The 72089-nt window shown below is 41.4% G+C and overlaps 1 protein-coding gene and 6 non-coding genes across 7 annotated transcripts; 4 read left to right on the plus strand and 3 right to left on the minus strand.

Moving 5' to 3' along the window:
- The first annotated feature begins 11890 nt into the window (after nucleotides 1-11890).
- On the plus strand, nucleotides 11891-11997 carry LOC147945162 (small nucleolar RNA R71). Its single transcript, XR_015597894.1, has one exon. It is a non-coding gene; the product is annotated as a small nucleolar RNA R71 (small nucleolar RNA).
- Nucleotides 11998-15061: 3064 nt separating this feature from the next.
- Nucleotides 15062-37110, plus strand: LOC109132411 (adenine DNA glycosylase-like). The gene is made up of 7 exons (XM_087511353.1): nucleotides 15062-15508; nucleotides 34215-34287; nucleotides 34334-34434; nucleotides 36133-36165; nucleotides 36246-36343; nucleotides 36430-36959; nucleotides 37070-37110. Exons 1-7 carry the CDS (start codon nucleotides 15062-15064, stop codon nucleotides 37108-37110), a joined length of 1323 nt encoding a protein of 440 aa, XP_087367479.1.
- Nucleotides 18229-18335, minus strand: LOC147945163 (small nucleolar RNA R71). Its single transcript, XR_015597823.1, has one exon. It is a non-coding gene; the product is annotated as a small nucleolar RNA R71 (small nucleolar RNA).
- Nucleotides 29587-29693, plus strand: LOC147945164 (small nucleolar RNA R71). The gene has a single exon (XR_015597858.1). It is a non-coding gene; the product is annotated as a small nucleolar RNA R71 (small nucleolar RNA).
- Nucleotides 37111-45722: 8612 nt separating the features above from the next.
- On the minus strand, nucleotides 45723-45829 carry LOC147945165 (small nucleolar RNA R71). The gene has a single exon (XR_015597875.1). It is a non-coding gene; the product is annotated as a small nucleolar RNA R71 (small nucleolar RNA).
- A 10635-nt stretch (nucleotides 45830-56464) lies between these two features.
- LOC147945166 (small nucleolar RNA R71) lies at nucleotides 56465-56571 on the plus strand. Its single transcript, XR_015597907.1, has one exon. It is a non-coding gene; the product is annotated as a small nucleolar RNA R71 (small nucleolar RNA).
- A 9375-nt stretch (nucleotides 56572-65946) lies between these two features.
- LOC147945167 (small nucleolar RNA R71) lies at nucleotides 65947-66048 on the minus strand. The gene has a single exon (XR_015597913.1). It is a non-coding gene; the product is annotated as a small nucleolar RNA R71 (small nucleolar RNA).
- Nucleotides 66049-72089: the final 6041 nt, after the last annotated feature.

The following is a 72089-nucleotide window of genomic DNA, read 5'->3' on the forward strand; positions in this document are numbered from 1 at the left end:
GCACTCCTCTGACCTATCTACGGAAGATCACCACTAGGCGATAGACTCACGCTCCAGGCGTTATTCGCTCCCAACTTTTGGACTTTCCTTTACTCATAGGCCTAAACGTTGAGTTTTTATTGGCTCCTCATCAGACCCAAGTCTTCATGCCATAATGTTGGCTCCTCATCGGGCCTAAGCCCGCATGCCATAATATATAAGGAAAATCCAATACTCGTCTCTCGGGTTGCCACCCTACAGTGCGCCCCTGGATCGTCATCCAAAGTCGATATACTAACCATACTCCCAAGCCACAAAGTCTCAGAATATGGCAGTACTAGGAGAACCAAAGTTCCCCAAGAGTCGTGAGCAAACAATTCTGAACACGTCTGAGTCCTATCCCTATCCAGGTTTCCTTCCCGTGGCTCGTGTAAGACATCAAAATGTCCTACCAATCACATATCCCCTCACTGGAATACCTCATGACCACACAAGGATCATATACATGCCACAAGGGCTAAACAAATGTCCTAAATAGGACCGCCACCAAGGCCAAACAATCTGTCCTAAACAGGACCGTCACAAAGACCAAACCATTTGTCCTAAATAGGACCATCACAAAGTCCAAACAATCTGTCCTAAACAGGACCGTGACAAAGACCAAACAATCTGTCCTAAACAGGACCGTCACAAAAGACCATCTAGCTAAACAGCCCGCCACAAAGGCTACACAATGTCTAAAAAGACTGCCACACACGGCACAATGACTCAAAAGTCCGCCACTAAGGCCATACAAGCCTCTCCCAGGCTCTGCACCACTAAAATGGACAAATTCTAACTCACATAGAACTTTCCATTTTCAGCACTTTCCACTTTTGGAAACTTCTATTTCAGGAAACTTTCCCCAAAACCCCGCCTTACGGAAACTTTGTACCCCGAGAACCACCTCATCTTGTTACTGAGTCGCACAACCTACCACTCCAAGCGACCGAGTAAACAAGAGAGATGGGCTGGAATACTCCATTCCCGCTCCAGCCACAGATTACAGATGGGACCAGGCTGGACAAGTTCAAGTCGCGGCTTGCTTCTCATACCAATTCTTAAACCTTGCCTTCATCCTCACCTCAGGCTCCCAAGTCTACTCCTCCACACCATCACAATCCCAAAGGACTCTCATCAAAGGAACCTTCTTCTTCCGAAGTTCCTTGATCCTCCTCTCGAGAACCCTCACTGGTCTCGCCTCCAAAGTCATTTTAGGCTGAAGATCTTCAAGAATCTTAGCCAACAACTGATCATCCTCACGAAGACACTTCCACAACATAGACACATGGAAAACCTTGTAGAATGCACGCATAACCTCAGGTAACTCCAGTCTATATGCCACTGGTCTCACCCGCTCAATCACTCTGAATGGACCTATAAACCTCAGACTCAACTTAGTCTCTGTCAATGACCTGTTCGGACCCCACAACATGGCCATCTTGAGGTACACTCTGTCTCCTACCTGAAACTCAAAATCTCTCCTCCTCTTATCAGCATAACTCTTCTGCCTATCCTGAGCCTCCTTCATGTTCAGCTTGAGAACCCGAAACTTTTCTGAGGTCTCCTGAACAAAATCCGCCCCGAACATGCTCCTCTCCCCCACCTGAGTCCAGCATAACGGTGTACGGCATGATGTCCCATACAAAGCCTCATAAGGAGCCATCTTAATACTCGCCTGATAGCTGTTGTTGTAAGCAAACTCTACTAGGTTCAGGTGATCTGCCAAAAGGCCACCCCAATCCAACACACACATCCTCAGCAAATCCTCCAACATCTGGATCGTCCTTTCTGACTGTCCATCTGTCTGGGGATGATAAGCTGTACTCATATGCACCTTAGTGCCCATCTCTGCCTTAAATGCCTTCCAGAACACCGAAGTGAACTTATATCCCTATCAGACAAGATACTCGCTGGCACCCCATGCAACCTGACTATCTCTCTCACATACTTCTTAGCCAAGACTGCTGCTCCATCAGTCTTTTTAATGGCCAGAAAATGTGCTGACTTAGTCAACCGGTCCACAATGACCCAAATAGCATCAAAAGTCCGAGACACTGGCAATCCCACCACGAAATCCATCGTGATCATGTCCCATTTCCACTCAGGAATGGGTAGACTCTTCAGTAACCCCCCAGGAACCTGATGCTCAGCCTTCACTAGCTGACACACATTGCACCTCGCGACCCAACTAGTTACATCCTTCTTCATCCCGACCCAATGATAGTACCTCTAGAGATCACGGTACATCTTAGTTGCTCCTGGAATCATAGAACACCTGCTCGCATGAGCCTCTCTCAGGATCTCCTGCCTCAACTCCTCATCATTGGGCACACAAATCCGACCGTGCACCAAGATATAACCATTATCTGAGACCTGATACTCTGAATCCACATCCTTTGAGGCATTTACTTGCCCCAAATCACTCTCCTGAGCCAACCGCACACAACCTCAACGCACTGATCTCTCCTACCAGAGACTCCATCTCATGCTCCTGAGCCAAAACTACCCTCTTCCGACTCAGAGCATCTGCAACCGTGTTAGCCTTACCAGGGTGATAGGCTACCTCTAAATCATAATCTGCCACAAGCTACATCCACCGCCTCTGCCTCAAGTTTAGCTTGGGCTGAGTGAATATATACTTCAGGCTCTTATGATCTGTAAACACCTGTACCTTTGCACCATAAAGATAAGATCTCCAAATCTTCAGGGCAAAAACTACATCAGTCATCTCCAAATCATGAGTAGGATAGTTGCCCTCATACTTCCGCAACTACCGCGAGGCATAGGCAATCACCTTCCCATGTTGCATCAGCACACACCCCAAACCAACTCTAGATGCATCTGTATAAACCACATAGGGTTCTCCCTGCTCAGGCAAAGCCAACACTGGTGTAGTAGTCAACATCTCCTTCAGGCTTTCAAAGCCCTCCTCACACTCCGGTGACCACACAAAAGGGACATCCTTCCCTGTCAACTTAGTCATAGGGTGTGCCCTACTTGCAAAACCCTGAACAAACCTCCTGTAGTAACCTGTCAAACCAAGAAAACTCCTGATCTCTGTGGCATTCTGCGGTCTAGGCCAATCCTGGATAGCCTGAATCTTCTCCGGATCTACAGAAACCCCCTATACAGAAACAATGTGACCTAGAAAACCCATCTCACGCTGCCAAAAACTGCACTTGCTCAACTTAGCAAACAACTTCTGCTCCCGCAGCTTCTCCAGAACTGCCCTTAAATGCACTGCATGCTCCTCAGGACTCTTAGAATATACCAGGATATCATCGATGAAAATGATTACAGACACGTCCAAAAATTCATGATATATGCTGTTCATCAATCTAATAAACGCTGCTGGCGCGTTAGTCAACCCGAAAGACATCACCACAAACTCATAATACCCATAACTCGTCCTGAAAGCCGTCTTCCTCACATCTGCCTCATCTATCGGTATCTGATGATAACCCGACGCTAGATCTACCTTGGAGAACCAAGTAGCACCTCTCAACTGATCCAACAACTCATCGATCCTAGGAAGAGGGTACTTGTTCTTCACAGTGACCCGGTTCAAACCCCGATAATCAATACATAACCAAAAACTCCCATCCTTCTTCTTCACAAACAACACCGGCGTTCCCCACGGTGATACACTAGGACGGATGAATCCCTTACTCAACAAATCCTCTAGCTGCTTCTTCAGCTCTGCCATCTCTGCTGGAGCCACTATGTAAGGAGCCTTGAATAACGGCGTCGTCCCCGGTTCCAGTTCAATAGTAAAAGGATCTGACCGAGATGGTGGTAATCCCTGCAATGACTGAAACACATCCTCAAACTCCTCCACTACCGAAATACCGGTAACCGTAGACTTCCCCACTGACTCTGGCATAAATATAGTAACCAAATAAGCCTCACGGCCCTTTCGATCATCTTCCCAGCTTGGATGGCCGAGATCACGAGACTCCCCGAAGTCGGTCTAATACCCTGAAAAACCAACTTCCCTCATGGACGCTCAAACTCCACTCTACCCTGATGGCAATCCAAATGCACCATATGCCGATGCAACCAATCCATCTCGAGAATAACATCATACAGCTCCACCAGACTGATAAGCAAATCCGCTGGCCATGACTCTTTTGCGATCTGAATATCAACTCCTCTAACTCGTCCAACAACTCTCAGGAACTTGCCTCCCGCAACTCGGACAACTCTTGTACGCTCCCCAAAATCCCCTCTGATTCCCGCACTCTCTGCACACTCCGGAGTAATAAAGCTATGAGAAGCTCTAGAATCAAACATAATGTGAGACTTAAACCCGCCCACCAACAAGGTCCCTACACAAACCTCATGTGTTGAGAACCTAAGGAAAAACATAAAATCTGAACCTACTAAAATTCACAAAGCTTAAGTACCAGAAATTATACCTGTGATCGCCCCGACACTGGTTCCACCAGTCTCTGCAGTTGTGTGAACCCGTGGCGCCTGCTCAATCCGTGCCACCTGCTGACCTCCAGGCTACACCTGCTGCAATGGTGACACTGCTGCCGTCTGCAACTTGGGACACAAGGTCCTGATGTGCCCTGGCTCCCTGCAATGATAGCATACAGGAACCCCTGCCGTCGGAGCACTCCTCTTGGGACAGCTAGCAAACTTGTGCTCCTTGCTCCCACTCTTGAAGCAACTCGCACCACTCGACGTCTGCGTAGTCTCCCACCTCCTCTTGGTTCCCTACATAGGCTTGCCGCCCCTGCTAGAACCTCCACGATGCTGAGCCTTACTAGGCTGAACTGTTGGACTAACCGCCACTGACTATGCCGGATATCCTCCTCAATCTCTGCCACAATCTCAACCAGCTCTGCACGCGTAGCATAACTACGTCCTCTACAATGGACCCTCAAGTCATCACGAAGAGCCCTCATAAACCTCCTGATTTGGGCCTCCTTAGGCTCCATAGCCCGACCCCCATAACATAGAAACCGACTGACCTCTAAGTCTAGCTCCCGCACTGACCGTGTCCTCTTAGAAAACTGAAGGAACTGCACGTCCAACCGGTCCAATGTCAGCCCAAGTCATCTCCCTCTGCACTCTCCTAGAAGCCACTGATCTCCACCACACCTGAGCATCACCAACCAGATGATGGACCCCTATGTCCACCAAAAACTCCTCAGGACATCTCAGAGTATGGAAGTTACGTTCCACACTCGTCGTCCACGCATCTGCAGCAGTAGGATCTGTACCCTCCAAAAACCGCGCAGTCTCGATGCCCTTCATCTCCTTGAGCATGGACAAATAACATCCATGTGCTCCTGCATCCGCAGCCACTGGCTGCCTCTCCTCCGCCACCACTGGTGGCACTACCTGAGCCTGAGTCGGTACCACTGATGGCAACCGCTCCAAAAACTGTGCTAGCAAAGCCGTAAGGTCAGCACCAGGGACTCCACCCGCTGGGACTCCCACACCCGGGACCCTAACACCACTGCCCACTGGAGCATCAACACCGCCCCCTCTAGCCACACTCATGGAATCCTCCTGGACACCCTGCGACTCGCCAACACCCTCAGCTGTCACACTCTGGTCTGCCCCTACCATAACCACGTCCGCGTCCACGACCAGCAACAGCACCATCTCTAGCCATCTACACTACCATGGACAGAAGACTAAGCAAACAATTTCTATTATAACACAAAAACATAAAATCATCGTGGAATCACAAAGTAGGCTCGAAGAGGATGTTCTAGGACACTATGCCACAAACAATTGACTAAATCACATAATCAATCAAAGCATGCAAATCCCAAACATCTACAACACAAAGCCTAGTGAACCCAAACCTAGAACCGTAAGGGCTCTGATACGAAACTGAAAGGACCCTTTTTTTTTTAAATAATAAATAATAAATATAAATATAAATATAATATAATAAATAAACTACAACTAGTGGTCCCATATCCACTAGCCACCTAGCCACATTCACAATCAAGAGCGGAAATAACCAATATAATTCACCAATAAATAACCAATAATAATCTAATAACCAGCATTAATTCCAAATCATAAACTAATGATCCAAACAACATAAACCAGAGAACCAGCAATCCTAAACAACATTCTAGGACTCAACTCTAGCAACCTAACAGAAGCCAGACAACCAAGCAAACCACTAGAACATCCTCCTCTTCATTGGCTTGATTCCACGATCACACTTTGCCTTTACCTGCACCACAAACACAAATTGCAATGCATGAGTGTTTTATAAACACTCAGTAAGGCAATCCTCCCATCTACTGGGCTATACACACAAGCAATAGAGACATCTCTAACCATCAACCAACAATCAACAATCAACGATAACAAACCAGGACTCTGCATCGACCGACACCAACATGCATCGACCGACACCAAATGGGGATGCATCTACCGACACAAGGTTGCATCTACCGATGCTAGATGCACTTGCATCGATCGACAATCGCACTGCATCGACCGACACATGCTCGACATAACACGAAAACCCTAAGTTTTAGGCGTTGTCCTCGCACTTGCATCGACCGACGCACAAAGTGCATCGACCGATGCAATGCTGAGCATCGTGTTTTCTCCGAAGCTTCTCGCTGGATCTTCGCTCCTACAACCACAAAACTCGATCCCAAGCCACAAGAAACCTTCCTAACGTCCTAAACATCAATCTAACAAGCCTAACAACACATAACAAGCAAATCAGAGAGATCTCTAGCTTAGATAAGCCATGGTCATGCACTTACCTTTGCCAAGAAGATTCTGAACCTTAAACAAGCAAAATAACGCTCCTAGGAAGCTCGTACAACGATACCAGCTACAGATCTCTACAAGAACAACCTCAAATCTCCATAAATCACCAAGAACACTCAAGAACACTTAGGGGACTTTTCTCTCTTTTGTTTTGTCTCAAAAACGGCCAATCTCGTCGAATAAGACAAAAAAACGAGTTAAGGGTTTTCCCTAACCCAAAACGCAGCGTTTAACTTAACCCGTCCGCAGAAAACCAACCTTGCATCAACCGATGCACTTTGTGCATTGACCGATGCAATTACTAAACCGAGATTTCGGTTCGCGGATGTTACAACAAGGTTCTATCCCGGTTATGCTGCACCAGTTTTGGTATCAGTGACAAAGACAATTCGTTCCCAACCGTGTTTTTGACTTTTGCAAACATGGCTGCTATGCGCAAAAAAAAAAAAATCTGAACGGCGTTGATATCAGGATTTTCACCTAGGGTATCAATTCCCTATGCAGTTGTAGTACAAAGGGTTATCAATCCAAATGGTTGTTATGCTAGCAGATAGGATGCAATCAGAAACAAGCAAGTCAAGCCAAATAATAATGGGGGTTTTTTCTATCAACCTAAGGTGAACAAAAATAAGAAAACAGAAAGAACAAAAATAAAGAACACCTCGAAGTACCACACGATGCAGGTGATCGAGTACCTGATCGGGTTGGTGGTCGGGTTAATATAAAAACAGTAAACAATCAAGATCCAAAAGCTCCTAAGGATGGGGTAATCGGTTCATAAGTATTCCTAATCAACCTAGAATGTTTTACAGGCCTCAAACAATTTATTCCCTAGACAATGAATCCCTAAACCTTGCTAAAACACTCTCGTGATAGAAACAATCAACCTTATTCACTTCCCTACCCAACTCTCATTGGAGAAACTTGACTAAGCAGGCATAAAAATCCGATTCATTATTGTTAATAAACTCCTTACACATCTAATCTCTTAGGCTAAGTGAGTAATCTCTAGCATTAGCTAATTCAGGCATTTCATCAAACACCTCTCGGGCGGAAATGCCTAGAATCTAATCTCAACCTCTCGGTCTGAAACTAGCACTAGGAACACTAACCCAGAAGGGAATTTTCATAAAAACAATCAAGCTAAAACATCCTAACCGATTAAAAATACATACTAGCCTATCCCATCCCTAGAAACTTTGATTCACTACGTAGATCTCATGGCAAAGAACATAAACCCATAAATGAATAAAAATTGCATAATCATAAAGATGAGAAAGAGATAAACATTTTATTAAAAAGAAGCAATAGAAAAATGTGAACAGAATTCAAGTTGAAAGAAGAACAAAAACATGAAAAGAAATGCTAAGAAAAGTGTAGAAACGGCTCTCGCCTTTTCTCTGTCGAAAATAAGGTTAAGAGGGGGTATTTATAAGGAAACAGGTTGACCTAGCCACGTCAGCAGGTATACGACCATTCTGCACGAGGTGGAACTCGAGCTCCACTTCGGGTGCATGATCGGATAGGTGATCGGGTGGTTCCATTCTTCGATCTGGATGTATATACGCTCATTAAAACAGGAATAACTCTTGAATCGCACATCTGATTGGCTTCAAATAACCACCTTTGGAAAGAGAACTCGATTTCCTATAACTTTGATGAAGAACCAGAAGCTGAATCCCACCGTAAAATCTTCATTCGAGTCGATATTTGAAGGTCTCGTCATGAACTCGACCATGTGCTATGTGACAATTATCGGGTGGTATGGTCGGGTGCCTCTTTTTTCCTTCTTGATGCTTCTGTGTAAACCCTATAAATGTAACCAGTTCCTTCCTTGTGATAGCTGCAACTTGTTAACCCTTCTTTATGCTTTTTTTAGGCTCTAAAGTACATGTTATCTTCCAAATGCACAAATGCAAGAATGCAGCACCCTAAATGGCCTAAATACGAAATCCTACAGTTAATGATCTAAAAACGCTAAAGTTAGGGTAAATATAATGCAAAATATGGACAAAAAATGATGTTTAAAACATGTAAATTAGAGAGTTATCAGACCTCCAAACTTAAATCTTGCTAGTCCTCTAGCAAGGAAGTAGGAGGATGAGGTTTAAAAACGGGGACTTATAACCTTTTTGTGCTAAGCGAAGGATTCAAGCTATAGTCCTTAAAGATAGTTTAACGGTGCTAAGATCAATCAACACACTTACATATATTTTTTCTATGCTTATCGCCATGCATCGATCTAGTTCATTCTTCAACTAACAGTAAAGACTTGCAATTCCAAAGAACACCTCTTTCACATTCATTAAAGTGTTTGGCGAATTCTTGCAAATGGGAAGTGAATGAAGCTCAATCGGTTTCAAGGGTAAGCCTTTTGGTAGGTGGGTTTCAAACAATATCTTTGGGTGGCTTACTCTCAAAAGAAGGAATGCTAGACAGTTGTGAAAACTATCTAAGATTGAGAACAATTAGGGCATACAAAGCTTAATTCTTAATAATCTACCCTTTTCTCATTCAATTTCTTTATGTCCAACACCTTAGAATAAAACTGCCTACAACCTTGATTTTAACTCCCTTTTTTTTTTACAATCCCTAAGATTCTAACTTTGAAGCTAGCTCTCTTTTACAACAAATTTTTTTCTTTCTTTACTATACTCCCATTTTTTTTTCTCTCTTTTTTTTCTTCTTTTCTAGGAGGCTATAGCAAGACTATTTTTTTTTTTTTTTTTTTTTTTTTTTTTACTTAGAGCTAATTAAACTGAACCTTAGGGACTTTCTTCTTTGGTTCCAATAATATAGAGATGATTCAATGCTCAAGCGAGTGGAGGAAGCATTCAAAAGACACAAGGTTCTAAACAAAGATTTTTCATTTTTTTCCAAAGATTGATCTAGAAACAATGAACTGTGATTAAGGGCTATAACTTCAATCCTAAGGTTTGACTTTAAACAAGGTAGTTTTAATCATTGTCCCTTAAGATGCATATGCAAAAATCCTATATGAAGCAAACAAGACTCGATCCTAATAATGTAAATGCAACTACATGAACACTCTTTTTTTTTCAATTTTTTTTTTTTTTTTTTTTTTTTTTTTTTTTTTTTTAATGCAAATAGATGCAGACTCAAATGAATAAACTAGTATGCAAAAATTTGAAATAAGAAAATAAGAAAATAAAACACAATGTTATATACATTCTTAGACCCTCCCCAAAACTTAAATTACAGAGTCCCTGTGTAAATAAAAGTCTCATGGGTTGGTGAAGAAAGACGTCACTACAGTTTCCATGCTTCCCAATGTACACTCAGGCTTGTTCTCAGCTCCAGTGGTTGCTGGATTTGGCTCATCAGTGAGCTCGTTGATGTGTGCAGACATGTTGCTCGGACCAGCATCCGAGTCATGCATCGGGTAGGGCATCGAGTACCCCATCGGGTTCGGCATTAGATAGGCTCTAGCTCATTTAAATATCCCCTTAACACTTAATGTCTTTTATTCCTAGAATTCAAAGACACGAAAGAAAAGAAATCAAAACAACAAAAAACTTAAGCCAAATTTAGAAGGACACTTTTGGGACTTCCTCCCAAGAGAGCTTGTTTAAAGTCACTAAGCTTGAGTTTTCACCTTTCTCATGCTTTGGAAGATTCATAGAGAGGAGACGAAGTCCTCTCTAATCCCTGAGATTTTTTTTTCTTCTTTTTCCAGGATCAATGCTAAAAGTGTTATTGCTCATCATTATATGCAGCCCTTGCTTTGTTTTCTTTGAGGAAGAACCACTGACTTTCCCATGAAGTTTCTTGATTTTCCCACTGATCTTCTTCACTGTATTTGTCAAATCCCTCACAGAATCCTTGAGAATGTTAGTAGTTTGAAGTGCTGACAATCCATCAGATACGAGATTTCTTGACTCTAGCTGTTGGGGAAGCACGAAGATTAAATCTAAGCATTCTGGGAGAGCTGGAGTGTGACCCGACCATGGACCCGAACATGAACTCGACCATGGGGTCGTGTTAGGGGGTCGTGCTCCCCATGGAGCTTCCTCAGATGCTATGAAATTTTCAGTTTCTGGCCCATTTACACTCTCAATGACTGTTGGCCCAGGTAGCTGATTTTTTTTCTTAGATCTAGAAGGTATGCCCAACAATAGTTGGCTTCTTCTGCTCAAGTTCTTTAACTTGTGGCTTATCCTTCATTTCAGCATGTTCTAACAAAGTTTCATGACTCAAGACCATCATTGCTGGCTTATCAATATAAGCCTTGTTCTTTATCAGCATTTACTATTTAAACCGGCTTGGAAATGACCAAGGTGGCTGATAGGGAGGAGGAATGAACCGAACTGGATTGTCAGGATCTTGAGCAATGACTCGATCAAGCACTCGACCATGTGCTCGACCATGTGTATGGTTGAGCGGAGTCTCAAGCTCAGTTTTCTTCTCATTCTGCACTTCTGGTTGGAGAAAATCCTCCCCATCTTGGTTGTCACTGTCCACGGTGAGCTTTGTAGCTAGTTATTTGAGAGATATAGATTGGGCAGTGGCAAACTCTTTGAGATTGTTAATTGCAGTCCCAAATAGTCCAGAAGAAGGAGATTCTCTCTTGCTCTCTAGGTGAAGCATTCTGCATGTTAAAGCTTCAATCTTGATATTAAGGGCACCATATGTGCAGTCTATCTTGTTATTCACCTTTGTGAGCTTTTTACTTGTTTCCATAGCTTCTATAGCTTGACCTTGTAGGATTTGCTGAAGCATACTCTTCATCTCCTGATCTTGAGCAGGAGCCTGCTTGGGTTGTTGTGGAGGATAGTTTGGGACCATAAACTGCTCATCTTCACAAACAACATGTACTTTCTTCCTCTGGGTTAGAAGGAGTTTATCCAACTTTTCATTTAAGGCTTTTAGTTCCTTTCTATGCCCTTCGTCAGAATCAACACCTCCCCTTAAGCTGGGATCATATTCCTCACTGTAATTTCCATTGCATTGAACAAGATTCTCTATTAATTCCCAACCTTCAGCGACATCTCTATTCATGAAACTTCCATTGGAGGCTGTGTCTAGAAGTATTCTGATACTGGGAATAACACCTCTATACAAAGTACTCAACAAAGATGCATTGTTGAATCCATGATGTGGGCATTGTCTTTGGTAGCCTTTGAAGCGCTCCCATGCTTCAGTGAAAGACTCACCATTCTGTTGGAGAAATCTTAAAATTTTGTTCCTCAAACGTGCAGTCCTTGAAACTAGAGAAGAACTTTGCAAGGAAGACCTTCTTACAATCAATCCAAGAGGTGATTTTACCAGAAGGTAAAGTCTTCTCCCACTGATGGGCTTTATCTCATAGATAAAATGGAAACAATCTCAGCTTCAAGGCATCCTCACTAACTCCATTTATATTGGTGAAACTACAGAGCCTGTCAAATTCATCAAGATGTGCAAGGGGGTCTTCAGTAGGCAGTCCATGAAATTTGTTGCTTTGAACCATTGAGATTAGACTACTCTTGATTGTGAAGGTTGTGTTGTGGACAGTAGGAGGCACTATCCCATACCTATGAGTATGAGTTGTGGGAGCATCACTATCACCAATCTTCCTTCGCCTTTGAGGTTCAGTTTGATCCTGTGGGTTTTCCATTCCCACTTCTTCTTGTTCTACTCGGATACCATCCTTTGATGTCTTTGTTCTCTTGGCAAACAGTTGGTGTATACAAGTACCCGATCAAGAATCTGAAAGGTCACACGAGCAGGTGCTCTAGTAGACAGGTTCAGGTTGGGGTTCGGGTGGGGGATCGGGTAGAGGTTCAGGTGGATGATCGGGTAAGGGGTCGCGTAGGTTCACCTGAGATCCAAAACAGACAAGCAAACAGTCAGTACCGAGAATATAATAAAAAGAACTTGATATAGCAAGTGCTGAAATCCTAAATGTAACAAGAAACAACCAAATAGCAACGGTGCCAAATTGATAACAGGATTTTCACCCAGAGTATCAATTCCCTATGCAGTTGTAGTACAAAGGGTTATCAATCCAAATGGTTGTTATGCTAGCAGATAGGATGCAATCAGAAACAAGCAAGTCAAAAATAAAGAACAACTCAAAGTACCACACGATGTAGGTGATCGAGTACCTGATCGGCTTGGTGGTCGGGTTGATATTAAAACAGTAAACAATCAAGATCCGAAAGCTCCTAAGGATGGGGTAATCGGTTCATAAGTATTCCTAATCAACCTAGAATTTTTTACAGGCCTAAAAAAATCTATTCCCTAGACAATGAATCCCTAAACCTTGCTAAAACACTCTCGTGATAGAAACAATCAACCTTATTCACTTCCTTACCAAACTCTCTTTGGAGAAACATGACTAAGCAGACATAAAAATCCGATTCATTATTGTTAATAAACTCCTTACACATCTAATCTCTTAGGCTAAGTGAGTAAATCTCTAGCATTAGCTAATTTATGCATTTCATCGAACACCTCTTGGGCGGAAATGCCTAGAATCTAATCTCAACCTCTCGGTCTGAACTAGCACTAGGAACACTAACCCATAAGGGAATTTTCATAAAAACAATCAAGCTAAAACATCCTAACCGATTAAGAATACATAGTAGCCTATCCCATCCCTAGAAACTTTGATTCACTACTCAGATCTCATGGCAAAGAACATAAACCCATAAATAAATAAACTTTGCATAATCATAAAGATGAGAAAGAGATAAATGTTTTATTAAAAAGAAGCAATAGAAAAATGTAAACAGAATTCAAGTTGAAAGAAGAACAAAAACATGAAAAGAAATGCTAAGAAAAGTGTAGAAACGGCTCTCGCCTTTTCTATGTCGAAAATAAGGTTAAGAGGGGGTATTTATAAGGAAACAGGTTGACCTAGCCACGTCAGCAGGTATACGACCATTCTTCACGAGGTGGAACTCGAGCTCCACTTCGGGTGCATGATCGGATAGGTGATCGGGTGGTTCCATTCTTCGATCTGGATGTATATACGCTCATTAAAACAGGAATAACTCTTGAATCGCACATCCGATTGGCTTCAAATAACCACCTTTGGAAAGAGAACTCGATTTCCTATAACTTTGATGAAGAATTCAGAAGCTGAATCCCAACGTAAAATCTTCATTCGAGTCGGTATTTGAAGGTCTCGTCATGAACTCGACCATGTGCTATGTGGCAATTATCGGGTGGTATGGTTGGGTGCCTCTTTTTTCCTTCTTGATGATTCTGTGTAAACCCTATAAATGTAACCAGTTCCTTCCTTGTGATAGCTGCAGCTTCCTAACCCTTCTTTTTGCTCTTTTTAGGCTCTAAAGTACATGTTTTCATCCAAAATGCACAAATGCAAGAATGCAGCACCCTAAATGGCCTAAATACGAAATCCTACAGTTAATGACCTAAACAAGCTAAGGTTAGGGTAAATATAATGTAAAATATGGACAAAAAAAGATGCTTAAAACATGTAAATTAGAGAGTTATCAGGCGTGAAGAGGAACAGCTCAATGAGTGGGTTGAGCCTCGCAAAACACTATTGGCGATGCAAACAAACATTCAAGCTATGATCACCAATTCGATCCATGAATTGGCAGAGACTTTGTTGAACAATCAATTCCCTCCATAGGATCTGGAATATGAAAGTTCAGAGGATGCTCAGGAGAACCCATTTGCTCGAGAGCGTCTTCCACGTCCTCAAAAAAAAGGAATCTCGTGATGGAGAGTGTGAAGACCTGCGTTGGGAGTCGGGTTTCAAGCTCGAGATACCAGAGTTTCATGGCAGCATACAGGGTGATGAGCTGTTGGATTGGCTCGTTTCGGTGGATGAGTCAATGAAACTCAAGCAGGTCCTCGAGTCAAGGAAGGTAGTGTTGGTGGTAACAAAATTTTGTGGGCGCGCAGCATCATGGTGGATGCAACTGAAGGCGACACGATCACGAACTGGGAATTAGAAGATTCTGACGTGGAACAAGTTGCAGAAACACCTGCGTCACTCGCTTCTCCCTCGAAATTATGATCGTACTATGTACACAAGGCTTCAAAACTTTCGTCAGGGGTCAAGATCAGTGGATGAGTATGCAGATGAGATTTACCTTTTGATTATGCAGAATGAAATATTTGATAGTGGGATTCAGTTGGTATCACGTTTTATTGGTGGATTTCGTCCACAACTACATAATGCTTTGGTTCAATTCGACCTTACAACCATTACAGAGGCACATCGTTGAGCTGCTGCTTTTGACAAATCATCCTCTTCCTTCTAGTGCGGTGACTGTAGACGGAGTTAAAACAAATTTCTATGCCCAGAGACAACAATGACGTGACTGCAAGTTTGACGGGAGAAATATGTGTAATGACGGAGAATCCACCTGTTCGACGTTCTACACGTCCAAATGCTTTATGGTGCTTTTCTTGTGGTGAGCCGGGTAATCGTATGACAGAATACCCACAGAAAACTTGTCACGGCTTGTTGACAGATGCTGTCGCATGGGATGATGATGGTGTGGAGCAAGAAACACATGAGGAAGATATCCCAGAGGATTGTAATGAGGGCAACAAGGGAACTATGCTTCTTGCTCGGGTTTGTTTGGCTCCAATGGTGAGTGAGGAACCGTGGTTGCGTACTAATATTTTTCAATCGACTTGTATGATCAAAGGCAAGATCTGTCATTATGTTATCGATTCGGGTAGTTGTTGGAATGTTCTGTCTGATGAAGCTGTTCGTAAGCTAGGGTTGCAGAGAAAGGTCCACCTTACACCTTATAAGCTGACTTGGTTAAAGAAAGGGACATATGTTTGGATTGCGCAACGGACGTTGGTCTCGTTCTCTACTGGCTTTTATTACAAGAATAAACATTTTAGTGATATTGTGCCTATGGACGTATGATGTTCATATATTTTACCCTGTTTTCCCTTAATATATTCACATCTTTTGCATCTTTTGCTATCCATTTTGACCATTATTGCATAGCTTTAGGACTGTTCTTGCATTAGAGTTTAGTTGCATTGCATTTGCATCTTTTCATGCAAAAACAGATGATTTTGGAGCTTAAGGAGCATGAAAGCAATGCTGAGGAGAAGTGAAGCAATAATGAGGAGAAAGCAAGAGAGCTAAGGCTGAAGAACCAAGGTCCGGAGTCCAACTCGACTGCCCACTCAACCAGAGACTCGACCGTGTGCTGAGAGGGACTCAACCGAGTGGGAGGAGCACAAGAGGAGCCAACTCGACCGGTCACTCGACCGAGCATCAAGTCGAGTTGGTCGAGCCGCCTGGCTATTTTGTCTTTTAGCGTTTTTAGGGCTTCCACTACATTTTTCTATATAAGGGCTTGTACCTGCGGCCACCAAAAGAGTCCAGTTTTTTAGAGAGTCAAAAACCTAGTTTTTACCTTTTTTAGAATTATTCCTTTTGCACTTTTATTTTCTTAGATCTTGTACTTCTTTTAAAAGGAGAAAAAGACTAAATTGTTCAATATTGTTGGTTTCATAACTTTCTTAATATTGAGAATTTGAGTTTGGTTCTTTCTTCAATATTGTAGATCTTTGATTTATCTTTCTAATGATGCAAGTTTCAGTATTTTCTGGGTTTATGATTTTGATGTTCATCATGTATGCTTGTGAGTAGTTGCTTAGGATCTTAAGGATGGGTTAGGCTGGGTTGTGTTTGAGGTTTGTTTGATTTGATCAAGCTTGATTGTTGTAGATCTCTTCTAGGCTATATGTTCTTAATGCTGATCCTATATCTGAGAGGGTAGGATCTGATTTCAAGCCTCTTAGCATCACACCAATGTCTAAGGAGCATAGATAAGGCTAGATCTAGAGACTATCATTAGGCTTGCTAAAAGATTAGAAGTCTTGTTTGATTTTTTGACATATTGCTTAATGCCTGCTTGTGTAGATTCTTTACTTTGTGAGAACAAGTCTAGAGATGCATGAGTTTGATTGTTTCTTGCCATGAGAGTGGATTAAACATGTCTTAGAAATATATGTCTAGAGATTAGCTCAAGTTGTTTGAGATTGTTGACCAAGTTAGATGACCTCAATCATAGTCTAGCCCATGAATCCCTCCTCAAGACCTTCATTGATTATTGATTTCTTAGCTTAAATCCTGTTGTTTGATCGTTGTTTGATTCGTTTTGGTATTGCTCTGTTTTTCATGTGTTGCTCTGTTTTGCGTATTTGTCCAGCTCGACCCTGCACTCGATCAGCACTCGATCGAGTGCTTGCTCGAGTTCCAACCCAGAACTTGTGTTTATGATTTGTGTTTGTCCTGTTTCACCCTAGTTGCATTTCTGTTGCATTCATTAGTATCCTTTTCATTACTTACCTTGCATTAGTTCAATAATGGCATTTCCATAGTTTCTATTTCTGTTTGTCATAATCACTCTGTTCCATTTGCATTTAGCTCCTAGTTCTTGTAGTTTTACTTTCTGCACTTTCTATTTCATCATAGGATTGTTAGTGACAAACAACCTTTACATCTGGCTTGACTTAGACTCATATGCACATCTTGATTGTTCACAAACACTCAGATTGGATTGACACCTCTTATACTACAATTGCATAAGGGGAATTGAAACACCCTGACATCCATTCATTCATAAGTCATCATTCCATACATCATTCACCACCACACCACAAAAATAGTCAGTTTCAATTTGGCGCCGTTGCCCATTTGAGTTTGTTGTGTGACATTTAGGATCATTATTAGTCTAAGATTAAGTTCGTTTAAACACTTGTTAAGTTACTGAACTCGAATCTTCCTTTGCTTAGCTATCTTGAGTTTCAGGTACCCACTCGACCACCCACTCGACCACCACTCGACCGAGCCGTGATCGAGCACTTGATCGAGTCAGAAGCCAGATCCAAATAGCCATTACTTCCCAATCGACTCGACCACCCACTCGAGCCTGCGCTCGACCGTGTACCTGTTCAAGTCTGTAGTCGAGTTTGTTGATGCACACAAGGTCAAAAGGCAAAGACAGTCTTCAAAGGCCTATTGACAACATCCACAGGCTACAAAAGGGTTTGAGACATAAGCAAAGAAGAGTAGTTCAACAACAAGAAGAACAAGTAGTCATGGAGCAGCAAGATCACCATGATCATAGACCTAGACACATTGGTGCACCTAACACACACAACCAAAGAGCTGGTATTATGCCTCCTGCTGTGGCCAATAATAATTATAAAATAAAGAGTGGATTAATCTCCATGATACAAGCCAACAAATTTCATGGGTTGCCAATGGAGGATCCTCTAGATCACATTGATGAGTTTGACAGAATATGTGGACTCACAAAAATCAATGGAGTAAGTGAAGATGACTTCAAGTTAAGGCTATTCCCATTTTCCCTTGGAGACAAAGCTCATCTATGGGAGAAGACTCTTCCTACTAGAGCTATAACCACATCGGATGCATGCAAGAAAGCTTTTCTGGCCAAGTTCTTCTCCAATGCAAGGACTGCTAGGTTGAGGAATGAAATTTCTGGGTTTGCTCAAAGGAATAATGAGAGCTTTTGTGAAGCTTGGGAGAGGTTTAAAGGATTCCAAACTCAGTGTCCTCACCATGGCTTCAGCAATGAGTCCCTTCTAAGCACCTTGTATAGAGGAGTAATTCCCAAGATCAGGATGCTTCTTGATACAGCCTCTAATGGAAACTTCCTCAACAAGAATGTGGAAGAAGGATGGGAATTGGTTGAGAACCTTGCTCAGTCAGATGGTAATTATAATGAAGATTATGATAGAACCATGAGGATCCCCTCCACTGATCAGGAGGACAAATACAAGCAGGATTTAAAGATGGTCAATGAGAAGCTTGACAAGATTCTCCTAAGCTAGTCAAAAACCATTCACTTCATTGGTGAAGAAGAAGCTCCAGTCCAGGAAGGAGATAGGGAGTTTGCTGAGTTGTGTTATATGCAGAACCAAGGAGGAGGATACAAAGGCTACAACCAAGGTGGAGGATTCAAGCAGAACAACCTCTCTTATAGGAGCACCAATGTAGCCAACCCTCAAGACCAAGTCTATCCACCTCCTCAGCCTCAACAACAGCACAACTATGCACCCAAGCAGCAACAACAGGTGTTCCAGCCCCAATTGTGTCCCCCACCAGGGTTTCAGACTAACCAAGGCCAGGAACAAGACCTAAGAGCAATGATACAACAGCTGTTGATTGGGCAAACCAATGGGAAAATTGAGGAAGCCAAACAGTTTGCTGAGCTGAATCAAAGGTTAACATCACAATATAATGATCTCAATATGAAGTTTGAAGGTCTTAACTCAAGAGTGAAGTATATGGAGAGCAATATAGCATCTACTTCAGCTCCAAAACCCACCCAACTCCCTGGAAAAGCAGTTCAAAACCCAAGGGAGTTTACTGCCAAAGCCATTCATATCTTTGAAGAGGAAGTCACTGAGGACAGTGAAGTTCAAGTTGGGGAGGATTGGTCATTTCTTGAAGCTCAGAGTGAAGTTTGTGCAAAGCAGACTGACTCCGGTATTGCACTCGACCAGGTGCTCGAGCATGCACTCGACCGAGTGAGTGTTCGAGTGGCCGATCGAGCTGAAGAGTTAGAAGCTTTCAAACCTGCTAAGTACATCCCTCCTGCTTACAAACCGCCTCTACCATTCCCAGGACGTTTCAAGGCACATAAGCTTAAGGAATTAAGGGAAATCATTGAGAAAAAACAAATGTTGGCTTTGCAACAAAAGGAAGAGAAGGCTTTGAAGGAAGAGGTTGTGATTGAGAAACAAGAAGAAATGATGGCCATACAAGAGATCATCATTGCTTACCAAGAAGAAGAGAGAGGACCTGCCTTGGAATAGTATGATCCATATCCTCTCTATAAGGATTTCTTGCTTGATTTATCAAAGAAGAAGGCTCAAGCTCAAGATGAGAAGGATCTTGAAGAACTTGGAGGAGTAATCATCCCAATTAAGCTTAAGGATCCAGGTCCATTCTATCTGCCTTGCACACTTAGCTATCTTCACTACAACCAGTGCTTATGTGACTTGGGAGCATCTATCAGTGTGATGCCCTATTCTATAGCACAAAAGCTTGGGCACACTGACTTCAAGTCCACCAACCTTCATATATGCCTAGCTGATGGTTCAAACAGAGATGTGGTTGGCAAATTGGAGAATATTCCAGTCAAGATAGGAAGAGCAAGGGTTCATACAGATTTTGTGGTATTGGAGATGGACAAGGAACCTGAAGAAATATGGTTTGTGTGTTAAGGGTGAGGTTATCAAGGATCAGACTCACAGTGATTAAGAAGTGCCAGGGAGGATTTCGTCACCTCCTTGGTATCTAAACAAAGCCTAAGAAGGCAGCCAAAGTCAAGCTTAGTGACTCTAAACAAGCTCACTAGGGAGGAAGTCCCTAAGGTATCCTTTGTAAATATGCTTTATTTTCTTAGTAGTTTTGATGTGTTTTGTTTTATGTTTGTGTTGGGCAGGCCTTTCAATGAAAGTGTAGATGGGTATGGAGATATTTGGACTTGGGGAAGGAGATTCGCAAGCCCACTCGACCAGCCCACGAGAGGTACTCGACCGAGTTGGCAAAGAACTAAGGCCCACTCGATTCTCATGTCTCTAGAATGATCGAGTGGAGGGAAGAACAAGAAGAAAATTTTGAAATTTCAAACTTTGGTCAAGGAGCTCGACCACGTGCTGGTCGAGTGTGGGGTCGAGTGGCAGCAAAAAGCAGGTCAAAGATTCTCATTTCAAATTTGAATGGTATAGACGTTCCACCCTTGTCTCCTTGCCCCCTTAGCTTCTTTAAATAAAGCCTTACACGATCCTATGTCTCTCACACTCTCTCACTTGCTCAAAACAACTAAAATCAAGTTTTAAAATCTCTCTCAAAGTTCATCTTTTGCTCAAGCTTAGCTCTTTTAAGTTTTTGGGTCACTAACCTATTAAACTTAAGCTTTGAGTCTATTCCCTTCAGTTCTATTCGAAAATATCTTCAAAGATTACAAGGAAGTCTCAACAAGCGGCTGCAAGCTCCATGGAACGTTTTGATGATCGCCTACAATCAAGAGGAGAAGCTGGAAGAACCACTCGACGCCCCACTCGAGCATGCACTCGATCGACTGGTGGTCCGAGTGGTCGATCGAGCCAGATGCCGCGTTCAAGAAATCAGTCAGTTGAGGAAGATCCTGAGAGAACTGAAAGTGAAGAAGAAAGGGAGCTACCTCTTAGTGATTTCATGAGGAGAAACAAGGCCAAAGGGAAGAGGCCAGCAGTTGAGATTGAACAAGAGGAGGTTGAGAGTGAGAGTGAAGAAGAAGGTGAAGAAGAAGAGGGAGAGGATGATGGAGAAGCAGAATCTTGTGGATTGACAAAGAGGCAATTTTATGAAGCCTTCATGAGAATGGAGTTCCTGGGAACTAGGTATCAACACAAGGAGACCATGGAGAAGCTAGCCATTGATAAAGATGTGGAGTACCTTTTTGAAAAGAGCAACTTAACAAGGTTCATGGGGCTTTGCATGGAGGGGTATAAAGACGAAAGTTGTGAGTTTCTAGCCACAGTCAAGCTGCACACATATGCAAGGAAGGATGATGAGTTTGGAGCTGGTCATATTGCTTTCACAATCAAGGGGAAGAACTATGAGCTTTCTTTGAAGAAGATAGCAAATGTGTTTGGTTTTGAAGTTGGTAGTAATAGGAGCTTGATGATACCAATAGAGGAGCTCTATGCCATTTGGGAAACCATTGGAGACAACATCACCTATTCATCCTCCAAGACCAAGAGTTCAAAGATAAGAAGCCCAGTCCTAAGGTACTTCCACAAGGCCTTAGCAAATACATTCTTTGCTAGGAAGGAGACTGGAAATCTCAATGAGGGTGAAACTGACTATTTTTGTGGTGTGGTGAATGATGAATAGAATGATGACTTATGAATGAATGGATGTCAGGGTGTTTCAATTCCCCTTATGCAATTGTAGTATAAGAGATGTCAATCCAATCTGAGTGTTTGTGAACAATTAAGATGTGCATATGAGTCTAAGTCAAGCCAGATGTAAAGGTTGTTTGTCACTAACAATCCTATTATGAAATGGAAAGTGCAGAAAGTAAAACTACAAGAATTAGGAGCTAAATGCAAATGGAACATAGTGATTATAATAGCAAGAACAGAAATAGAAACTATGTTGATGAAGAACTAATGCAAGATAAGTAATGAACAGAAAGCTAAATGAATGCAACAGAAATAAAACAGGAATTAAACAGGACAATCACAAATCATAAACACAAGTTCTGGGGACGAACTCGAGCAAGCACTCGACCGAGTGTAGGTCGAGTACAGGGTCGAGCTAGACTAAACGTGAAAACAGAGCAACACAATAAAAACAGAGCAATGCAAAAACGAATCAAACAACAAGCAAGCAATGATATTTAGACTAAGATATTAATAAACAAAGAAGGCCTTGAGGAGGGATTCATGGGCTGAACTAATCATCGTGGTTATCTAACTTGGTCAACAAATCTCAAGCAAACTTTGAGCTAATCTCTAGACATACTATTCTAAGACATGTTTAATCCACTCTCATGGCAAGAAACAATCAAACCTATGCATTTCTAGACTTGTTCTCACAAAGTAAAGAATCTACACAAGCACGCATTAAGCAATACATCTCAAACCAAACAAGACCTCTAGTCTCTTAGCAAGCCTAATGGTAAGCTCTAGATCTAGCCTTATCTATGCTCCTTAAACATTGGTGTGATGCTAAGATGCTTGAAATCAAACCCTACCTTCTCAGATATAGGATCAGCATTAAGAACATCTAGCCTAGAATAGATCTACAACAATCAAGCTTGACCAAATCAAATAAACCACAAGATCAACCCAACCTAACCCATCCTCAAGGTCCTAAGCAAACTACTCACAAGAACACATGGTGAAATAAGTCAAAAACCCAGAAAATATTGAAACTTGCATTATTAGAAAGATGAAACAGAGATCTACAATATTGATGAAGAAATGAAACTCGAAATCTTAATATCTTGAAAGTTATGTAACCAACAAAATACAAGAATCTAGTCTTTCTTTCTTAAACAAGTACAAAATCTAAAAATAAAAGAAAGTGCAAAAGGAATAAATCTAAAAAAGGTAAAAACTAGGTTTTAGACTCTCTAAAAAGCTGCACTCCTGGTGGCTGCAGGTACAAGGGCCTTATATAGGAGATGAGGTGGAAGCCCTAAAAATACAAAAAGTCAAAGCAGTCAACGGCTCGGTCAACTCGACCAGTGCTCGGTCGAGTGGCTGGTCGAGCTGGCTTCTCTCGTGCATTCTCCACTCGGTCGAGTCCTTCTCAGCACACAGTCGAGTGTCTGGTCTAGAGTGTGCGGTCGAGTTGGACTCTGGACCTTGATTCTTCAGCCTTAACTCTCTTGTTTTCTCCTCATGATTGCGTCACTTCTCCTCAGCATTGCTTTCATGCTCCTTAAGCTCCAAAATCACCTGTTTATGCATGAAAAGATGCAAATGCAATGCAACTATACTCTAATGCATGATTAGTCCTAAAGCTACACAATAATGGCCTAAATGGATAGCAAAAGATGCAAAAGTTGTGAATAAACTAAGGGAAAACAAGGTAAAATATATGAACATCAACACCCCCAAACTTAGTCTTTGCTTGCCCTCAAGCAAATAATCAAGACAAAAGAAGGTAGGTGAGGTTGAAAGTGGGATCTCAGCTCCTAAAGCTTGCAAATAGACTATCTAGAATCAATGTCCAAGTTACTAGTACTATGATGCAAGTTGAATGAGCTATACTTAAAGACTTTAGACAACCATATCACAACCTTTATTGATTTGAGCCTTAGACATCCACATGCATTCAAATCAACCATTTCCTTTAACATTCATTAATCAAGAACATGAATCAATTCTATGCAATGCTTAAACTCATTTGGCTTGAAAATAAAGGCTTTGAGACAATGATGGTCTCTTTTTAGAGTAGGGCTTATCAATACCAAGGTTCTCTCATGAAAATGGATTGAGCTTTAGAAGAATGCTAAAGGTAAGAACACCTAGACACATACAAGAATAAAACCTTGTCTACCCAAAGGCTCCCAAAGTGTTTTATCCTAGCAATCTAAACCCAAATGATCCTAGTTCTACCCTTTAACTTCTTCTTTTCTCTTTCACCCTTTTCTCTTTTGGTTTTCAAGTCTTAGGAGATGTTTCTTATTTGATGTTTCTAGTGGGATGGGGGATTCTTACTTATTTGCTATGGTTCTCTTTTCTTCTTATTCTTAAGACATATAAGCACTTTGCTAGACTTTCCTTTTCTTTCTTTTCTTTTCTTTAATTAGAACCATTCTCAACATTTTTTACTTCCCATCCTTTCACTAGACTTTTACTTAAACACATTCTCCTCTTAAAGACTCTACCCTCTTTTCTTTCTCTTTTTCCTCTTTTCTTTTCATAACAGCCAAGTCCCAAACCCAACAAGTGAACCACCTAGTCCTATCTAGTTTGAAAAATGCAAACTAGAACTACACAAGGCTTTACTCTTGTCAGTTCAAACCTAACACTTTCTACCAAGCTCAATCCCAAAAATAGGCCTCACACACACAAGAATAAACATGGCTTGAAAGAAGGTTTGGTTTAGGGGTAGGGGAACTGATTCTTAATGAGGAAATCAGCTACTTGGATCAACAAGAGTGGTAAAAAGGAAGAAGATGATCCAAATATGTATATGGTATCCATGAGTTTAAAGCAATGCACACATTGATAATTGAAAGTCAATATTAGGTTCTTATAAATAGGAAATGGTTTCAAATCTCAACATGCTTCAATTTAGACCAAATGCAATGTAGGAATTCAAGGCTTGGTTCAACCTTATGCTTCTAACCACTCAACTAGCATTAAAGTACTATTAACTTGGGCATTGATTCTAGTCTAGTGAATAAACAAGCTAACAAGGGAATACTCATCATAGATCCCTAATGCAAATACTATACAATCCTACATGAAACATGCTAAACAAGATCCTAATATGCAATGCAAACTACATGGACACTCTTTTGTTATAAAGAATTTTGCAAAAATTTTCAAATTTTTAGGGATTTTCTATGCCTTAGATGCTATGCAAGTATTAACATGACTCGGTCGAGTACGTGCTCGAGTGGGGGGTCGAGCTGGACCACGAGTGTCAAAATTCTGACCTTGCTGCTGGTAGAACTGCTGGTAGAGTGCTGGATCCATGAAGTACTGGGGTGGGATGGGAGGGTAACCTGGATATCCTGGATAAGCAGCTGGAGGTGGGAAGCCATATGAGGATCTGGGCTGGAACTCGGCCGAGTGCATCTGGTGTGCTCGGTCGAGTGGGTGCTCGAGTGACCCGGTCGAGTACCTTGAAAATTGTTGTTCTCGGGTACTTGAGCTCCTCTTCCTCTGATTTGGCTCATACATTGAAGCCCTAGCTGGTTCCACAGGGTTCGCAACTCTAGAAAGTGCTCTAGTTGAGCTACTCCTCCTCATAGGGCTTGGTGGTGTAGGTGAAGAATTCCCACTCTTCAACTCAGCTATCTCCTTCTTTAAGCCCTTGATAGACTTAGCCATGTTGGTCACCTTCTTCAGCTTATCAAACCTCTTCCCATGCCATTTGTTCCATTTTTGCAAAAGAGTTAATCTCTTGGTAGTCTCCCTCACTCCTCTACTATCTCTTGGGTTGAGCTCATAATCCTCAAAGTAAAATTGCTCCTCCCCATCAGCCATTTGTGCATTCCCAGCTTCCTCAACTCTAGGTTGAACTACTCCATCAAACCAGTGCTCCTCAGATGGCCAAAAGTCAATGTTGGCTCCTGAATGGTGGTGAGCTCTTGGTTAGGCAAAATCAGTTGCTTTTTCCCAAGTGTTGGAAGCTCAAAGTTGAAAATGTGATTCCCTTGATGCATCTCCTTGGCTAGGATGAGAGTAGAGGTGAGGTAGCTAGAATCAATCCATCTTGGTGAAACCCTTTCTCCTCTAAGTGGAACCTTAGCAGCTTGTAGGATTGAAGTGATGATGCCTCCAATGGTTAGTGCTCCTCTTGATCATTTGTTCTCCAACTTGCCTACCCAACTTCTCAAGTAAATCATGTGGTCAATGAGCACCATTGCTAGGTCAGTCTCCACAGTGCTCCCAAGAATGATGGTACCATTTCTTGCTTGAAAAATGATTCCATTGAGTGTCAAGTCAATCATCTTTAGCTCCCCCTCATTGATATTCCCAGTTTCCTTCCTAGCAAAGAAGGTGTTGGCAAGAGCTTTGTGGAAGTACCTTAGGACTGGGCTCCTTATCCTTGAACTCTTGGAATTGGAGGATGAGTAGAATTTGTTGTCCCCAATTGTTTCCCACACAGTATAGAGCTCTTCTCTTGGAATCATCAAACTCCTATTGCTCCCAACCTCAAATCCAAACACATTTGCTATCTTCTTCATTGAAAGATCATACCTCTTCCCCTTGATTGTGAAAGCAATATGACCAGCTCCAAACTCATCATCCTTCCTTGCATATGTGTGCAGCTTGACTATGGCTAGAAACTCACAACTTTCTTCTTTATACCCCTCCATGCAAAGCCCCATGAACTTGGTTAGGCTGCTCTTCTCAAAAAGGTACTCCACATCTTTATCAATGGCTAGCTTCTCCATGGTCTCCTTGTGTGGATACCTAGTCCCCAGGAACTCCATTCTCATGAAGGCTTCATAAAGTTGCCTCTTTGTCAGTCCACAAGATTCTGCTTCTCCATCATCCTCTCCCTCTTCTTCTTCACCTTCTTCTTCACTCTCACTCTCAACCTCCTCTTGTTCAATCTCAACTGATGGCCTCTTCCCTTTGGCCTTGTTTCTCCTCATGAAATCACTAAGAGTTGGCTCCCTTTCTTCTTCACTTTCAGTTCTCTCAGGATCTTCCTCAACTGACTGATTTCTTGAACGCGACAGCTGGCTCGATCGACCACTCGGACCACCACTCGGTCGAGCGCTTGATCGAGTGGTCCGTTGAGCGGTCTTTGCAGCCTCTCCTCTTGATTCAAGAGCATCATCACGACGTTCCATGGAGCTCGCAGCGGTTTGTTGAGACTTCCTGGTAATCCTTGAAGACATTTTCAAAAAAAAGAACTGAAAGGAATAGACTCAAAGCTCAAAGTTAATAGGTTAGTGCCCCAAAAACTTGAAAGAACTAAGCTTGAGCAAAGGATGAACTTTGAGAGAGATTCTAAAACTTGAATTTAGTTGTTTTGAGCAAATGAGAGAGTGTGAGAGGTATAATCTCGTGCAAGCTCTATATAAAGAAGCTAAGGGGACAAGGAGACAAGGGTGGAGCGTCCATACCATTCAAATTCGAATTGGGAATCTTTGACTTGCTTTTCGCTGCCACTCGACCCCACACTCGACCAACACGTGCTCGAGCTCCCTTGACCAAAGTTTGAAAATTCAAAATTTTCTTCTTGTTCTTCCCTCCACTCGATCGTTCTAGAGAATTGATGATCAAATGGGCTTTAGTTAACTTCCAACTCGGTCGAGTACCTCTCGTGGGCTGGTCGAGTGGGCTTGCGAACCTCCTTCTCCAAGTCCTAATCTCTCCTTACCCAACTACATTTTCACTAAAAGGCCTGTCCACAACAAACATAAAAGAAAACACATCAAAACTACAAGGAAAATAAACTTTATTTATAAAGGATACCTTAGGGACTTCCTCCCTAGTGAGCTTGTTTAAAGTCACTAAGCTTGACTTTGGTGTCCTTTTTAGACTTGGTTTAGATACCAAGGAGGTGATGAAATCCTCCCTAGAACCTCTTGATCACTGTGAAGTTGATCCTTGATCACCTCACCCTTAACACACAAACCATATTTCTTCTGGATTTTGAGCCTTGGTCTTGCTTTCCTTAAAGACCTCTTGTTCAGCTTAACTTGGAGATCCTCAACCATACTAGTCAACTCTTGAATTGACCTCTTAAGCTTTTCAACAGAATCATCTTGAAAGGAGAGCTTAGCCTTTGGAGTTGCTTCACCACTTAAGCCTTCTTGACCTCCTTTGTCCTTGATAGTAAAAGGTTGATCATTGATGGAGGGCAGATTGGTTGGGTTATAGATGTCAAATTTCATGGTTATATCTTCAGCAATGTTCAAGGTCACAAGACCCTCTTTGACATCAATGACTGCTCCAACAGTGGCTAAGAATGGTCTTCCAAGAATGATTGGATCTTCAGGTTCCTTGTCCATCTCCAACACCACAAAATCAGTGTGAACCCTTGCCTTCCCTATCTTGACTGGGACATTCTCCAACCTTCCAACTACCTCCTTGCTTGACCCATCAGCTAGGCATATATGAAGGTTGGTGGATTTGAAATCAGTTCTCCCAAGCTTTTGTGCTATGGAGTATGGCATCACACTGGTTGAGGCTCCCAAATCACAAAGGCATTAGTGAAGGTAACTGATTGTGCAAGGTAGATAGAATGGTCCTGGATCCTCAAGCTTGATTGGAATGATAACTCCTCCAAGGTCCTCAAGATCCTTCTCATCTTGAGCTTCAGCCCTCTTCTTTGACAAATCAAGCAAAAAATCTTTGTAGAGAGGATATGGATCATACTGTTCCAAGGCAGGTCCTCTCTCTTCTTCTTGGTAAGCAATGGTGATCTCTTGTATGGCCAACACTTCCTCAACCACAGCTTCTTCCTTTAAAACCCTCTCTTCTTCTTGTTGCTTAGCCATCATCTCCTTTCTCTCAATGATTTCCCTAAGCTCCTTAATCTTTTGTGCTTTGAAACGTCCTGGGAATGGAAGAGGTGGCTTGTAAGCAGGAGGAATGTACTTAGCAGGCTTGACAGCTTCTGAGTCTGCAACTCGATCGACCACTCGAGCATGCACTCGGTCGAGTGGCTGTTCGAGTACCTGGTCGAGTGCAATAGCGGACTCCAGTTGCTTTGCACTAACGTCACTTGGGGCTTCAGTAACTAATGAATTCCCCCAAACTTGGACTTCACTGTCCTCAGTGACTTCCTCTTCAAAGAGATGAATGGCTTTGGCAGTAAACTCCCTTGGGTTTTGAACTGCTTTTCCAGGGAGTTGGGTGGGTTTTGGAGCTGAAGTGGATGCTACATTGCTCTCCATATACTTCACTCTTGAGTTAAGTCCCTCAAACTTCATATTCAGATCATTATATTGTGATGTTAACCGTTGATTCAGCTCAGCAAACTGTTTGGCTTCCTCAATTTTCCCATTTGTTTGCCCAATCAACAGTTGTTGTATCATTGCTCTTAGGTCTTGTTCCTGGCCTTGGTTAGTCTGAAACCATGGTGGGGGACAAAATTGGGGCTGGAACACATGTTGCTGCTGCTTGGGTGCATAGTTGTGTTGTTGAGGCTGAGGAGGTGGATAGACTTGGTCTTGAGGGTTGGCTACATTGGTGCTCCTATAAGAGAGGTTGTTCTGCTTGAATCCTCCACCTTGGTCGTAGCCTTTGTATCCTCCTCCTTGGTTATGCATATAACACAACTCAGCAAACTCCCTATCTCCTTCCTGGACTGGAGCTTCTTCTTCACCAATGAAGTGAATGGTTTTTGACTGGCTTAGGAGAATCTTGTCAAGCTTCTCATTGACCATCTTTAAATCCTGCTTGTATTTGTCCTCCTGATCAGTGGAGGGGATCCTCATGGTTCTATCATAATCTTCATTATAATTACCATCTGACTGAGCAAGGTTCTCAACCAATTCCCATCCTTCTTCCACATTCTTGTTGAGGAAGTTTCCATTAGAGGTTGTATCAAGAAGCATCCTGATCTTGGGAATTACTCCTCTATACAAGATGCTAAGGAGTGACTCATTGCTGAAGCCATCGTGAGGACACTGAGTCTGGAATCCTTTAAACCTCTCCCAAGCTTCACAAAAGCTCTCATTATTCCTTTGAGCAAACCCAGAAATTTCATTCCTCAACCTAGCAGTCCTTGCATTGGAGAAGAACTTGGCTAGAAAAGCTTTCTTGCATGCATCCCATGTGGTTATAGATCCAGTAGGAAGAGTCTTCTCCTATAGATGAGCTTTGTCTCCAAGAGAAAATGGGAATAGCCTTAACTTGAAGCCATCTTCACTTACTCCATTGATTTTTGTGAGTCCACATATTCTGTCAAACTCATCAAGGTGATTTAGAGGATCCTCCATTGGCAACCCATGAAATTTGTTGGCTTGTATCATGGAGATTAATCCACTCTTGATTTCATAATTATTATTGGCTACAGCAGGAGGCACAATACCAGCTCTTTGGCCAGCTGATGAGTTCTTGTTTGATGGGATAGTTTCAACCTAGAGTTGATGAAGCTGGAGATGTGCAAATGGCTGATGGGGAGGAGCAATTTTACTTTGAAGATTATGAGCCCAACCTAAGGGATAGTAGAGGAGTGAGAGAGACTAGCAAGAGGTTGACTCTCCTACAAAAGTGGAGCAAGTGGCATGGGAAGAGGTTTGATAAGCTTAAGAAGAAGGTGACCAATATGGCTAAGTCCATCAAGGGCCTAAAAAAGGAGATTGCTGAGCTGAAGAGTGCAAACTCATCTCCAAGCCATTCAAGCTCTTTGAGGAGGAGTAGCTCAACTAGAGCACTCTCAAGAGTTGCAAACCCTGTGGAACCAGCTAGAGCTTCAATGTACGAGCCAAATCAGAGGAAGAGGAGTTCAAGTAGCCGAGAACAACAATTTTCGAGGCACTCGACTGGGTCACTCGAGCACCCACTCGACCGAGCACCCCAGATGCACTCGACCGAGTTCCAGTCCAAATCACCTTATGGCTTCCCACCTCTAGCTGCTTATCCAGGATATCCAGGTTACCCTCCCATCCCACCCCAGTACTTCATGGATCCAGCACTCTACCAGCAGTTCTACCAGCAGCAAGGTCAGAATTTTGAGACTCGCGGTCCAGCTCGACCCCCCCCCACTCGAGCACGTACTCGACCGAGTCCCGGTCGATTCCCATCGTCGAGATGCCCCAATCTCCACCTCCAAGTCATCAACAAGACCTCAATTACACCTTTGACAGCATGCAAGAGGATGTGGACAGTTTCTTCTCCAATCCTTAAGGTACCATCACCTTCCCTTGTAAATACAATAGCATTTGATGTTGTGTTTTGTTTTCTTATTTCAAATTTTTAGCATCATCATGTTAATACTTGCATAGCATCTAAGGCATAGAAAAACCCAAAAAATTTGAAAATTTTTGCAAAATTCTTTATAAAAAAAGAGTGTTCATGTAGTTTGCATTGCATAATAGCATCTTGTTTAGCATGTTTCATGTAGGATTGTATAATATTTGCATTAGGGATCTATGATGAGTTTTGCCTTGTTAGCTTGTTTAATTCACTAGACTAGGATCAATGTCCAAGTTAATAGTACTTTGATGCTAGTTGAGTGGTTAAAAGCATAAGATTGAACCAAGCCATGAATTCCTGCATTGCATTTGGTATAAATTGAAGCATGTTGTGATTTGATGCCATTTCCTACTTATAAGAACTTAATATTGACTGTTAAATATCAATGTGTGCATTGCTTTAAACTCATGGATACCATATACATATTTTGATCATCTTTCTCCTTTTTACCACTCTTGTTAATCCAAGTAGCTGATTGAATCATTAAAATCAGTTTCCAATACCCTTAACTAACCCTTCTTTCAAGCCATGTTTATTCTTAAGTGTGTGAGGCCTTTTTGGGATTGAGCTTGGTAGAAAGTGTTAGGTTTGAACTGACAAGAATAATGCCTTGTGTAGTTCTAGTTTGCATTTTCCAAACTAGCTAGGACTAGGTGATTTCATTGTTGGGTTTGGGATTTGGTTGTTTGAAAAAGAAAGAAAAGAAAAGAGGAGAAGAGAAAGAAAAGGTTAGAGTCTTTAGGAGGGGAATGTTTTTAAGTAAAATCAAAGTCTAGTGAAAGAATGGGAAGTATGATATTGTTTAAAGATGGTTTCAGTCAAAGAAAATAAAGAAAGAAAAAGAAGAGTTTAGCAAAATGCTTTTATGCCTTAAGGATAAGAAGAAAAGAAAACCATAGCAAATAAGTAAGAATCTCCCATTCCACTAGAAAGATCAAATAAGAAACCTCTCCTAAGACTTCAAAATCAAAAGAGAAAAGGGTGAAAGAGAAGAGAAGAAGTTAAAGGGTAGCACTAGGATCAATTGGGTTTAGATTGATAGGATAAACACTTTGGGTGCCTTTGGGTAGACAAGGTTTTGTTCTTGTATGTGTCTAAGTGTTCTTACCTTTAGCATCATTGTCTCTAAACCTTTTACTGCCAAGCCAAATGAGTTTAAGCATTGCATATAATTGATTCATGTTCTTTATTAATGAATGTTAAAGGAAATGGTTGATTTGAATGCATGTGGACATCCAAGGCTCAAATCAGTAAAGGATGTGATATGCTTGTCTAAAATCTTTAAGTACAGCTCATTCAACTTGCATCATAGTACTAGTAACTTGGACATTGATTCTAGATGGTCTATTTGCAAGCTTTAGGAGCTGAGATCCCACTTTCAAACCTCACCTACCTTCTTATGTCTTGTTCATTTGCTTGAGGGCAAGCAAAGACTAACTTTGGGGGTGTTGATGTTCATATATTTTACCCTGTTTTCCCTTAATATATTCACATCTTTTGCTATCTATTTTGACAATTATTGCATAGCTTTAGGACTGTTCTTGCATTAGAGTTTAGTTGCATTGCATTTGCATCTTTTCATGCATAAACAGGTGATTCTGGAGCTTAAGGAGCATGGAAGCAATGCTGAGGAGAAGTGAAGCAATCATGAGGAGAAAGCAAGAGAGCTAAGGCTGAAGAACCAAGGTCCGGAGTCCAACTCGACTGCCCACTCGACCAGACACTCGACCGTGTGCTGAGAGGGACTCGACCGAGTGGGAGGAGCACAAGAGGAGCCAACTCGACCGGTCACTCGACCGAGCATCAGGTCGAGTTGGTCGAGCCGCCTGGCTATTTTGTCTTCTAGCATTTTTAGGGCTTCCACTACATTTTTCTATATAAGAGCATGTATCTGCAGCCACCAAAAGAGTCCATCTTTTTAGAGAGTCAAAAACCTAGTTTTTATCTTTTTTAGAATTATTCCTTTTGCACTTTTATTTTCTTAGATCTTGTACTTCTTTTAAAGGGAGAAAAAGACTAAATTCTTCAATATTGTTGGTTTCATAACTTTCTTAATATTGAGAATTTGAGTTTGGTTCTTTCTTCAATATTGTAGATCTTTGATTTATCTTTCTAATGATGCAAGTTTCAGTATTTTCTGGGTTTATGATTTTGATGTTCATCATGTATGGTTGTGAGTAGTTGCTTAGGATCTTGAGGATGGGTTAGGCTGGGTTGTGTTTGAGGTTTGTTTGATTTGGTCAAGCTTGATTGTTGTAGATCTCTTCTAGGCTAGATGTTCTTAATACTGATCCTATATCTGAGAGGGTAGGATCTGATTTCAAGCCTCTTAGCATCACACCAATGTCTAAGGAGCATAGATAAGGCTAGATCTAGAGACTATCATTAGGCTTGCTAAGAGATTAGAAGTCTTGTTTGATTTTTGACATATTGCTTAATGCCTGCTTGTGTAGATTCTTTACTTTGTGAGAACAAGTCTAGAGATGCATGAGTTTGATTGTTTCTTGCCATGAGAGTAGATTAAACATGTCTTAGAAATATATGTCTAGAGATTAGCTCAAGTTGTTTGAGATTTGTTGACCAAGTTAGATGACCTCAATCATAGTCCAGCCCATGAATCCCTCCTCAAGACCTTCCTTGTTTATTGATTTCTTAGCTTAAATCCTGTTGTTTGATTCGTTTTGGTATTGCTCTGTTTTTCTTGTGTTGCTCTGTTTTGCGTATTTTTCCAGCTCGACCCTGCACTCGATCAACACTCGATCGAGTGCTTGCTCGAGTTCCAACCCAGAACTTGTGTTTATGATTTGTGTTTGTCCTGTTTCACCCTAGTTGCATTTCTGTTGCATTCATTTAGTATCCTGTTCATTACTTACCTTGCATTAGTTCAATACTTGCATTTCCATAGTTTCTATTTCTGTTTGTCATAATCACTCTGTTCCATTTGCATTTCGCTCCTAGTTCTTGTAGTTTTACTTTCTGCACTTTCCATTTCATCATAGCATTGTTAGTGACAAACAACCTTTAGATCTGGCTTGACTTAGACTAATATGCACATCTTGATTGTTCACAAACACTCAGATTGGATTGACACCTCTTATACTACAATTGCATAAGGGGAATTGAAACACCCTGACATCCATTCATTCATAAGTCATCATTCCATACATCATTCACCACCACACCACAAAAATAGTCAGTTTCAATTTATTTCAAATTTTTAACGTAGGACATCCGTTGTTGGGTCGTCTTTGGCAGTATGATCGTGACATCTCTCATAGTGGCAAAACAAACATTTATAGTTTTGTTTTTGATAATCGCAGGATTATGTTGCTTCCAAGTCCGGACGTGTCAACACTGGCACTTCTTTCCGAGAAGACCGATCCAAAGCAGGAAGTTGTCACCCCATGAATTGATAATGTGTTGTTTTGTTCTTCTGCAGTGTTTGAGGAAGAATTTAAACATGTTGGCTTTGCGGTGGTGTTACTAGCAGCTAATTCCGTCTCAAAGGCTTCAGTGACTTCGCCAACGGCAGTTCCATGGGTAAAGAGTTTATTGGCTGAGTTTACTGATATATTTTCATCTGATTTACCAAATGGGTTACCTTCCCTTCGTGATATTCAACATCAGATTGATTTTGTTCCGGGAACCGTCCTTTCTAATCGCCCACACTAGCGAATGAGTCCCAAGGTACATGAAGAATTTAGGCTCCAATTGGTGAAGGCTTCTAACACTTTAAAAGCATTTAAAAGTTGTAAAAACATTTTATTTGCTAATCAGGCATTTATGACTTTATTATTTTTTTAAGTTTTAATAGCTACTTTAGTTTTTTCCTTCTTTTTTAAAAGCACCAACGCTATAAAATCAGCTAATTTTAAAAGCATTCTTTTTTTCTCCCTATTATATTTAAAAGCTCTCCAAAAAAATATATATATATATTACATATTTTATTTTTACAAATTAATTATTCTTATTTTCTTCTCTTTCTTTTAAGATCCATATCAATATTTTTATTTTTATTTTTCCATCATCATCATTAATAATGATGTAAAAGAGTTTATAAAATTCATCATTAATAAGAGAATAACATTCAACACAATACATTGGCTAGTGTTTAATGGATTTTTGACTGGTCATATTACTACTCAATATAAAAAACATTCAAAACAATTAAAAATCAATCACCAAAAACAAAAGAAAATAAAATTTTCAATCAAAATCACATATTTTATTGACATACATTTAAAAAAATTTAATTTAACATTAATAAAATTTATTTCTGTTATTAAATTGTTATGAATTATATTCTGCTATAATTTCTGTTTATTATTAATAAAAAATTAAAAATAACAGCTACAACTTTAGAAGTTGTTGATAAACAATCAGATTTTAACAGTAAAAGTTTTTACAGTCAAAGCATTTACAGCCAAATTCTCTACGATTAAAATTTTAAAGTCAAAATCTCTATAGCCACAAGTAACAGCCGTTACCAATTGTTGATAAACAATCAGATTTTAACAGTAAAAGTTTTTACAGTCAAAGCATTTACAGCCAAATTCTCTACAGCTAAAATTTTAAAGTCAAAATCTCTATAGCCACAAGTAACAGCCATTACCAATCTCTATAGTTATCAAGCAATCACAAGTCAAGCCAATTCAAATAGATTGTTTTTCTAACAATCCTAGAATGGTCAAAATGCAAAATGGAAATGAGTCACAGAACTAGAAACGAGAATGCAAGACAAGTAGCGAAAATGAATAAAAATAGAAACGAGTCTAAACAAGAATCAAATTGCAAGATCAGAAACGGTTCCAAGAATGTAATAAAAATCAGAAAAAAAGAAGTCCTAAGGATAGGATAATTGATGTCGGTGGAGTATCTTAGTCTATAGCGTGTTTCACATGCCACAAGTAAACCGTCCCTAAACAATGAACATCACTTCTAAGCTAATCCAATCTCTTGTTCATCATGCTTTGTGTTTCTGGGTTTAAACATCACTCATGTTAGTTTTATCATTTTCTGGGTTTGTGTTCTTGTTCATCATGTTTTGTGTTTCTGAGTAGTGGATTAGGATTTTAGAGATGGATTATGTTAGTTTAGGGTTATGGCTGTTTAGATTGATCAAGATTGATTGTTTAAATATCTCTTCCAAATTTGCTGTTCTCTATGATGTTCTTGTTCTGAGAAATTAAGATAAGATTTTAAGCTTCCTTGCATCATACCAATGTTTAGGTTGTCTAGGGAGCAATTGCCTCTATTGCTTTCAATAGCTTAGTCAGTTTTATTTTTTTCAGTCATATATGTAAGACATTAAGTAACTATCTTTACATCTTTTGGCACTTATTCTGTTCCAGGCGGTACCTGTTGTTGATGGAAACTTGATAAGAGTGCTTGCTAGACTAAAGGCCATCTCAGCTAATCCAAAAGACCGGCTTACAGCCAGGAATTTTTGGTGAAAAAACTTTTGCATTTTCTCGGATGTCTTACTATTGAGACAATAATAAAATAGAGGATAAATAAATAATTTCTCTTTGTCAGGAAACTAGCTGCCCAGCTAGTGGATCCTTCACGTCCTGGAGATTTCAACCAATCTCTGATGGAGCTTTGTGCTACTCTATGTACTGTTTCAAAGCCAAGTTGCTCTTCTTGTCCTGTTTCCAGCCAATGCCGTGCATATTCACTTTCCCTGGAGAATAGAATCATTTCCATGACAAATTATCCTACAAAAGTGGTCAAGGCCAAGCCAAGGTGCGACTTTTGTTCCGTATGTGTTTTGGAAATACTGAACCTGGAGAGAAACCAATCAGGAGGTAGATTTGTTCTTGTAAAGAGACCTGAAGAGGGTCTGCTTGCTGGTCTTTGGGAGTTCCCATCTGTTATATTGGATAAGGAAGCTGGTTTGGCAACAAGGAGGGACGCGATCAACCTCTACCTTAAGGACGCATTTCAAGTAGAACCCAAGAAAACATGCACTACAGTTTCGGGAAAAGAACTTGGAGAATTCGTCCACATTTTTACACGCATACGTCGAAAAGTGTATGTGGAGCTATTAGTTGTACAACTGACAGGTTTGACCGCTATCTATTTCTTTCTTTCTCGGTCTCCCTTTTACATGGACATGGACATAACTATAGTCAGAAATATTAACTAGAAATTACTCTCTTCTCTGTGTCATAAGGTGGAACAGATAATGCATCTGTTGGAGATTACTATGCCTAGCCTAAGAGATTAGTTGTCTAGGGTGGTTTTTGACATATAATGATCTGAATCTGTATTGCCTGTTTAGTTTGGTTTCACAAATGAGAGTTGGGTTAGGATGTTACTAAACTTGATTGCTATTGTCATGAGAATGGATTAGTAAGTTTATGAGATCATTGTCTAGAGATAGCTCATTGTTTGAGGTTTGTTGATCAGTTTAAGAAGCCATAACTTTAGATTAGCCCATGAATCCATCTCTGAGAGCCTACCTTGTTTATTGATTATCTGTTAATTTCATCTTGCTTATTTACTTTCTGATCTGCTAAAGTTTTTTGATTTGTTTCTGTTCTTTATTCTGAGTACTCGACCCACAGTCCGTACTGTCTGGTCGAGCACATAGTCGAGCACATCTAGCTTGGTTTTGTTTATGCTCTGTTTCATTCTTGTTTAGTTTAATTTGCATTTGCTCTATCATTGCACTGTTCTTGCCTTGTTTTATTTCATTTACCATTAGCATTAGTACTGTTTAAGTTATTAGTTTATTACATTTATCATTCTGTCATTAGGTTGTTAGTTAAACCATCATTCATACTTGGCTTAACTTGAATATATGTCTGCATCTTGAGTTCTTGCATAATCACCCTTTATGGATTGACATCCTTTATGCTACAACATCATAAGGGTTGCATTCCATCCTGATCACATATTTACACTCACAATAATGCATGTTTCATCTAGGTTCTCAACTACAAAACAAAAATCAATTAACAACTTATACGTCATATAATAAAATTTTACATTCTCCATACTCCATTGCTAAACTTTCGCAGGCAATAACGCATGTCAACAAGCAAGTGGTTTCAATTTCCACTTTCCTTATTATGTAAGGTTAATATTCGTTTTTGTTTAGACTTGCTAAGAGATCTAGAGCTTACCATTAGACTTGCTAAGAGATTAGAGGTCTTGTTTGGTATTTGACATATTGCTTAATGCCTGCTTATGTAGATTCTTTACTTTGTGAGAACAAGTCTAGAGATGCATGAGTTTGATTGTTTCTTGCCATGAGAATGGATTAAATTTGTCTTAGAAATATATGTCTAGAGATTAACTCAAGTTGTTTGAGATTTGTTGACCAAGTTAGATGACCTCAATCATTAGTCCAGCCCATGAATCCCTCCTCAAGACCTTCCTTGTTTATTGATTTCTAAGCTTAAATCCTGTTGTTTGATTGTTGTTTGATTCGTTTTGGTATTGCTCTGTTTTTCTTCTGTTGCTCTATTTTGCGTATTTGTCCAGCTCGACCCTGCACTCGATCTACACTCGATCGAGTGCTTGCTCGAGTTCATCCCCAGAATTCTTGTTTATGCTTTGTAGTTGTCCTGTCTCACTTCCTGTTTCATTTTAGTTGCATTTCTGTTGCATTCACTTAGTGTCCTGTTCATTACTTGTCTTGCATTAGTTCATTACTTGCATTACTATAGTTTGATCTCTGTTCTAGTTTCATTATTGCCATAATCATTCTGTTCCATTACATTTAGTATCTTGTCCATTCAGCTTTTACATTCTGCAATAGGTTGTTAGTGACAAACATCCTTTATATCTGGCTTGACTTAGACTTATATGCACATCTTGATTGTTCACAAACACTCAGATTGGATTGACACCTCTTATATTACAACAACATAAGGGGAATTGAAACACCCTGCCATCCATTCATTCATAAGTTACCATTCCATACATCATTCATCATTCGCCAACCAAACATATGTGTTTCCAAACTACATGAACACTCTATTTTTGTAGAAATTATTTTTCATTTTTTTTTCAATTTTTTTGGTTTTTCTATGCAAATAAATGAATGCACACTCAAACAAGATATGATACAAAAATATGAAATAAGAATCACAAAACACAACATCATCTCAAACCCTCCCCCAAACTTAAATTACACAGTCTCCTGTGTAAGAGAAATTCGCAGAAGGATTTGAGAATCACAGCAAAAACAATGCATGAATGAAATGGTATTTAAAAAGAGAAGGTAGGAGTACCTTAGTAGTAGAAGAAGGAGTCCGTGCTCGCCCAAGGTGGAGCGTGATACTGACTTTGTCCTTCGCCTTGTTCGGGATCCGTGGGAGTGACCTCAGCTGGTTGGTCGACTTGCTACTCAACCGCTTGCGTGTTCTGGTACATGTTCGGCTGCTCGTCACACTGCATGTCATCGACTCTGGACTCACCATGGTCCGATACCAATACAACAACCTCTGTAGGCTGATAATCACCTTGTTGTTCGATTTGTTGCTCAACCCCGTGCATACCCTGATGTTCACCCTGAGCTTCAACTTGCTGCTCAACCTCAACCTCAACCTCATGCTCATCTCGAGCTGCAGAACGACGCGTTGATCGGTGACTAGAGGAGGCTCTAGAACCTCGCGAACCGCGTCTACGTCTCTCCCTAGACTCGTGTGACGAGTGGCGTGAAGGAGCGGGTGAAGGCTGACGCTCCCGAGGCACATATGAAGATTGACTTGCTGGAGAGGGAATCAGAGAAGGTTCTCGCTCTAGGGTCGCGGAGGCACATCCTGGCATGGGTCTTTCTTCCTCGGGGATAGACCTAGGGATGGCGGTTGTGGAAGTCGAGCAGCTAAACTTACGCATGAAGTTCGTGAAAGTCTTGGTGAAGCTGCTGAGTGCCTTGTCTCTTGCCTTCCCCCATCGCTGAAGCTTGTTGAGGCGTTCATGAGCTGCTTTGACCCCTTTGCCCATTCTTTGTTCAGAGTACTCCTCAAAGTAGAATTGCTCAGGGCAGTACTAAACTGCGTCTTCCTCCATCGGATCAGCTCCTTCTTCCGCGACGTCAACATGTTCCTCATCAGCTTCAGAATTGTATAGGGTATCTGCGGGAGGGATGAACTCGATATGCTCTCCGATCAAGATTGTAGTCAAGTCGACGCAAGGGGGGAGTAACCTCGAGGGACCGACCGCAGGATGCACGAACTTGTAGAGTAATCGTCCATTCCTCAAGCCCATTCCAAAGTTCGTAGCTGCCGCAAGTTGTTTATGTCTATCCAGCATGGTGGGTGCGGCTCGGATTGTAGGGGTACACCAGCAGCCTCAAGAAACCAAGTCACTACGCCTCCCATACACATTACGCCAGGGGTGCTGTTTTTGTTGAGTCTTGAAACCCAAGTTTTGTAGGACAGAATGTAGTTGAGAAGGTAGAGTGAGACAGGAGTGTTGAACATGTCACCTTGCAATGCGGTGCAATCCATGGCAGTGAACGAGAGTCCCTTTAGTGCTAGATCGATCATCTCAGGTTTGCCGTACGTAATGTATCCCTTAACATCCTTGGCGTAAAATGCACTGGCAACCGCCTTCGGGAAGTAACGCAACACTAGACTTCTCAGGTTCATCGCCTTTGTTTTCGACGAAGTAAATGTCGTGGCGCTTCCAATCACGTGACAGGTCGGGGTCGGTGGCAAAACTGGTCGGCTCGAGCGTGGCGAGTTCTTCGGATCGAGTCAGAACGTGAACAGTACACTGGGGTCAAGTCGCAACGTGTTGGCTCGAGTGTCAGCGCGTGACGGTGTAGAGAGCGGGAGCATGTGGAGTAAGATTGGGTCGACCGGAGTAGCTTTGATAGGATTGACGAGACTGGCTCGATTGAGAACTCAATTGAAGAAGTTTGGCGGTCAGCAGCTTCACGCTGGTCGAGTCAGTGTGGTACGTGCAAGGTCGAGTCGGCAGGGTCGAGTCGGCGTGGTACGTGCAGGGTTGATTCGGCGGGGTCGAGTCGGCGTAGTACCGCTCAAACGTGGAGGGTCAAGTGGTGACGGGTCGGCAACTCGAGCGAGAGTTCCAGATCCAGCTCGAGTGGACCTTCAGTTTGACGGCTCGAACGGACACTGTCCCGGGATGGCGGAGAGTGACGGCGTGCAATGGCTCGAGTGAGTCTCGTGGAGGATCGAGTGGAACAGTTGGACAGTCGATGACGACGGTGGTTCGACCGGGTTGAATGAAGACGGCTCGATCGGGAGTGAGATAGTAGCTGGTCTCGGACTAGGCAAAGGATAGAGAGTGAAGTTGATAGAAAATGGTTGGTGGGTGGGGAGAATGAAGGGAGGGGGTTTAATTATAGGGAGGGTGTGCTCGAGTGAAGAGAGGAAAGAAGGGGGGGGTTTAATTATAGACCACCTAGACTTAAGGTTTCCAGGAAATAACTTAAGTCTGGAATTGAACAGCAAAACCTGATCTCCAGGCTTGAGCTCCTTGACAATAATTTTCTTGTCATGAAAATTCTTTGTCGTTTCCTTGTAAATATTGGAACTCTCATAAGCATGAAGTCTTATTTCTTCCAACTCGTGGATGTCAAGAGTTCTCTTAGCCTGAGCTGTGTCAATTTCCAAGTTCAGCAACTTGATAGCCGAGAGTGCTTTATACTCAACCTCTACAGGGAGATGACATGCTTTACCATAGATGAACTGAAATGGTGTTCTTCCTATCGGCGCTTTGAAAGCTGTCCAATACGCCCAGAGAGTCTCATCCAACTTGACGGACCAATCTTTCTTCGAAACCCCATCAATCCTTGACAAGATACCCTTGATTTGCTTATTCGAGACTTGAACCTGCCCGCTGGTCTGAGGGTGATATGCAGTAGACACCTTGTGCTTGACCCCATACTTTCGCAGCATACTCTCAAACACCTTGTTGATGAAGTGAGTTCCACCATCACTGATTACCGCTCTGGGTATCCCATACCTTGGAAAAATTATACTTTTGAACAGCTTCAGAACATCCTTGTGATCAATGGTAGGACTGGCAATGGCTTCAACCCACTTGGAAACGTAATCAACTGCCACCAGAATATAGACATTACCATTTGATGGAGGGTTGAAAGGTCCCATGAAGTCTATACCCCAAACATCAAATATCTCCACTTCAAGGATCGGATTCTGTGGCATCTCGTTCCTCCTTGTGATGTTGCCCATCCTCTGACAAGCATCACACTTGGTGATGAAACTGTGAGTGTCCTTGAACAAGGTTGGCCACCAGAGACCTGCTTGGAGAACCTTCTGAGCTGTCTTGAATGTGGCGAAGTGACCTCCATAATTGGAACCGTGACAGTGTTCAAGCACTCCCTGCAGTTCCCCTTCTGCTATGCATCTTCTGAACAGACCATCAGAATCTCTCTTGTACATATAGGGTTCATCCCAGAAGTAGTGGTTGACCTCTCTGAAAAACTTTTTCTTCCTGTAGGGATCCATGTCATCATGAACTTCCCCACAAACCTTGTAGTTCACAACATCTGCATACCATGGTGGAATCTCAGAAGTGATCGCCATGCATCTGATTCTGAGGTTCTCAACCCCTGTGTCATGCATCGGCTCACAAGCCTGGGCGACCAGAAGTTGTTCCCTAGGCATTGAATCGTCTATGGGGACAGCATCTTCAATCCTCATTCTAGACAAATGATCTGCAACTCCGTTTTCTATGCCTTTCTTGTCAACTATCTCTATGTTAAACTCCTGAAGAAGCAAGATCCACCTCAACAGTCTTGGCTTGGGATCCTTTTTCGAGTAAATGTGTCTTAGAGCAGCATGATCGGTGTACACAATGACCTTCGAACCAACCAGATAACTCCTGAATTTTTTGAATGCAAACACAACTGCTAGGAGTTCCTTCTCTGTCGTAGCATACCTTCCTTGAGTCTCATCCAAGGTGCGACTCGCGTAGTAGATGACATGAAGCTTCTTGTCAATACGCTGTCCCAGAACTGCTCCAACTGCGAAGACTGAAGCATCACACATAATCTCAAACGGATGATCCCAATTCGGAGCTTTCACTATGGGTTCTGAAACCAAGGCCTCTTTGATCTTGCTGAAAGCTTACAAACATGCTGCATCGAATTTGAACTCAACCTCCTTGCACAACAACCTTGTCAAAGGTCTCGCAATTTTTGAGAAGTCCTTGATGAATCTCCTGTAAAACCCAGCATGTCCCAGAAAGCTTCTGATGTCCTTCACTGTCTTGGGAGGTTGAAGCTGAACCATGACCTCAATCTTAGCTTTGTCAACCTTAATTCCTTTCTCAGAAATCTTGTGTCCCAGAACGATCCCTTCCTCAACCATGAAGTGGCATTTCTTCTAGTTCAGCACGAGGTTCGTCTCCTCACATCGCGTCAGTACCCTACACATCTTCAACAAACAGGAGGAGAAAGTGGAACCGTATACAGAGAAGTCGTCCATAAACACTTCCACTAACTCCTCAATCAAATCCGAGAAAATTGATGTCATGCACCTTTGAAAGGTAGCATGAGCATTGCACAAACCAAATGGCATGCGCCTGTAGGCAAAAGTACCATAAAGACAAGTAAATGTTGTCTTTTCCTGATCATTTGGGTGGATAGGGATTTGGAAGAATCCACTATACCCATCAAGGAAACAGTAGTAGGGATGTGATAACACTCTAATTTACATGTTTTTAGCATTCTTTTTTGTCCATATTTTGCATTGTTCATACCTCTTACTTAGCATTTTTAGACCATTTACTGTAGGAATCAAGTTTTAGAGCATTTAGGGTGTTGCATTTCTGCATTTGCATATATTGGATGAAAACAGGTGCTAAAGAGCCAAAAATGGGGAAACACAAGGACAACTCGAGCATGTACCCGAAGGAGCCATCGAGCTACAAGAACAAGTCCGAACCCCAACACGATCAAAGAGGATTCAAGAGCGCGAGGAGCAACCCGAAGATCCACCCGAGGAGTTACCCAACTCAAGCCTCGTGTACCCCATCGAGTAGACCATCGGGCAGGTCTGGGAAGCTAGGTCAAATGGGTTTCCATATATAAACTCCCTCTTTCCCTAGCTCACAGAGGAGCACGCCCCAGACCCTCAAACCAGAGAGCGAGAGCTTCTGTGAGAGAACTGAGCGACTCAACATATTTTTCTTGTTTTTGTACTTTTATTTTGTAGTTTTTCTTAGATCTTTATCCCATACTCTTTTCTACTATACTCTATCTCTTTAATAATGTCATTTTCGTTTATTTCTATTGTTTTGTTATTTGTTTCTATGTCCGAGTAGTGTAGCAAAGTTTCTAGGGATGGGATAGATGATTAGGTGTTCTTGATCGGTTAGGATGTCTTAGTTGATTGTTATGTTTGATAGATTTCCTTCTAGGTTGATGTTCTTAATGCTGTCAACAGACCGAAAGGTTGAGATTAGATCTAGGGCGTTTACAATGCTACAGGCCGAAAGGAGTAGATAAAATGTTTGATTAGGTCAATGCTAGAGGTATACTTAACTTTGAGTGACAAAATCAGATAAGTCTAAGTATACTGACAAAAATGAATTGTTCTTAATGCCTGCTTGTTTATATTGCTAGTGCGACAGTGTGGTAATATGTTCAAGGTTGATTGTTGCTAGTGCGACAGTGTGGTGACAAGGTTTTAGAGGTTCATTGTCTAGGAAATAATTGCTTGAGGCATGTAAGGCATCTGTATTGGTCTAGAACACCTAGGATTCGATTACCCCCATCCTTAGGAATTTTCGTATTTCATTTCTTGCATTTTCCTTACTTACTCGACCACTTACCCGATCAGGTACACGATAACCTGCATCGAGTAATACCTCGAGCTGTTCATAGTTCACTTGCATACTCGATCCTGTACTCGATTGCTTGCATCGAGTGCTTAGGTCGAGTGGTTTACTTGTTTATATTCTTTTACTTTGTTTATATTAGGACTATTAGAACCAAACCCCCTCTATTACTTGGCTTGACTTGCTTGACTCTGATTGCATCCTATCTGCTAGCATAACAACCATTTGGATTGATAACCTTTTGTACTACAACTGCATAGGATATTGATACCCTTGGTGAAAAACTAGTCTATCAATTTGGCGCCGTTGCCATTTGGTTGTTTAATTTTGCTACGTTTAGGATTTCAGGACTTGCTAGATCAAGTTCGTTTGTTTATATTTGTTTGGGAAACTGACTTGTTTGCTTTCGCTTTTGTTTGTTTTGAATCTCAGGTACAACCCGAGCACCCACCCGACCCGTCACTCGATCACCTAGATCGAGTTGATTCTCGTGTACACACTCGGATACTTGCATGTGCATGCAAACATGATCCAGAGGTAGCCAGAACCTGAGTCCTTTCATCGACAACATCGACAGACCTCGGCTACTCAGACAACAACCAGTTCAACCGGAACTAGCAACCATTGAGGAGACGATGAATAATCAGAACAGTCCACCAGCTCCTCAAGCAAGGACCAACATAGGAGCAGGAGATTCTCCGACTACTCACACTCAGAGGAATGGCATTGTGCCACCAGTTGTGCAGAACAACAATTTTGAGATAAAGAGTAGTCTCATCCAGATGATATAGAGCAACAAGTTTCATGGACTGCCAATAGAGGACCCATTGGATCATCTGGATGAATTTGATAGGCTCTGTAGCCTAACTAAGATAAATAGAGTTAGTGAAGATGGATTCAAGCTCAGGCTTTTCCCATTCTCTTTGGGAGATAAAGCACACATCTGGGAGAAATCGCTCCCTAAGGAATCCATCACCACTTGGGAAGCGTGCAGGAAGGCATTCCTGACCAAATTCTTCTCAAACTCCAAAACCGCAAGGCTGCGAAATGAAATTTCCAACTTTGTACAGAGGAACAACGAAACGTTCAATGAAGCTTGGGAACGTTTCAAGGGGTACACTACTCGATGTCCACATCACGGTTTCAGTAATGCTTCATTACTACAGAGGAGTGGTACCCAAGATACAGATGTTGCTGGACACCGCAAGCAATGGTAACTTCCTCAACAAGGATGTTGATGAAGGTTGGGACCTAGTTGAGAACTTGGCTTAATCTGATGGCAACTACAATGAGGATTATGATCGCTCTGTGCGATCTACAGGAGAGGAAGATGCCAAGTACAAGAGGGACATGAAAGCCCTCAATGACAAGCTCGATCAGCTCCTCAACCAGCAGAAGCATGTACATGCTATATCAGAGGAAGAGCAGTTTCAACAACAAGATGGAGAGACTATGCAGCTAGAGGATGTTAACTACATCAAAAACCAAGGAGGGCACAACAGAGGGTACAACAACTTCAGGCCGAACCTGACTATACCTTACACAAACCCGATGCAGCACCCGATACCCCCATCGAGTTCGTCTTCGCTGGATTTTCTATCCTTGATGCACACAGTCCTATACACTCAGAAGACTGACATGATTAGCATTAATGCACGCTTCGACAATCTCGCATGTCGTCTATCAGCCAATTTCCAAGAACTGCATAAACAATTTGATGCATTGGGATCAAGAATCCAGGTGTACAGATAACTCGGCTTCCACATCATACAGCCACACGGAGTTTGCAAAGGCGATCGCCTTACGCAGTGGCCGACAATTAGCCCCTCGAACAGCACCACCAGACATCACCGCGGACAATAATGTTCAAGATGCGGAGGATCTTAGTGAACAGACTACTCCTGCTGAGCAACAGAGCCACTCACCCGATGCTCAACCTGATCCTCTACCCGATCACACTACTCGGACAGGTGATCGGGTTGACCCTCCAGTACCTCCACCTCCTGCAAACAACCCGGGAAACGAAAAGCAGAAAGAAAGGAAATTCATTCCCCCACCTTACAAGCCGCCTCTGCCATTCCCTGGACGATTTCGCAAGGAACTACTGGAGAAGTACAAGGCATTGTTCGAAAAACAGATGCAAGAACTCGAACTTCGCATGCCCCTGATGGACGCCTTCACTTTGATTCCCCCTTACCAGAAATTCCTGAAGGACGCATTTATGGAGCGGATCAAGCAAGTACAGGGGATGGTTATACTCAATCATGAGTGCATTGCGATAATCCAGAGGACTGTCGCACCTAAGAAGCTCAGCGATCCCGGATCTTTTACCTCACCTTGCTCGATTGGACCATTGAAGTTCGGAAGATGTCTTTGAGATCTGGGAGCATCAGTCAGCTTGATGCCACTCACTGTAGCTAAACGTCTCGGATTTGAGAAATTCACCCCTACCGACATCCATCTGGTTCTAGCTGATCGTACTATGAGGTCGCCAAGAGGAGTTTTGGAAGATCTGCCGGTCAAAGTAAGGTCAGTAGACGTACCAACCGACTTTGTAGTGTTGGAAAAGGATGTGGAGCCAAGGGACCAGCTTATCTTGGGCCGACCATTTTTAGCCACCGCGGGAGCAATGATTGATGTGAGGAACAGAAAGATCGATCTGAAGCTCGGGGAAGACCTCACTATGCAGTTTGACATCCGGGAGACTATGAAAAAACCTACAATAGCTGGGCAAACCTTCCGGATAGAAGAGTTAGAAAGATTGTGTGATGAGTCGTTTCAGGAGATAGCGATAGGAGATTGTTTGCAAACGGCACTGACAAATGATGGTAAGGAGGGATTCGTGCATCAAGAAACGGAGCTCTACAAAGAGTTGCTTAATACTTATCTAGATGTCATCGAACCAGAGCTAAGTGAGAACGTGAGGGAAGCTGACAAAGAGGAAGTGGTACTAAACGAAAGAAGCCTGGACACGTCAGTCGTAAACTCTTATGTCATGTCCTGCAGTTGCTCGACACCAACCAATCCGAACACCAACCCGATCGCCCCACCAAGTAGAGTGATCGGGCATCACCTCGAGCAGCAACCCCAAATCACCGGATGATTGGCTGGAATCTAAGGCGCCTAAAGTGGAGCTGAAACCTCTTCCAGATGGGCTAAGGTACGTTTTCTTAGGACCTAATTCGACCTATCCAGTAATCATTAACTCTAGCTTTCCTGAAAAGGAGCTGAAATTGCTCTGCACCCAATTAAGAAATTATAGGAGAGCAATAGGTTATACTTTAGATGATATCAAGGGTATATCCCCTGATCTGTGTACCCACCGGATAAACCTTGAAGATGAATCGTACTCTAGTATAGAGCCTCAACGTCGCCTAAATCCAAATCTGAAAGAAGTGGTTAAAAAGGAGATTCTGAAGCTGCTCGATGCTGGAGTTATTTACCCTATCTCCGATAGCACTTGGGTGTCCCCAGTGCACTGCGTTCCAAAAAAAGGAGGGATCACCGTCTTCAAGAACGAGAAAGATGAGCTAATACCCACAAGGACAATAACTGGTCATCGAATGTATATTGACTACAGGAAGCTCAACGCATCTTCAAGGAAGGATCATTTCCCCCTATCTTTCATAGACCAGATGCTGGAGCGACTGGCTAACCACCCTTACTACTGCTTCCTAGACGGGTACAGTGGGTTTTTCCAAATCCTGATATATCCTGCTGACCAGGAGAAGACAACGTTCACCTGCCCTTATGGGACTTTTGCCTACAAAAGAATGCCTTTCGGTTTATGCAACGCTCCCGCAACTTTCCAAAGATGCATGATGCCTATTTTCTCTGACTTAATAGAAGAAATGGTCGAGGTTTTCATGGACGATTTTTCGGTATATGGAGACTCTTTCTCGTCATGTCTATCAAACCTCTGCAAGGTGCTAAAAAGGTGCGAGGAAACCGATCTAGTGCTATACTGGGAAAAGTGCCACTTCATGGTCCAGGAGGGGATAGTTTTAGGACACAAGATCTCAGAAAACGGGATAGAGGTCGACAAGGCCAAGATCGAAGTAATGGTCCAGCTGCGACCCCCTAAATCAGTAAGAGATGTCAGAAGCTTTTTAGGACACGCGGGGTTTTACAGGCGATTTATTAAAGACTTCTCTAAGATCGCAAGACCTCTAACGCGGCTACTTTGCAAGGAAGCGGAGTTTGTTGTCGACAAAGACTGTTTAGACGCCTTCAACAAGATAAAGGAGGCCTTGGTGAGCGCACCAATAGTTCAAGCTCCCGACTGGGACCATCCCTTCGAGATTATGTGTGACGCTTCAGATTACGCTGTAGGAGCAGTACTGGGTCAGAGGATAGATAAACATCTCCATGTGATCTACTACAATAGCAGGACCATGGATGATGCCCAAACGAGGTATGCCACAACTGAAAAGGAACTCCTTGTTGTAGTTTTCGCGTTCGAAAAGTTCAGAAGGTACTTGGTCGGTTCTAAGGTGATTGTCCACACAGATCATGCAGCCCTACGGTACATTTATTCGAAAATGGACACCAAACCCAGGCTCCTCAGATGGATCCTTCTTCTGCAAGAATTCGACATAGAAATCCTGGATAAAAAGGGGATTGAGAACGGAGTGGCAAACCATTTGTCCAGAATGAGAATCGAAGACCCACTCCCAATTGACGATTTGATGCCCGAGGAGAGACTGATGCACATCGCCTTCTTGGAGGAAATGAGCCACACGATTGGACAGACGATAGCCCAGTCGATCCCCGAGTCAACCGGGTCGATCGAGTTGATGGCAATCGAGTCAGCTAAACTCCCTTGGTACTCAGACTTTGTGAACTACATGGTGTGTAGAGAAATCCCCAAAGTCTATGACGCTCACAGAAGGAAAAAGTTCTTCAGAGATGTAAATAGCTACTACTGGGACGAACCTTATCTTTACAAGAAAGGTATGGATGGCCTGTTCAGAAGATGTATAGCAGAGGAGGAAGTCCAAGGGGTATTGGAGCACTGTCATGGGTCCGCCTATGGAGGACATTTTGCAACCTTCAAAACAGTCCAAAAGATACTCCAAGCTGGTCTTTGGTGGCCAACGATGTTCAAGGACGCACAGCTCTTCATAGTAAAATGCGAATCGTGCAAGAAAATGGGCAACATAGGTCGACGGAACGAAATGCCTCAGCAGCCAATCTTAGAAGTCGAAATCTTTGATATCTGGGGAATAGATTTCATGGGACCTTTCAACCCACCTTCGGATGGAAACATGTACATCCTTGTGGCTGTCGACTACGTGTCGAAATCGGTAGAAGCAATCGCCAGTCTGACAAATGATCACAAGGTCGTAATAAAAATGTTCAAAAACATTATCTTCTCCAGATTTGGAATCCCAAGAGTAGTGATCAGTGATGGAGGAACCCACTTCATTAACAGAGTTTTTGATGGCTTGCTGAAAAAGCACGGAGTCAAGCATAAGGTCGCAATGGCTTATCACCCTCAAACCAGCGGACAAGTGGAAGTGAGCAACAAACAGATTAAAGCGATATTAGCTAGAATTGTGGTAATCACCAAAAAGGATTGGGCATTCAATCTAGATGATGCACTTTGGGATTATAGGACCGCCTACAAAACACTGATAGGGCGAACACCCTTCCAGCTTCTTTACGGGAAAAACTGCCACCTTCCGGTCGAGGTAGAATACAAAGCAATGTGGGCGACCAAGCTGCTCAACTTAGATATCAAGACCGCCCAGGAAAAGAGAGTAATGGATCTCCACGAACTCGATGAGATACGGCTAGAGGCCGATGATAATTCGAGAACCTACAAGGAAAGAACCAAAGCCTTTCATGACAAGAAAATTCGACACAAGGATTTAAAAGCTGGAGAAAAAGTCCTTCTGTTCAACTCCAGACTTCGGCTATTCCCTGGGAAGCTCAAGTCAAGATGGTCGGGACCATTCGAAATTAAGGACATTCTGCCCTATGGAGCACTCACTCTTCTTGATAGCAATGCGAAGGAATTTACTGTGAATGGGCAGAGAGTGAAGAGATACATGGCAAATGAGGGCACATAGGAGGAATCACCCCTGCGTCTCGACGACCCCGCGCCTGTCTGAGATAAATTGACAGTCAAGTTTAGCGAATATAAACAAGCTCACTTGGGAGGAAATCCCAAAGGCAGGTATGTAAATATGATTTTCCTGTTTTTAGTGTTTTCTCTCTTCAGTTCTTATGCCCTACCCGATGCCCTACCCGATGAGCTACGCGATCCCACCCTCGATCACCACCTCAGATGCTGGTCCGAGTAAGTCGTCCGTGCACATTACTGAGCTCTCTGACGAGCAAACACCGGCACCTGCTGAAGCCGGCGACGACCCTGGCTACACGTGTATGGAGGCTGCTGCAACCTCCTTCTTCACCAACCCATGAGGTACCAATTTCATCCAACACTTGTATATAACATTGCATTTAGTTTTATTTTGTTTTTTGTGATTCTTGGATTCTTTTCCAACTTTTATTTACACAGGGACTGTGTAATTTAAGTTTGGAGGAGGGTCCTAGAATGTATTTAACATTGTGTTTTATTTTCTTATTTTTATTTCAAATTTTTGCATGCTAGTTTTATTCATTTGAGTCTGCATTTATGTGCATTAAAAAAAAACCAAAAAAAATTTGAAAAATCTTAAAAAAAAAAAAAGAAAAAAAAATAACAAAAAAAAAAGAAAAAAAAAAGAGAGTGTCCATGTAGTTGCATTTGCATATTAGGATTGAGTCTAGTTTGTTTCATATAGGATTGTTGGATATGCATCTTAGGGGACAATGATTAAAACCACCTTGTTTAAAAATCAAACTTTAGGATTGAAGCTATAGCCCTTAGTCACATTTCATTGTTGCTAGATCAATCTTTGGAAAAAAATGAAAAATCTTTGCTTAGATCCTTTATGTCGATTAAATGCTTCCTTCACTTGCTTGAACATTGGAACTTGAATAGTTGCTCATGGTAACTCTAAACTCGGGTTAGCACTCCATTTTTACCAATCTTTTCGTTTAACCCGATTCATTTGTCCTACCCATGAACCCAAACCTTTCTTTCAAACCTTGTTGTGAATTGTTGAGTGAGGCCTTTTTCATTGTGCTATAGGTTGTGAAACCTTGAGAGTATTGAGAACGACAAAAAACCTTGATTTAGCTAAGTTAGATTTGAACTAGCTAATAGATTCAGTTTTGAAAGATAGGTGCTTAGAATGTTTATTTGGGGTTGGGTTGTGGAATAAAAAAAAGAGAGAAAATTTCCTAAGGTTAGAATTAATTAGCTCTAAGTCTCTAAGTAAAAAAAAAAAAAGAGAAAAGAAAATAAAAATTTCTTACCCTTGAAACCGATTGAGCTTGATTCACCTTCCATTTGCAAGAATTCGCCAAACACTTAATTGAATGTGAAAGAGATGTTCCTTATCTTTAGTTGGAGGTTGAGCTAGATTGATGCATGGTAATAAGCATAGAAAAGTATTTGTAAGTATGTTGATTGATCTTAGCACCATTAAACTATCTTTAAGGACTATAGCTTGCATCCTTCGGTTAGCATTTTAAAGTTATGAGTCCCCACTTTCATACCGTACCTTCTTACTTCCTTGCTAGAGGACTAGCAAGATTTAAATTTGGGGGTCTGATAACACTCTAATTTACATGTTTTTAGCATTCTTTTTTGTCCATATTTTGCATTGTTCATACCTCTAACTTAGCATTTTTAGACCATTTACTGTAGGAATCAAGTTTTAGAGCATTCAGGGTGTTGCATTTCTGCATTTGCATATATTGGATGAAAACAGGTGCTAAAGACCAAAAATGGGGAAAAACAAGGACAACTCGAGCATGTACCCGAGGTAGCCATCGAGCTACAAGAACAAGTCCGAACCCCAACACGATCGAAGAGGATTCAAGAGCGCGAGGAGCAACCCGAAGATCCACCCGAGGAGTTACCCGACTCAAGCCTCGTGTACCCCATCGAGTAGACCATCGGGCAGGTCTGAGAAGCTAGGTCAAATGGGTTTCCATATATAAACCCCCTCTTTCCCTAGCTCGCAGAGGAGCACGCCGCAGACCCTCAAACCAAAGAGCGAGAGCTTCTGTGAGAGAACTGAGCGACTCAACATATTTTTCTTGTTTTTGTACTTTTATTTTGTAGTTTTTCTTAGATCTTTATCCCATACTCTTTTCTACTCTACTCTATCTCTTTAATAATGTTATTTTTGTTTATTTCTATTGTTTTGTTATTCGTTTCTATGTCCGAGTAGTGTAGCAAAGTTTCTAGGGATGGGATAGATGATTAGGTGTTCTTGATCGGTTAGGATGTCTTAGTTGATTGTTATATTTGATAGATTTCCTTCTAGGTTGATGTTCTTAATGTTGTCAACAGACCGAAAGGTTGAGATTAGATCTAGGGCGTTTACAATGCTACAAGCCGAAAGGAGTAGATAAAATGCTTGATTAGGTCAATGCTAGAGGTATACTTAACTTTGAGTGACAAAATCAGATAAGTCTAAGTATACTGACTAAAATGAATTGTTCTTAATGCCTGCTTGTTCATATTGCTAGTGCGACAGTGTGGTAGTATGTTCAAGGTTGATTGTTGCTAGTGCGACAGTGTGGTGACAAGGTTTTAGAGGTTCATTGTCTATGAAATAATTGCTTGAGGCATGTAAGGCATCCGTATTGGTCTAGAACACCTAGGATTAAATTACCCCCATCCTTAGGAACTTTCGTAATTCATTTCTTACATTTTCCTTACTTACTCGACCACTTACCCGATCAGGTACACGATAACCTGCATCGAGTAATACCTCGAGCTGTTCATAGTTCACTTGCATACTCGATCACCCCACTCGATCTTGTACTCGATCGCCCCACTTGATCTTGTACTCGATTGCTTGCATCGAGTGCTTAGGTCGAGTGGTTTACTTGTTTATCTTCTTTTACTTTGTTTATATTAGGACTGTTAGAACCAAACCCCCTCTATTACTTGGCTTGACTTGCTTGACTCTGATTGCATCCTATCTGCTAGCATAACAACCATTTGGATTGATAACCCTTTGTACTACAACTGCATAGGGAATTGATACCCTTGGTGAAAAACTAGTCTATCAGGATGACTGGCTAATCTTTCTAACATTTGATCAATGAAAGGCAAATGAAAATGATCTTTCCTAGATACAGCATTCAACTTCCTATAATCAATGCACATCCTATGTCCTGTGATGGTCCTAGTTGGGATTAACTCATTTTTTTTGTTTTTGATGATAGTTATTCCTCCCTTCTTAGGTACACAGTGAACTGGAGATACCCAAGTACTTTCAGAGATAGGATAGATAACTCCAGCGTCAAGCAGTTTTAGGATTTCCTTCTTTACTACCTCTTTCAGATTAGGGTAGCATATGACTCATTTTCAAGATTAATCCTACGTGTACAAAGATTAGGTGAGATTCCCTTGATATCATCTAAAGAATACCCTATAGCCTTTCTATACTTCCTAAGCTCAGTTACTAGCATCCCCAGTTCATCATCACTCAACCTAGAATTCACTATGACTGGATATGTCGAATTGGTTCCCAGAAAAACGTACCTGAGCCCGGAAGGGAGAGTTTTGAGTTCTACCTTTGGAGCTTTCAGTTCCGACCAGTCGTCAGCATGGGAGTCTGGAATGATCGCGGTCGAGTGGGAGGGGTGCGACGCGATTGTATGGGACATCGGTGTCTCGAGTTGGGTCTTGACGTCGGTCGAGTGGGAGATATCACGTTCTGAACTCTCTGTCTCAACTGCACGTACCTCCTCACCGTCGGATAGCTGCTCGAATTCCTCTGATCCATCTGTTTCTCTGTGGGAATCTAGCAGATTCTTGTAACAAGTGGTCTCCCCATGCAGGAATCCTTCTTTTCCATCCTTGGTTAGAGCAGTTTTGAGATGATCTTCCTCAGCTAGTTCCTCCAACAACTCATCAGCCAACTTATCCATCTCTTCAATGAAGAAGACTTGTCCTCCTATTGTTGGCTTCTTCAAAGTATCCTTGATGTCAAACTTCATAATAAAGTCGTCGCCCAGATTGAGATCAATCTTGCCATTTCTGACATCAATGATGGCTCCAGCAGTCGCCAGGAACGGTCTTCCTAAGATCAGAGGATCTTTTGGTTCTTCATCCATCTCTAGAACCACAAAATCGGTTGGCACTTCCACATCTCTGATCCTGACAGGTAAGTCTTCTAATATACCATGTGGGAGTCTCACTGATCTATCTGCAAGGATGAGGGAGATGTCGCAACCCTTAAACCTTGTGAAACCCAACCTTTTGGCCACAGAGAATAGCATTAGATTAACTGAAGCGCCAAGATCACATAAACACCTATCAAAAGACATAGGTCCAACGGAGCAAGGTAGAGTGAATGATCCCGGATCTTTGAGCTTCTTGGGTACAATCTTCTTTTGGATGATTGCACTGCACTCAAGACTTAGTACAACCATACCTTGAACTTCTTTTGATATATCCATCACAAAATCCTTGAGGAATTTCTGGTAGTGAGGAACAAGTGCGAATGCATCCATCAATGGCATCCTCAACTCAATCTCCTTAACTTGTTTTTCGAACAAGGCTTTGTACTTCTCAGTAAGCTACTTCTTGAACCTCAATGGAAATGATAGAGGAGGCTTGTATGGTGGAGGGATGAATCTCGCAGGTTTGTCATCAGGAACAGCGGGTTCCTTAACAGCTTCAGGTTCGGACTGCTTCACTGGCTCGCTTGGATCTTTGACTGCTTCGACTGGGTTCTCCATCTGAACGTCATCCTGAACAAAATCCTCCCCATCTAATTTCTCACTGTCCCCAGTGACGTCTGGAACGCCTTGTCTAGGAGCAAAGTTTTCCCACTTCTCAGTGTAATTGCATTTGCAAACTCCTTGGGGTTCTGAACAGCTTTCCCTGGGAATTGACCAGACTTTGGTGCAGAAGTAGAGGCAGATTGGCCTTCCATATACCTTATCTTCGAATTCAGAGCTTCAAATTTAACGTTCAGGTCATTGTAGGAACATTCCATCCTCTGACTAAGTTCAGCAAACTTCTTAGCAGTATCCATAGAACCGCTAGCTTGACCCTGGAGAAGTTGTTGCATCATTTGCTTCATTTCTTGATCTGGGCCTGTGGTAGGCGGAACTGGTTGAGGGCGGAATCCTGGCGGTGGTCCTCAAGGAGCTTGGTAACCCTGCTGGTATTGTTGCTTTGGAACGAATCCCGGATTGTAAGGCACAAAAGGTTTTTGTTGACCTTGCTGTTGTTGTTGAGGCGGGTACACCTGATCTTGTGGATTAGCAACATTGTTACTTCAGTAAAACAAATTGGGTTCACCTTGTAGGGGTTGTAACCTTGGTTGTATCCACCCTAATTCTGGACATAGCTCTAATCTCCTCAGTCTGCTTGCCCTCCCTATCTGGAATTCGGAAAGGGTCATCCTCAGATACAAAGTGGACGCTCCTCTGCTGGCTTAGCAAGATACAATCAAGCTTCTCATTAACGTTCTTGAGGTCCTTCTTGTACTTCTCCTCAGACCCAGCGTCGCCGCGAACTGTGCGGTCATAGTCCTCATTGTAATTTCCGTAAGACTGGGCGAGATTCTCAACTAGTTGCCATCCTTCATCAACATCTTTGTTCAGGAAATTAGCATTGGAAGCAGTGTCAAGCAACATACATATCTTTGGTAGTACACCACGGTAGAGAGTGCTCAGCAGTGACTCGTTGTTGAAGCCATGGTGTGGACACTGGCTGTGGTAACCCTTGAAACGCTCTAGGCTTCACAGAATGATTTTGAGCTCTTCTGAGTAAAGCTAGAAAACTCATTCCTCAGACGTGCTGTTCTGGAGTTAGAGAAAAACTTGGCCAAGAATGCTTTCTTGCAACCCTCCCAAGTGGTGATTGATCCCTTGAGAAGGTTTTTCTCGCATTGATGAGCTTTATCTCCCAGGGAGAACGGGAAGAGGCGCAACTTGTAACCATCCTCACGCACGCCGTTGATCTTGGTGAGACTGCACAGACGATCGAACTCATCCAAATGGTCGAGAGGATCCTCCATGGGTAATCCGTGAAACTTGTATCCCTGGACCATGGAGATCAGACCATTCTTGATTTCGAAGTTATTGTTCTGCACGGCGGGAGGGACAATTCCAGCACGCTGAGTATGAGTGTTTGGTGCATCCCCAGCACCAATGTTTCGCGGTTCCGGATTTGGGCCATTCAGTTGTTCCATAATGACTGGGGCGGGATGATCAGTGAGTTGACGAGCTTGTCGAGGTCTTTGTAACCGATTGATGTCATCGAGAACAGGAAGGAGATTTTGATTCCCTCTTGATCTGGTTTGCATGCAATGTTGCAATCAACAGGTTCCTGAGATGCAAAACAAACAAGCAGACAACCAAAACAAGTCAGTACTCAGAATGATAAGTGTAATAGAACTTAATCTTGCCACACTTGAAATCTTAAAAGTAGCAAAACGTTTCCCAAATGGTAACGGCGCCAAATTGATACTAGGATTTTTGTATGTCCTAGCAGGTCTCAATTAACCTTATGTAGTTGTAGTAGAGAAGGTGTCAATCCAAATAGGATGTTGCTAGCAATCAAGATGCAATCAAGAAATCACAAGTCAAGCCAATTTAAAAAGTGTGTTTGTCTAACAATCCTAGAATGACCAGAATGCAAAACGAAAATGAGTTCTAGAACTAGAAACGAGAATGTATGACAAGAAGCGAAAATGAATGAAAATAGAAAATGAGTCTAAACAAGAATCAAATTGCAAGTTCAGAAATGGTACCAGGAATGTAAACAAAAACGAGTCTAAGCATGAATGAAACAGCAAGATCAGAAACGGTTCTAGGAATGTAATAAAAATCAGAAAGAAAGAAGTCCTAAGGATGGGGTAATTGATGTCGGTGGAGTATCCTAGTCTATAGCGTGTTTAACATGCCACAAGCAAACCATCCCTAAACAATGAACATCACTTCTAAGCTAATCCAATCTCTTGACAGAAGCTACTCAGACTCAACCACTTCCAAACCAAGCTCTCGCTAGAGAAACATGATCAAGCATGGCATGAAAAACAATATCATTCACGTCAACAAACATCCTAGACAACTAATCTATAGTCTAGGAACATAAGTCTCTGGCACTAGTTGGTCAGACATTTCATCGAACACCTTTTGGGTGCAGAAATGTCTAAAGCCTAGTTCCAATTGATCAGAGAGAAACAAGTATTTTCTAACTCTAGTCCAGAAGGGAATCATACAAATCAAGGCTTAAACACTCTACATCCTAAGATCCTCCACCTAATCTATCCCGTCCTCAAGAACTACCGCACTACTCAGATCCGAAAATCATAGTCAAGGATGCAAACACAGAAAACATTGAAACAAGCATTCTTAGATAGATTAAAATGTGAAGAACAAGTTTTGAGAAGAAATCAAATGAAAATATTGAATAAACTCAAGATGTCGAATTACAAGTCTGAAAACGTTTTTTGGTGGCTAGGTCAACCTTAATAAAAAAATAACAAAAACGAGATAAAAGATAAGATGTCTCAGCAAAGACTTAACAAAATGTATATATAGCAGTCCAACATGGAAAGCCCTAAAACTTAAAACGACAAGGTAAAGCGTCGGTGCGGTAATCTCCTGAAGCGTGTGAAACCAAACATGTGCGGTCGAGTCGCGTGTCGTCTCTCCCTGGGGTGCGTTCGAGTGGAACGGTTCGAGTCGAGGTCATACCACTTGAGGTGGGTCGAGTGGAGGTGATACGACTCGAGCTGGGTCGAGTGGAGGTGATACAACTCGAGCTGGGTGTATATGTATCCACTAAAACGGTGATAACTTTTGAACCAGGCCTCCGATTGACTTGAAATAAACGTCATTGGAAAGGTGACTAAATTCTCTACAACATTGATGAAGACGTCAAAAGCTGAATCCCCCGACTAGTGGATCGAGTGATGGTTCGAGTGGTGACTCGAACGGCGTCTTGGAGGATGGCTCGAACGACGATTCGGAGGATGGCTCGGACAACGATTCGGAGGATGGCTCGGACGACGATTCGGAGGATGGCTCGGACGGCGATGTTGAGCGATGTGTTCCTAACGTCTCCTAGATACCTGAAATACTCCAAAATGCACAATGTATGCAAGGATGATGCAATAACTACCTGGACATGCAAAGTGTATAGAAAAGACTAGAAAATGATGCAAAAAAAATCAGTTATCCTAGCTAAACACATGATAAATATATGCTAAGGAGAGACAAAATATAGACATATCACACTGCAAGTATTATCTATGTTTAAAACCTTTTTTTTTTTTTTTTTTTTTTTTTTTTGGCAAACATATATGTTTAAAACCTAAAAATCCAAATTTATTTGTAAATATCAAGTTAACAACCAGCTTTTAAAACAAGTTTAGTTTGTTCACAAAATTACTAAAGCAAATCTGTTTGCAAAAGGTAATTGTGCTCATCGAATGTTTTATCAGGAAAATCAATTATATTCTCAAATCAATTTATTTTCTTAGGTTATTAGTTCTAGGTAATTAATCAATCAAGAATTAATATGAAGAAAAACCAAAGAAGATCGCAGACGATAATGAATCCTAAAGAACTGACAAATCTAATAAACCATAAAAACCCTATGAAAAATTTGAACCTAACAAAAGATCTACCCAGACATGGTGAAAGAAACCATAATCATGAATAAAATAAGTATCATAAAAGAATCAAAAGAGAAAACAAAGGAGTTTATAATCTTCTCACAATAGAGCTGAGTTCTTGACTTGTCTCTCCAAAAGCTCTCTAGGTCTCTCTCTCAAACATTTATAGAAAATAAAGCTCAAGGCTTTATAAGATCTAAAAATCATATATATATATATATTTTTCCTAAAACATGTCAGGGACTAATGTTGCAATTAGAGAAGATTTTGGGGCCACTTTGTAAATCTTTAAACTTGGGTTTCTTCGTGTGGCGGCAAAAGGCGTGTCGAGCGACACCAATAGAGGGTGTCAATAGACACCATCAACCTAGATCGCCTCCAAGCTGATTTATTTCAGCATGAATGCTCCAAAACATTCCAAATTACTCCGTTTTGCTCTATCCATGCCAAAAACCTAGAAAACCTGTAAAGACTTACAAAAAGCCTAAAATAAAAATCAAAGACTGCAAAATACGACTTATATCATGGTGAAAAACTGTAAAAACCATGATACATAACTTCCTCCAGACTTAGCCTTTGCTTGCCCTCAAGCAAATAGAAGCTCAACCTGTGAAAGAGGTTTGGAAACATGCAAACTCACTCAACCGCAAGTAACTGATCTTCGCACTTTTCATCGCCTTGACCCTCAAGAACTTACTTCATATACTTTGTCAATGAAAAGCATCAACATTCCTTACTCAAAACCCACAATTGTTTGGAATCTCTAGTCTCACCATTGTTATCTCATTACATAAATTTTAGCAAATGAAGGCGAGTTCTTACCATGAGAATATTGATCAGTGGCATATGAACTCTTTTCTTTCCAAAACATTCTTCATACATCTCCTTTCCTCTCTCTTTCCTGTCCATTTTCTCACTTACAAGGGGTTGATTTTTTCCTAGTTTTCTAGGGTATCATTTTTTTTTATCAACCCTTTGCTCCTTTCTTTTTTAGAAGGTTTCCATTAGATTTGAAGTATGCATGGTTTACGCGACATCCCTCAGCTCACTTATATCCTTTTTTTTTTCTGATCTTTCTCTTCATTTTTCTCTTTCTTTTAAGAGTATTGAAGGGAAGACATACTTTGTGAAGAATTGCAATGTCTTTTATAGCTTGAAGAAGAAGTCTAGTGCATTGTATTCCAACTCCCAAGGTAAGAGATTAAGTACGATTAAAATCCTGATAAAAGTTCAAATAATGTTAGTTTAACCAGATATCAATTGAATACAACTCATAGTCTTTTCCAAGGACTTTCGGGATTGCTGATACAACTCATAGTCTTTTCCAAACTTCAGTTCTAAGGTCAAGCTTAATCAAGATTCATCAAAATGTTAGCCAAAGAACAGAAACTGTTAGTTAAAGATCATAATTCACAAAAGAAAATTTTGACTCAGTAAAAACAAAAATACAGTATTGACTAACACAACTGAAATTCAAAAACAAAAACGTAGTTAGTAGACACCTCCCCAGATTTAAGCAACATTGTACCCAATGTTATTTAGTAAGAGAAGAGCAAAAAGAAACAAAAACGTATTGAGAATTTTAATGAAAAGATGAACTGAAATCGTTTACCCTTTGTAAACACATGTATCTGATGCCGATGTCGACCATGTAGGTGTCGATCAACACTCACTGATCGACACTCTACGCGGACGCAGAAGTGTTCAAAAATCCTTTATTAGTTGCAATTATGTTTGTGTCGATCAACACTCTCTGATCGACACTCTATGCGGACGCAGAAGTGTTCAAAAATCCTTTATTAGTTGCAATTATGTTTGTGGTTAAATCGATCTTTGGATGTTAGAACTGTTAAGAAACACTCAAAAATGCATTAAACGCAACAAGATAGATAGATTGTTCATGATTTCATACAAAATTCAAACACAAACAAACTCAATGCAAGAAGAAAAATGATTCAAAGTGAAAAAGAAAAAGATAAAGAAAACCATGAACAGAAGCTAGGCCTCGTCACTCTCTGCACCGAGAGGAGGAGATGATGATCTGCGCCTAGTGGGACAGATACAACCGCAACGGGATAGTCCAGCTATGGTGTTTCAGATGGCTTGCATAGCAGAAGTCTGATACTCCTGGTAAGCTTCCTGATCCATAGTAGCAGAAGCCTGAGGAAGCTTGGGAAACTCAAGGGAAGCAGCAGAAGTATAAGCTCCAGAATGACCCTCAGTAGGGTCAATAGCAGGTGCAGTAGGAGAAATTCGTGTTGCTCGATGGCGACAAGTAAGCAGAGGAGCATTAAAGGCGGCAACATCAGGAGCAAATCGCAGGTGCTCTACATCATCACCAAATGGTGGTAAGGTCTGGTCGCGACAGCTGAATCAAATGCTCTCCAGTCGCATGAAAAAAATCTCCATAAAAAACCCTGTTTCAGCCAAGTTGTACTCTTCAAGTAAGCCTCATCCATGAGGTTCTTCTTTGTTATCATACGGACACACTCTGTAGATATTCCCTTGCTGTGAAAGATGGGGGTAAGAAGACTCCCAACATGCTCATGTTTAGGACCAGAACCAACAAACGGCTTGATCTTTAAAGAAACCAAGTGATGCGCAAAAACAGCCCCAAAGGTCAAAGCCTCAGGCTAACCCTAGTTAATGAAGGGCTCAATGAACTCATCAACTCCATCTGCTAACATGTACAGCTCTGAAACTCTTATCTTTCTTGGTTCCATCTTACACAAGAAAGTGCTCACAATGGCTCGAATAACATACTTGATCACTTGGTGTCTCACATCCAACTGAGTAGAAGAATTGGAGTTATACTCTCCATTCCCTATGAAAGACCAAATAACAAGAGCATCCAAGTATTGGCTGGGCAAAGCTGTTCCCTGGAAGAAATGGCTAAACCCATAAATGTCACAAATCTTAGGGAATGAGATATGGAAGAGAAGGCCTCTGATGAAGAACTGTAGTGTTTCCTCATGTGCTTTTGGAACTTGCTCGTTCCGACAAGTGATCCGAACAGAAGATAGAAACTAACGAATTAACTCGGGAAAGCAATCATACTGCTTGGTACAGATGGTTCCCAAGCCAATCTTCTGTAACAAGCCCAAAACATCATCATAAATTCCCAATCTACAAAGAGTGTCAGGATCAACAAATCTGGTAGCTCTGATATCAACTCCCAACCAGGCATTGTAAAACAATGTCTCATATTCCCCCCCCCCCCATAATCTTGCAACGGCCTATTGATGTACTCTGACTTGTTAAGCTCAACAAGTGGGTCATCTTTCCAAACTCTCTGGGAGCGGATCTTGACATTCTTCATTTTTGGCCATGGATGGCGTGATTGAACTGGAGAAGGAAGGGAGAGGTCCAGCAGAGGCTCAGAGCGACTCTTTGGAGCTTGCGTTGGTTGACGGCGGCAGCGTTGGCGAGAAGAAGAAGCTTCACCGTCGTTCGTCTTTTGCTTTTTTTGGCTAGCCATCGCTTCAAACTTAAAAATCAACACACGGTTTGATAAAAGGATTGAAAATCTAGTTGATTAGCACAAAGAATTGCTCAAATCCGTTGAGAATTGAAGAAATTAGGGAGAATTTTAGGGTTTATGAGCGTTTCGGGTTTGAAGTGAAGTGAGAAGAAGAAGACGACTCGGGGTTTTAAATCCGAGTTTTTATGATGTCACGGTGTCGAGTAACACCACTAGTGGTGTCAATCGACACCAGCAAAATGTAGCTACTGGATCTCGGGTAAGCCCACTGATGTTCATATATTTTACCCTGTTTTCCCTTAATATATTCACATCTTTTGCATCTTTTGCTATCCATTCTGACCATTTTTGCATAGCTTTAGGACTGTTCTTGCATTAGAGTTTAGTTGCATTGCATTTGCATCTTTTCATGCATAAACAGGTGATTTTGGAGCTTAAGGAGCATGGAAGCAATGCTGAGGAGAAGTGAAGCAATCATGAGGAGAAAGCAAGAGAGCTAAGGCTGAAGAACCAAGGTCCGGAGTCCAACTCGACTGCCCACTCGACCAGACACTCGACCGTGTCCTGAGAGGGACTCGAGCGAGTGGGAGGAGCACAAGAGGAGCCAACTCGACCGGTGACTCGACCGAGCACCAGGTCGAGTTGGTCGAGCCGCCTGGCTATTTTGTCTTTTAGCGTTTTTAGGGCTTCCACTACATTTTTCTATATAAGGGCTTGTACCTGCAGCCATCAAAAGAGTTCAGCTTTTTAGAGAGTCAAAAACCTAGTTTTTACTTTTTTTAGAATTATTCCTTTTGCAGTTTTATTTTCTTAGATCTTGTACTTCTTTTAAAAGGAGAAACAATGTCTCTTAATATTGAGAATTTGAGTTTGGTTCTTTCTTCAATATTGTAGATCTTTGATTTATCTTTCTAATGATGCAAGTTTCAGTATTTTCTGGGTTTATGATTTTGATGTTCATCATGTATGTTTGTGAGTAGTTGCTTAGGATCTTAAGGATGGGTTAGGCTGGGTTGTGTTTGAGGTTTGTTTGATTTGGTCAAGCTTGATTGTTGTAGATCTCTTCTAGGCTAGATGTTCTTAATGCTGATCCTATATCTGAGAGGGTAGGATCTGATTTCAAGCCTCTTAGCATCACACCAATGTCTAAGGAGCATAGATAAGGCTAGATCTAGAGACTATCATTAGGCTTGCTAAGAGATTAGAAGTCTTGTTTGATTTTTTTGACATATTGCTTAATGCCTGCTTGTGTAGATTCTTTACTTTGTGAGAACAAGTCTAGAGATGCATGGGTTTGATTGTTTCTTGCCATGAGAGTGGATTAAACATGTCTTAGAAATATATGTCTAGAGATTAGCTCAAGTTGTTTGAGATTTGTTGACCAAGTTAGATGACCCCAATCATAGTCCAGCCCATGAATCCCTCCTCAAGACCTTCCTTGTTTATTGATTTCTTAGCTTAAATCCTGTTGTTTGATCGTTGTTTGATTCGTTTTGGTATTGCTATGTTTTTCTTGTGTTGCTCTGTTTTGCGTATTTGTCCAGCTCGACCCTGCACTCGATCAGCACTCGATCGAGTGCTTGCTCGAGTTCCAACCCAGAACTTGTGTTTATGATTTGTGTTTGTCCTGTTTCACCCTAGTTGCATTTCTGTTGCATTCATTTAGTATCATGTTCATTACTTACCTTGCATTAGTTCAATACTTGCATTTCCATAGTTTCTATTTCTGTTTGTCATAATCACTCTGTTCCATTTGCATTTAGCTCCTAGTTCTTGTAGTTTTACTTTCTGCACTTTCCATTTCATCATAGGATTGTTAGTGACAAACAACCTTTACATCTGGCTTGACTTAGACTCATATGCACATCTTGATTGTTCACAAACACTCAGATTGGATTGACACCTCTTATACTACAATTGCATAAGGGGGATTGAAACATCCTGACATCCATTCATTCATAAGTCATCATTCCATACATCATTCACCACCACACCACAAAAATAGTCAGTTTCACCCACTTCAAATTCAAGGTCCAATAACCAAAACCCAAAATTCTCAAGCCCGATATCTCTTTAATTCATCTTTGGTCGATCACCAGTGTCGACTAACACCAAGGTGGTGTCGATCGACACCCAACTCTGATTGATGTTTTTCTCTGAAATAATTAGATTCAAAACTAAAAATCAATAAGTTAGTAAAAACCAAAAAAAAAAAAAAAAAAAAAAAAACAAAAATAATTAGTTCCTACCCGTGGGATTGCCTCCCACCAAGCGCTTGTTTTAAGTCATTAGCTTGATCGACAACGGATTAGGCTGAAGGTACATCATCCAAACGCACATTGTGTCCGTTTGGTATCTATGTTTTTGCCCAATAGTGTTTCACCCTCTGACCATTAACAGCGAATTTCTCACCCTTAGAGTTGAGTAGCACAATAGATCCATATGGTCTAACATCCTGGATGGTAAAAGAACCGGACCAACGAGAGCGAAGCTTACCAGAAAATAATTTCAAGCGAGAGTTGTAAAGAAGAACCTAATCATTAGGCTCAAAGTTTCTGGCGATGATCTTTTTATCATGATAGTCCTTGGTTCGCTCCTTGTACATCTTAGAATTCTCAAATGCATGAAAACGCAACTCATCCAACTCATTTATCTGTACTAGCCTTCTCTCTGAAGCTGTCTTGGCATCAAAATTCATCAACTTAATATCCTAGGCTTCCTTGTGCTCAAGCTCCACTGGAAGATGACATGCTTTTCCATAAATCAGATGAAACAGAGTTGTGCGTAGCGGTGTCTTATATGCAGTCCAATATGCCCAAAGTGCATCATCTAACTTTGCCGCCAAATCTTTCTTTGTGACACCCACTATTTTCTCAAGAATTTCCTGAATCTAATGGTTGGAAACTGATATATTGTGTTTTTTTCAGATTTAAAGATTCATTTCTCTTAGTGTTTCATCAATTTGCATTAATGATTTGGTCCATTGGTGCATATTTGCATTGCTTTTTGTCCCTTATAGGTTCATGGAGTGGATCATTGAGTTTTTGAGTAAAATGGAGCAAAAAGGGGCTAAAATGGATCTGGGTTTGCTCAAAGGAATAATGAGAGCTTTTGTGAAGCTTGGGAGAGGTTTAAAAGATTCCAAACTCAGTGTCCTCACCATGGCTTCAGCAATGAGTCCCTTCTAAGCACTTTGTATAGAGGAGTGCTTCCCAAGATAAGAATGCTTCTTGATACAGCTTCAAATGGCAACTTCCTCAACAAGAATGTGGAAGAAGGATGGGAATTGGTTGAGAACCTTGCTTAGTCAGATGGTAATTATAATGAAGATTATGATAGAACCATGAGGATCCCCTCCACTGATCAGGAGGACAAATACAAGCAGGATTTAAAGATGGTCAATGAGAAGCTTGACAAGATTCTCCTAAGGCAGTCAAAAACCATTCACTTCATTGGTGAAGAAGAAGCTCCAGTCCAAGAAGGAGATAAGGAGTTTGCTGAGTTGTGTTATATGCAGAACCAAGGAGGAGGATACAAAGGCTACAACCAAGGTGGAGGATTCAAGCAGAACAACCTCTCTTATAGGAGCACCAATGTAGCCAACCCTCAAGACCAAGTCTATCCACCTCCTCAGCCTCAACAACAGCACAACTATGCACCCAAGCAGCAGCACAAGGTGTTCCAGCCCCAATTGTGTCCCCCACCAGGGTTTCAGACTAACCAAGGCCAGGAACAAGACCTAAGAGCAATGATACAACAGCTGTTGATTGGGCAAACCAATGGGAAAATTGAGGAAGCCAAACAGTTTGCTGAGCTGAATCAAAGGTTAACATCACAATTTAATGATCTCAATATTAAGTTTGAAGGTCTTAACTCAAGAGTGAAGTATATGGAGAGCAATATAGCATCTACGTCAGCTCCAAAACCCACCCAACTCCCTGGAAAAGCAGTTCAAAACCCAAGGCAGTTTACTGCCAAAGCCATTCATATCTTTGAAGAGGAAGTCACTGAGGACAGTGAAGTTCAAGTTGGGGAGGATTGGTCATTTCTTGAAGCTCAGAGTGAAGTTTGTGCAAAGCAGACTGACTTCTGTATTGCACTCGACCAGGTGGTCGAGCATGCACTCGACCGAGTGAGTGTTCGAGTGGCCGATCGAGCTGAAGAGTCAGAAGCTGTCAAGCCTGCTAAGTACATCCCTCCTGCTTACAAACCGCCTCTACCATTCCCAGGACGTTTCAAGGCACAGAAGCTTAAGGAATTAAGGGAAATCATTGAGAAAAAATAAATGTTGGCTTTGCAACAAAAGGAAGAGAAGGCTTTGAAGGAAGAGGTTGTGATTGAGAAACAAGAAGAAGTGATGGTCATACAAGAGATCATCATTGCTTACCAAGAAGAAGAGAGAGGACCTACCTTGGAACAGTATGATCCATATCCTCTCTATAAGGATTTTTTGCTTGATTTATCAAAGAAGAAGGCTCAAGCTCAAGATGAGAAGGATCTTGAAGACCTTGGAGGAGTAATCATCCCAATTAAGCTTAAGGATCCAGGTCCATTCTATCTGCCTTGCACCCTTAGCTATCTTCACTACAACCAGTGCGTATGTGGCTTGGGAGCATCTATCAGTGTGATGCCCTATTCTATAGCACAAAAGCTTGGGCACACTGACTTCAAGTCCACCAACCTTCATATATGCCTAGCTGATGGTTCAAACAGAGATGTGGTTGGCAAATTGGAGAATATTCCAGTCAAGATAGGAAGAGCAAGGGTTCATACAGATTTTGTGGTATTGGAGATGAACAAGGAACCTGAAGATCCTATCATCCTTGGGAGGCCATTCTTAGCCACAGTTGGAGCTATTATTGATGTTAAGGAAGGTCTCGTGACCTTGAACATTTCTGAGGATATAGCTGTGAAGTTTAACATCTATAACCCAACCAACCTTCCTACCATTGATGATCAACCTTTTACTATCAAGGACAAAGGTGGTCATGAAGGTTTAAGTGAAGTGACAACTCCAAAGGACAATTTCCCTCTTCAAGAAGATTCTGTGGAAAAGCTTAAGAGGTCAGTTCAAGAGTTGACTGAAATGGTTAAGGATCTCCAAGTCAAGCTAAACAAGAGGTCTTTGAGGAAAGCAAGACCAAGGCTCAAAATCAAGAAGAAATATGGTTTGTGTGTTAAGGGTGAGGTGATCAAGGATCAGACTCACAGTGATCAAGAAGTGCCAGGGAGGATTTCGTCACCTCCTTGGTATCTAAAAAAATCCTAAGAAGGCAGCCAAAGTCAAGTTTAGTGACTCTAAACAAGCTCACTAGGGAGGAAGTCCCTAAGGTATCCTTTGTAAATATGCTTTATTTTCTTAGTAGTTTTGATGTGTTTTGTTTTATGTTTGTGTTGGGCAGGCCTTTCAATGAAAGTGTAGATGGGTATGGAGAGATTTGGACTTGGGGAAGGAGATTCGCAAGCCCACTCGACCAGCCCACGAGAGGTACTCGACCGAGTTGGCAAAGAACTAAGGCCCACTCGATTCTCATTTCTCTAGAATGATCGAGTGGAGGGAAGAACAAGAAGAAAAATTTTGAAATTTCAAACTTTGGTTAAGGAGCTCGACCACGTGCTGGTCGAGTGTGGGGTCGAGTGGCAGCAAAAAGCAGGTCAAAGATTCTCATTTCAAATTTGAATGGTATGGATGCTGCACCCTTGTCTCCTTGCCCCCTTAGCTTCTTTAAATAAAGCCTTTAACGATCCTATGTCTCTCACACTCTCTCACTTGCTCAAAACAACTAAAATCAAGTTTTAAAATCTCTCTCAAAGTTCATCTTTTGCTCAAGCTTAGCTCTTTTAAGTTTTTGGGTCACTAACCTATTAAACTTAAGCTTTGAGTCTATTCCCTTCAGTTCTATTCGAAAATTTCTTAAAGGATTACAAGGAAGTCTCAACAAGCGGCTGCAAGCTCCATGGAACGTTTTGATGATCGCCTACAATCAAGAGGGGAACCTGGAAGAACTAGTCGAGCATGTACTCGACCGAGTCCCGGTCGATTCCCATCGTCGAGCTGCCCCAATCTCCACCTCCAAGTCATCAACAAGACCCCAATTACACCTTTGACAGCATGCAAGAGGATGTGGACAGTTTCTTCTCCAATCCTTGAGGTACCACTATCACCTTCCCTTGTAAATACCATTGCATTTGATGTTGTGTTTTGTGTTTGATCTTGAATCCTCTTACAAATTTCTTTCACACAGAGGACTGTGTGATTTAAGTTTGGGGGAGGGTTTGAGATAGCATTTGATGTTGTGTTTTGTTTTCTTATTTCAAATTTTTAGCATCATCATGTTAATACTTGCATAGCATCTAAGGCATAGAAAAACCCTAAAAATTTGAATTTTTTTGCAAAATTCTTTATAAAAAAAGATTGTTCATGTAGTTTGCATTGCATAATAGCATCTTGTTTAGCATGTTTCATGTAGGATTGTATAATATTTGCATTAGGGATCTATGATGAGTTTTGCCTTGTTAGCTTGTTTAATTCACTAGACTAGGATCAATGCCCAAGTTAATAGTACTTTGATGCTAGTTGAGTGGTTAGAAGCATAAGATTGAACCAAGCCTTGAATTCCTGCATTGCATTTGATCTAAATTGAAGCATGTTGTGATTTGATGCCATTTCCTACTTATAAGAACTTAATATTGACTGTTAAATATCAATGTGTGCATTGCTTTAAACTCATGGATACCATATACATATTTGGATCATCTTTCTCCTTTTTACCACTCTTGTTGATCCAAGTAGCTGATTGAATCATTAAAATCAGTTTCCAATACCCTTAACCAACCCTTCTTTCAAGCCATGTTTATTCTTAAGTGTGTGAGGACTTTTTGGGATTGAGCTTGGTAGAAAGTGTTAGGTTTGAACTGACAAGAATAATGCCTTGTGTAGTTCTAGTTTGCATTTTCCAAACTAGATAGGACTAGGTGATTTCATTGTTGGGTTTGGGATTTGGTTGTTTGAAAAAGAAAGAAAAGAAAAGAGGAGAAGAGAAAGAAAAGGTTAGAGTCTTTAGGAGGGGAATATTTTTAAGTAAATTTAAAGTCTAGTGAAAGAATGGGAAGTATGATATTGTTTAAAGATGGTTTCAGTTAAAGAAAAGAAAGAAAAGAAAAGTCTAGCAAAATTCTTATATGTCTTAAGAATAAGAAGAAAAGAGAACCATAGCAAATAAGTAAGAATCTCCCATTCCACTAGAAAGATCAAATAAGAAACCTCTCCTAAGACTTTAAAATCAAAAGAGAAAAGGGTGAAAGAGAAGAGAAGAAGTTAAAGGGTAGCACTAGGATCAATTGGGTTTAGATTGATAGGATAAACACGTTGGGTGCCTTTGGGTAGACAAGGTTTTGTTCTTGTATGTGTCTAAGTGTTCTTACCTTTAGCATTCTTCTAAAGCTCAATCCATTTTTTATGAGAGAACCTTGATATTGATAAACCCCACTCTAAAGAGAGACCATCATTGTCTCTAAACCTTTTACTGCCAAGTCAAATGAGTTTAAGCATTGCATATAATTGATTCATGTTCTTGATTAATGAATGTTAAAGGAAATGGTTGATTTGAATGCATGTGGACATCCAAGGCTCAAATCAGTAAAGGATGTGATATGCTTGTCTAAAATCTTTAAGTACAGCTCATTCAACTTGCATCATAGTACTAGTAACTTGGACATTGATTCTAGATGGTCTATTTGCAAGCTTTAGGAGCTGAGATCCCACTTTCAAACCTCACCTACCTTCTTATGTCCTGTTCATTTGCTTGAGGGCAAGCAAAGACTAAGTTTGGGGGTGTTGAAGTTCATATATTTTACCCTATTTTCCCTTAATATATTCACATCTTTTGCATCTTTTGCTATCCATTTTGACCATTATTGCATAGCTTTAGGACTGTTCTTGCATTAGAGTTTAGTTGCATTGCATTTGCATCTTTTCATGCATAAACAGGTGATCTTGGAGCTTAAGGAGCATGGAAGCAATGCTGAGGAGAAGTGAAGCAATCATGAGGAGAAAGCAAGAGAGCTAAGGTTGAAGAACCAAGGTCCGGAGTCCAACTCGACTGCCCACTCGACCAGACACTCGACCGTGTGCTGAGAGGGACTCGACCGAGTGGGAGGAGCACAAGAGGAGCCAACTCGACCGGTCACTCGACCGAGCATCAGGTCGAGTTGGTCGAGCCGCCTGGCTATTTTGTCTTTTAGCGTTTTTAGGGCTTCCACTACATTCTTCTATATAAGGGCTTGTACCTGCAGCAACCAAAAGAGTCCAGCTTTTTAGAGAGTCAAAAACCTAGTTTTTACCTTTTTTAGAATTATTCCTTTTGCACTTTTATTTTCTGAGATCTTGTACTTCTTTTAAAAAGAGAAAAAGACTAAATTCTTCAATATTGTTGGTTTCATAACTTTCTTAATATTGAGAATTTGAGTTTGGTTCTTTCTTCAATATTGTATATCTTTGATTTATCTTTCTAATGATGCAAGTTTCAGTATTTTCTGGGTTTATGATTTTGATGTTCATCATGTATGCTTGTGAGTAGTTGCTTAGGATCTTGAGGATGGGTTAGGCTGGGTTGTGTTTGAGGTTTGTTTGATTTGGTCAAGCTTGATTGTTGTAGATCTCTTCTAGGCTAGATGTTCTTAATGCTGATCCTATATCTGAGAGGGTAGGATCTGATTTCAAGCCTCTTAGCATCACACCAATGTCTAAGGAGCATAGATAAGGCTAGATCTAGAGACTATCATTAGGCTTGCTAAGAGATTAGAAGTCTTGTTTGATTTTTTTGACATATTGCTTAATGCCTGCTTGTGTAGATTCTTTACTTTGTGAGAACAAGTCTAGAGATGCATGGGTTTGATTGTTTCTTGCCATGAGAGTGGATTAAACATGTCTTAGAAATATATGTCTAGAGATTAGCTCAAGTTGTTTGAGATTTGTTGACCAAGTTAGATGACCCCAATCATAGTCCAGCCCATGAATCCCTCCTCAAGACCTTCCTTGTTTATTGATTTCTTAGCTTAAATCATGTTGTTTGATCGTTGTTTGATTCGTTTTGGTATTGCTCTGTTTTTCTTGTGTTGCTCTGTTTTGTGTATTTGTCCAGCTCGACCCTGCACTCGATCAGCACTCGATCGAGTGCTTGCTCGAGTTCCAACCCAGAACTTGTGTT

The sequence above is a fragment of the Camelina sativa genome, chromosome 4 (genome assembly GCF_030686135.1).
Source record: "Camelina sativa cultivar CO46 ecotype springtype chromosome 4, ASM3068613v1".
NCBI lineage: Eukaryota > Viridiplantae > Streptophyta > Magnoliopsida > Brassicales > Brassicaceae > Camelina > Camelina sativa.

Coding starts and splice junctions, on each gene's coding strand:
- LOC109132411 (XM_087511353.1), top strand. CDS start 15,062: ATGCCCAGAGACAACAATGACGTGACTGCAAGTTTGACGGGAGAAATA. Junction 36,344..36,429: donor CTTACAGCCAGGAATTTTTG/GTGAAAAAACTT, acceptor TCTCTTTGTCAG/GAAACTAGCTGCCCAGCTAG. Junction 36,960..37,069: donor ATTAGTTGTACAACTGACAG/GTTTGACCGCTA, acceptor CTGTGTCATAAG/GTGGAACAGATAATGCATCT.